This window comes from Chenopodium quinoa, unplaced genomic scaffold (genome assembly GCF_001683475.1).
Source record: "Chenopodium quinoa cultivar QQ74 unplaced genomic scaffold, ASM168347v1, whole genome shotgun sequence".
Classification (NCBI taxonomy): Eukaryota; Viridiplantae; Streptophyta; class Magnoliopsida; order Caryophyllales; family Amaranthaceae; genus Chenopodium; species Chenopodium quinoa.
In genome coordinates this window covers 878,918-951,006 of record NW_018743391.1, presented here as the reverse complement: position 1 = coordinate 951,006, position 72,089 = coordinate 878,918, and the positions used below count along the sequence as shown (strand labels likewise).

At 34.0% G+C, this 72,089-nt stretch overlaps 5 protein-coding genes and 1 non-coding gene across 6 annotated transcripts; 3 read left to right on the top strand and 3 right to left on the bottom strand.

Moving 5' to 3' along the window:
- Positions 1-6,629: 6,629 nt before the first annotated feature.
- On the bottom strand, positions 6,630-13,472 carry LOC110738648 (wall-associated receptor kinase 2-like). Its single transcript, XM_021919040.1, has 3 exons — positions 12,238-13,472; positions 11,886-12,068; positions 6,630-8,646 (listed from the first exon to the last, which is right to left on the bottom strand). Exons 1-3 carry the CDS (start codon positions 13,199-13,201, stop codon positions 7,427-7,429), a joined length of 2,367 nt encoding a protein of 788 aa, XP_021774732.1. The 5' UTR covers positions 13,202-13,472; the 3' UTR covers positions 6,630-7,426.
- A 19,563-nt stretch (positions 13,473-33,035) lies between these two features.
- On the bottom strand, positions 33,036-50,736 carry LOC110738647 (poly(ADP-ribose) glycohydrolase 1-like). The gene is made up of 11 exons (XM_021919039.1): positions 50,331-50,736; positions 49,080-49,265; positions 45,740-45,843; positions 43,058-43,262; positions 42,840-42,944; positions 41,340-41,458; positions 36,043-36,186; positions 35,115-35,256; positions 34,735-34,914; positions 34,140-34,202; positions 33,036-33,924 (listed from the first exon to the last, which is right to left on the bottom strand). The coding sequence occupies exons 1-11, from the start codon at positions 50,577-50,579 to the stop codon at positions 33,793-33,795; spliced, it is 1,629 nt and encodes a 542-aa protein (XP_021774731.1). The 5' UTR covers positions 50,580-50,736; the 3' UTR covers positions 33,036-33,792.
- On the top strand, positions 48,538-48,608 carry TRNAC-GCA. Its single transcript has one exon. It is a non-coding gene; the product is annotated as a tRNA-Cys (tRNA).
- Positions 50,737-53,483: 2,747 nt separating the features above from the next.
- Positions 53,484-59,035, top strand: LOC110738646 (6,7-dimethyl-8-ribityllumazine synthase, chloroplastic). The gene is made up of 8 exons (XM_021919038.1): positions 53,484-53,783; positions 53,881-53,999; positions 55,992-56,084; positions 56,847-56,942; positions 57,484-57,562; positions 57,752-57,798; positions 58,140-58,199; positions 58,530-59,035. The coding sequence occupies exons 1-8, from the start codon at positions 53,645-53,647 to the stop codon at positions 58,569-58,571; spliced, it is 675 nt and encodes a 224-aa protein (XP_021774730.1). The 5' UTR covers positions 53,484-53,644; the 3' UTR covers positions 58,572-59,035.
- Positions 59,036-60,283: 1,248 nt separating this feature from the next.
- LOC110738645 (inactive glucose-1-phosphate adenylyltransferase small subunit 2, chloroplastic-like) lies at positions 60,284-63,639 on the top strand. Its single transcript, XM_021919037.1, has 9 exons — positions 60,284-60,463; positions 60,577-60,867; positions 61,169-61,426; positions 61,513-61,680; positions 62,142-62,245; positions 62,479-62,590; positions 62,809-62,907; positions 63,267-63,389; positions 63,506-63,639. The coding sequence occupies exons 1-9, from the start codon at positions 60,284-60,286 to the stop codon at positions 63,620-63,622; spliced, it is 1,452 nt and encodes a 483-aa protein (XP_021774729.1). The 3' UTR covers positions 63,623-63,639.
- Positions 63,640-63,699: 60 nt separating this feature from the next.
- On the bottom strand, positions 63,700-66,623 carry LOC110738644 (cytochrome P450 84A1-like). Its single transcript, XM_021919036.1, has 2 exons — positions 65,236-66,623; positions 63,700-64,727 (listed from the first exon to the last, which is right to left on the bottom strand). Exons 1-2 carry the CDS (start codon positions 66,163-66,165, stop codon positions 64,104-64,106), a joined length of 1,554 nt encoding a protein of 517 aa, XP_021774728.1. The 5' UTR covers positions 66,166-66,623; the 3' UTR covers positions 63,700-64,103.
- Between the last annotated feature and the right edge of the window lie 5,466 nt (positions 66,624-72,089).

Below are 72,089 nucleotides of genomic sequence, written 5' to 3'. Positions count from 1 at the left end.
TTTTCTACATTTTTCAACAAATGACCAAGTTCTTTCTCATAACATGTCAATTATACATGGTTATAGGTGGCTAAGCCTTGAAATCAAAGGAAAAGGGCATTTTACTAAGTTTAAGGTCGCATTTTCATTCAAAATAGCCAAAATAAGGCCTATTTGACTTCTACTTGCCCATTTTCTACATTTTTAAAAAAAATGATCAAGTTCTTTCTCATAACATGTCAATTATACATAGTTATAGGTGGCTAGGCCTTGAAATCACAGAAAAAGGGCATTTGACTAAGTTTAAGGTCTCATTTTCATCCAAAATAGCCAAAATAAGGCCTATTTGACTTCTACTTGCCCATTTTCTACATTTTTAAACAAATGACCAAGTTGTTTCTCATAACATGACAATTATACATAGTTATAGGTGGCTAAGCATTGAAATCAAAGGAAAAGGGCATTTTACTAAGTTTAAGGTCTCAATTTCATCCAAAATAGCCAAAATAAGGCCTATTTGACTTTTACTTGCCCATTTTCTACATTTTTAAACAAATGACCAAGTTCTTTCTCATAACATTTCAATTATACAAGGTTATAGGTGGCTAAGCCTTGAAATCAAAGGAAAAGGGCATTTTACTAAGTTTAAGGTCGCATTTTCATTCAAAATAGTAAGACGTAGGAATTTCATTCCCATCAGGGAACATCTCACTTAATGTGGTCAACAAAGAAGTAAAACTAACGTCCGTCCACCCATGCTTCGACTTAATGTTAAAAAGTGTTAGCATGACAGAAAAGTTTGGAGTATTTTTTGCACCCAGGGTACAAAGGCTTTTTGGAAGCCTCCGATAGTAATTCAAACACATCACCTTCGACATTATGCAACATCTCATCCACGTCATTATCCTCGACCTCATCCACTGGATGATCCTCAGCTCCATCCTCACCACTATCAATAACATATTCATCATTCTCCCATTCCTCGTTCACATGAATCTCATTGCTTTTATCATGCACATCATTCCCATCAAGATCTTCACTATACTCTCCACTTTCACCATGCCAAATCCACACATGGTATTTAAGTCTAAACCCACGACAAAGTACATGATCTCTAATGATTTCAACACTATTAACCACCTTGACATTATTACAATCAACACAAGGACAGTATAGGCCTTCCTCACCAATTTTGCGCTGATAAGATAAAGCCGTCTCGCAAAACTCTTGAACCCCATTCCAAAAATCCATTGTATCACGTCTACCATACATCCAACCACGATCCTTTCCCATTTAGTAAAGTGTCTCTAAACATATATAACAACATATTATCAATAATGTACAATTGCTACATATCTTATGTAAATCAACTTCAAGTACACATCGTGAATATACCATTCATATAGTGAACAAATGCATGTTTCCAAAGTGTCCTTATCACTCCAACCTAACCCATCCTTGAATGTCTACTCTCACTAGTGAATGTATATCAACTTTCCAATTTTAAGGAAAATCCGGCAGCACTTCCCCCCAGTTCTCCAAGTACAAGATGTAGATAATTACTTACCCACATATGTACCCAGAGAACATGGAGAAGAAATGGACAGCCAAGATGTTCTTTAAAATCGAAAAAAAAAGACATACATTCACCCCCTAAGTGAGAGTAAACATTCAAGAACAGTCCCAACCGGGGACTATTCAAGACTTTCTCCTAATGAGAAAGTCTTGAACGGGTATCTAGGCATATGATGATGCAAACATTCAACATATTATTGTAATTATTTATTATTAAACAAGACACAACTTGTAATATCATGAACATACTTTTATCAAATAGATAAATAGAAAGAAATATATATAGCTCCATAAAGTTTATAGTTCATACCAATATAGCAAGTATAATGGATGTAATGTCTTGAACTTCCCACTTGAATAGCTAATAAACTTGTGCTTCACTACATATGAATCTACAAAAATAAAAAAATACAACACCAAAATAAAAGTTAGTAATTTTGTCAAGAACTATATACAAAACAACCTAAAATTACACATTAAAACATACTACCAAATTCAACTAATTAATTAACAAGTTTACTAATAATCTCTACTTTATTCAAAATTTCCTAATAAAACCTAACAATCAATTTCACACCACTCCAACATATCAAATTATACTCCATAATCCATATATTTCCTAAAAGCATTAGGAAAATCATTATGTAACGTAATCTAAAACGGATTACTCCTCAATCTAACTCCAAAATAATTCAATAATTCATACTATACTTAACCAAAAATTAAGCAACAACAACAAATTGATAATAATAATAATACAATGAAAGAAATAAAAAAAATTATTCAAAATATATTTTCCATTATACTGTTAATTCATGAACAATTAATCAATTTCTTGCATTCTAAAGATACACACAATTAAACAATTTCTTGATTTCTAAAGTGCATTCTCTAAAATTTTAACCCTACCAACAACAAAAAAAAACCCAAAAAATTCAGAAAAATTAACCAAAAAATCTCTTTTTCCTCTCATTTACACTGTGGTTTCACCTCTAATTCATATGTAGTACGGGCTCATGCACTTTAGAAATTCATGAACAATTCACAAAAAATTACACTTTAGAAATCCACCGTACCTCTACTTCCAAATTTCAAGTTTATGATTCACTAATATCAAGTAATTGCAGTTTTTTTTTTCAATTAACCTAATTCATGAACAATTCACAAAAAATTACCCTAAAAACAACAAAAATAAAACACAGAAATTCAGAAAAAATTACCGTCTATTAATCAGAAATTTCGAACGGTGGCTGTGGGATGGTGGTGCGGTGGCTGTGGGATGGTGGTGCGGTGGTTGTGGCGTCAGTGGTGAGGTCTGTGGTTGCGCGCTGCTTGCTTGCTGCTTGCTTCGAACGCTGGTTGCTGCAATGTCGAACGCTGCTTGCTGCTTCGCGCACTGGTGGAGGAGGTTCGGAGGGAGTGAGGAGGTGGTGCGGCGTCGCTGGTGGATTGTGTGGTGGTAGGGTTTGGATGGTGGTGCGGCGTCTGGTCGTGGCTCGTACTATGGAGTTTTGGTGAATAAAACAGTGGAGAGAAGAAGCTTGAATTGGGCCGCGCGTTTTATTATATATTCAAATATTGCCACCGGTTTCGGTGGCCTTAAGCATTATTGCCACGGGTTCGGTTTGAACCGGTGGCAATAATAAATGCCTAATTCGCGGCCAATTTTTTAACCACCGATTTTAAAAAATCGGTGGCCTTTAAGCGGTGGCATTTTTAATTTTTCTACTAGTGAATATACACATTAGATTATAAAGTAGTTGGTTACTTGTATTTCTTGGCAAATGTACTTATTAGTATAAATAGCACAAATAGTATGATGTAATAGTATCTTTGTATTCTAACATTTTCATTCTAAAGAATATACTCTCATTTTCTCTCTCTTTCTCCAAGCTGCTTTCAAGCTCCTCAATGGCAGCATACTCTCTCATCTATTTTCTTCCTCCTTAGATCCATAATTGTAACATGGTATCAGAGCGAACGATCCAAGGTTCCTAGCTCCATAATTCCTCACAATTTTTCAGCTTGAATGTGAATTCCCAATTCCTATTTTCCCCAAAATATTCTGTCGAATTTTCGGTAAAATCAAGTTCGCAATAGAGCAATAGGAGCTTTAATTCGTCCAATTGTCCTCTATTTTTAATCCCAGTTTGTTTTTCGAACTTTAAAGCAAGCAATTGTCAATTCTTGGATTTTTCCCAAATTTTAGGGTTCTTCCAATTTCATTCTTTATTGTTCGAATTTGAACAATTTTCGATCAGATTTCTGGTGGATTTATGGGTGTTTAATTTCTTGAAGATTTCGATCGATTTTCTGGGTTTAGGTCATTCAAATTTAAGTTTGATTGGTTTGAAGAATTTCGATCGCTCAAGTTTTCGCTCAAATTTATGGGTTTCATGTTCTTGGCTTAGAAATTACAGATGCCTCGAATTGAATTGAAGTTTTTGTGTTTTGCCGCCAAAATTACAGTGAAGCAACCAGTGAAGTTCATTTTCTAAGTTCTTCGTTCTCGTTATTGGGTTCTTCGATATTCTTGTTGGTGGTGTTCGTAGCCACCTCCGTCGTCCCTGCGAGCTGCTGGCAGGGCTATTTCTCCGGTGGTGATTGAACCAAGTTTAGGTTCGTTTCTTGATTGGATTAATTGGGACTTTATGCTAAATCTGGTATAATTCTCATGCTTTCAATCCTTGCTAGCTTGGTGATTTGGTATTTTTGGTGTATATTGATTAATTAGAGGTGTAGTCAGAATTTGTTGATTTTGTTATAGTTTAAGATTCTAGTTACTTTTGGATTTGGGTTGTTCTTGATTTAAGGTAGAGTTGAAGTGTGTTTTGTGTTGTTGGATGTTGATGATGAATTTTGGTTTGGTGGTTTGATTAAACCGATTTGGAATTGTTTCAAGGTAGTTTGATTTGCTGTTGTAAATATTAAGTGATGGTATAAAGTGTTAGTTTGGTGGATTTTTCGTGTTGAATTGATGATGATTTGTTGAAGTTTTGGCGTGACCAAGAAGGTCATTTGTGAATAATTTGTTGCCCATAGAGGCATGATTTTTCCCATAGTGGCTTGTTGATTTTCCCATAGTAGAGGCTTTGATTTTCAGACCCATAGATGGTCATTTTTCCCATAGAGGCTTTGATTTTTCAGACCCATAGTTGGTCCTTTTGCCCATAGAGGCTTTGAATTTTGAGACCCATAATTGGTCATTTTGTTGTGCCTATAGAGGCTTTCTTTTATTATCCATTAAGATCAGTTTTTCAGACCCAATAGATGGTCATTTTGAGATCCTTTGTGATCAGTTTTGGCGAGAGCCATTGAGGCTCATTTCTTCAAAGACCCAAGTGGTCAATCTCAGACCCGGAGAGGTCAAATATCCAGATCCTTTGTGATCATTTTCTTCTCTTTTTCAGCTTCCAAACACATTCTCTTCCACATTCTTTCTCTTCTTATTTTCCATTTACATTTGAGCTATAGTGTATTGTTATATTATTGTTGGAGATTGGTTTGATTGTTGAAGTTGGAGTTAAGGCGTACATTGGTGGTTTGGTTGTGTATACATCGTTAAGCTTTGAATGGTTTTCTACCCTTCTAAGCTTAGGGGGATACGACATTGATGATTCCAAGGTGGTGATGAGTTCATCATTTCATAATGATAGGTTGATGGATTTGGTTTGGTGTCAGTGGTGGTTGATTTGATTGGTGATCGAGGAGTTGGGTATTGGTGGATTTTCAAGTTTGGTAAAGGATTTTTTGGTTTGGTGATTGTAATTTGAGAGTTGGGGTGCTAGAAATGGAAGAAGGCACTTTCTCAGGACTAAGAAATGGCATTCAAGTAAGGTTCTGGAGATATTTTAGAAAGTTTTTTGTGCAAGCTCAAGAGTATATTGCACCATGTTTCATGATTGTTGTTGTTGTTTCATAGATTCAGCAAGTTTAGTAAGTCCACTTCATCAGCATTTGATGCTCCTAAATTACTAGCTCTAGATTGGTAATTCAAGCTTAGCATCACTATTCCCAGCCCCTTTGCTTAGCTCTATTTCAAACTGTCATAGTTGTTCCACCCATTACAGTTTGAGGGGGATGTTAGAATATACACATTGGATTATAAAGTAGTTGGTTACTTGTATTCCTTGTCAAACGTAATTATTAGTATAAATAGCACAAATAGTATGATGTAATAGTATCTTTGTATTCTAACATTTTCATTTGAAAGAATATACTCTCATTTTCTCTCTATTCCTCCAAGCTCCTTTCAAGCTCTTTAATGGCAGCATACTCTCTCTTTTATTTTCTTCCTCCTTAGATCCATAATTGTAACATGGTATCAGAGCAAACGATCCTAGGTTCCTAGCTCCATAATTCCGCACAATTTTTAGCTTGAACGTGAATTCCCAATTCATATTTTCCCCAAAATTTTCTGTCGAATTTTCGGTAAAATCAAGTTTGCAATTGAGCAATAGGAGCTTTAATTCGTCCTATTGTCCTCTATTTTCAATCCCAATTTGTTTTTTCAATATATATGTACCATGTGTATGGTCCATATATATATATTCCTCCTTGTCCCATGAATAGCACCATAGATTGCTCAATGCAAATTTAGTACATATATAGTAACAGCAGAACAGTAAACTATTTTTCTTCTAAGCATCTCAAGTAATTTTACACGTCTTTGAGAACTACATCTTGTGAAGGCAAACTTGTGTTAGTTTGTCTATTTTCAATATATATGTACCATGCATATGGTACACTTGACCTCAGTGCTGATGATGACTTAAACAAACTCATGTGTTAAGCTAACAAGTTTGTAAGTAGTTTATATTGTAGTCCATAATATTGCATTTTAAAATAGTACAAGCTTCAAGTATTTATACAACTAATTTAAAAGTTAGTATGATAATACAAACCTCCTAAACCTAAGGAAACAAATATAACCATTATTATTTCATGCAAGCGGGTGTATCATGTGCATGGTCACCCAAAAGAACATTACCTTATAAATAAAAGAATATAACTTATATATAAAAAAGAGCATTACCTAATGATAAAAAAAACATAACTTATAAATAAAATAATATTACCTATAAAAAAAAATCATAACTTATAAATAAAAGAACATTACATATGAATAAAAGAACATTAATTATAAATAATGGAAAAATGCTAGCTACATACTACCCAACCCCATGAAAGAAGATGATGAACAACAATGGTAGTGCCAAAATTTCAAATTAAACAATCAAGTAAGTTTATGATAATAAATAAAGCTTCATATGAACAATATGCAAAACACAAAATATAGGTAAAAAGAACAAGCATAGAGTTCACCATTGAAGCACAAGTTAGGGTTTCATATTCATGAAATAGAACAAAGATGGACAAAAAAGAGAAATCATACCTCAAATGAGTAGGAAACCCTTGTGAAGTGAATTTATAGTGGAAAACAAACAAGTAGAATTTTCAATTGCAAGTTCTTTAGCCAACAAAAATACATAAAATTCTTAAATCATCAAAAACCCAAAATTTTGGTTGAGAAATTCGGATTTTGGAGTGTTAAATCTAGTAAAAATGTGTTTGTGAGTGATGAATTAAGCATATAAAAAACTATTAAAAAAATCAAGAAATAAAATGAAAGAAGAAGTTAAAGGGAGAGGAAAGAGAGAGTATCTAAGATAGAGAACATTACATATAAATTTCTTCACAAAAAAAAAAAAAACACTACATACAAATAAAAGAACATTAAATTTGTCCCAATATTCTTTTATTTATATGTAATGTACTTCCTTCACATGGTACACCCCCCTCTAGGTACCATACTATTTTCACAAGTATAAACTTAACAAGTATTCCATTGTATGTAGGTCAAGCACAGTAATCATCTCCCATCTTCCAAAGGCACCAAGTGCACAACTCTACTTTGGCTGCTTGATGAATAGCTCATGCCATCGTAGCCATAGCCATTGTTGATGCAATCGTGGGCCTCACCAAGCAAATATTTACTCTCTTCATTTTGGAGTGGCACGCTATTGTTTGACAACCATGGATGAGTAGTCATACATCTAATCCTCTCTAGCTCTCTTGCAACCTCCTTCATTGTTGGGCGATCCTCTCCTTTAAGTTTCAAGCACCTCCTTGCAAGATTAGCAACTTCCTTAAGCTGCTCAATTGCACCATTACTTACAATTTTTTCATCAAAAATCTCAAACAAACGATCTTCCTTAAATTTCCTAAGAAAGCATACAGCAAGGCATCTCTCATTTTCAGGATTAGCATAAGACATCGCCTTCTTTCTAGTAATTAGCTCGACAAGAACAACACCAAAGCTATAAACATCGCTCTTATCTGTAAGCTCACCAGTTTGCATGTACTCTGGATCAAGATAACCACATGTCCCTTGAACCATAGTTCCTAACTGCTCTCGATCTACCGGAGCTAGCTTAGAAGCTCCAAAATCAGCAACTTTTGCTACGCATTTATCATCCAAGAGTATGTTTGCAGACTTAATATCTCTGTGAATTATCGGTATAGAAATTGTAGTATGCAAATAGGCCAAGACCTCAGCAACTTCTGCTGCAATTCTTAAGCGAACATCCCAAGTAAAAGAAAACAATTTTTCCTCATCATGTAAATGATCATGCAATGTACCATTACTAATAAATTCATATACGAGCAAAGGTACCTCCGTCTCCAAGCAACAACCAAGGAGCTTTACCACATTCTTATTGTTGATTTGTGACAAGGCAACAACCTCGTTAATGAATTGTTCGACCTGGGTGGAATCAACCTTGATGGACCTTTTGATGGCGACTACTTGATTGTTAGGTAGTAATCCTTTAAAAACCATGCCAAAACCTCCGCGACCAATGATGCTACTATCACTATAATTATCTGTGGCCTTCTGAAGTTGTTCAAATGTAAACATCCTAACCATACTACCAAGTGATGATACATCTCGCCCTGAAAGTTTTTGCTGTAAAATATGACCACCATTTTGTTGAAAGCATTTCTCCCTTAATTTTTGGATCTCTTTGTTTCCATGTTGCCAATGGAACCAAAAGCCAACCAACAAAAAAGCAATGACTCCACCGCCAACACCTGAACAATTATCTTGCATTATTAATTCTTAAGGGTTTAATGTAAAGCAAGCATGTACTATGAAGCTTAGTTATCATTTACATTACTCGTATTTTTTAATTTACATGCGAGATTCTCACTAAAAACCGACAAGTGTGGTTTTTTTTTTGTCCTTCTTGTGTTTAGAGTGGGCCAATTGACCATATTGGTATAAAAGTTAACACCCTTATGACAGATTAGTATAAAAATTAACATGTGGCGACATATTGGTATATAAGTCAACAAATTGCGACATTTACCCCTATTTTCTCGTCGGATGATATGCGTACGATACACGCGCTTAATTTTAGTGCTAATAACTTTTATTTTTACATTTTGTTTTTTGTACTTTTCTCTACTTTTTATATTAATTTAAAAAAATTATGAAGTAAAAATCCAAAAAAAAAAAAAAAGGTTGAAAGCCCAAAAGTGATGAGAAAGAAGCTAGGGGAAAACGAATAGGAAAGCTTGAGCAAAGGGATATAAGCTTGAATGTATTGAGGGCGTTGGTCATTGAAGCATCACAAGGGTAGATTCTTCTTCTTTTTTTTTAAAAAAAAAAAAAAAAACACTCATACATATATTTTTTCTTATTATATTGTTGATTTACAAAGTTGTGGGTATAATACAAATGAAGTAATAATGAAAGTTAGCGTCTACTAGTAATTGGTTTTGAAATTAAATAACTAATATTGAGATTTTGTTTATTGTTTATTAGTTCTTTGGGGTTTTATCGTTTGATTGATTTATCAAAGTTATTGTATTGGAAGGGAAGAGGGAAAAATTATTATTTGGTGCTGAATAAGTATATTATGATAATAAATAAGATTGCAAAAGTAATTAAAACAAAATTTTGAAGTATACAACATGCTCTTTCACCCGAAGAAAAAATAGGGGTAAATGTCACAATTTGTTAATCTATATATCAATATGTCGCCACATGTTAATTTTTATACCAATATGTCGTCGGCAATAATTTATATACCAATATGTCATAAGGGTGTTAACTTATATACCAATGTGGTCAATTGGCCGTTTAGAGTGCCACCAGGGCATGCAGATAGAGAATCAATCCTAAAATCTTTTGAAATCGGTAAGGAAGTTTTAGATATGTTCTATTTACCATATTTTCACTTATGGGAACTTTTTATCTTATCTGAAATTATTATAACTTATTTTAGTTGTATTTTAACTTGGGTAACTGTTTATCAGTTTATTTTTTCAATACGAACTTATCTGAATTTATGACACTTGATATATATGAAAATAAGGTGAATAAAACAGATCCTAAGCTATCCCTTGCTCAAAGTGAGTTTCTTCTTAAATACAAGCAATAATGTAAATCTTATACTTCTATTTCTTATGCATTATTAATTATTCATACTTACTTCCTTTTTTAGTTGGCATGTACTCCTGTTTAGAAATTTTATTTTTAGCTAACACGTTTTCGTTTTGGGTAAGTTTTATACCTTGCATAACTAGCTAGTGTACCTCACTTGTTTTTATCATTTTCTCTCCTCTCCTATCCTTAATATGTGTACTTAAATTGAATGTGTCAATTAAATAAAAGTAGAGGAAGTAATTTTGTTAAAAAAAAAAAAAGTTATCACATGGACACTAAAACGAATGAAAATAGAATAGGATGGAAACAAATTTGTTGACCCCGTCAAAAAATGAATTTCGGAAAATTCAACATACTAGTAGAAAAGAAAAATCAACGGAGGAATTGACTAGATGATATCGACATATAATAAAAAGCCAATAATGGATGGAGGAAAGTGGCGTAAACATAATATCAATTGTTAGAAGATTACCTCAACCAAAAGCTAACCCTTATGGTTAAGGCGCAATGAATAAACTTATTACAATCAATATCATCAATAAAGAAGGGTTTCAAAAAACTAATATCAATATAATGAGGGGCCGTTTGGTTCGCACAGGGGAATTGGAATGGAATGAACAAAGGGAAAGACAAGGAATGGAATGAAAATCCCCCAATTTTGGGGTGTTGTTTGTTTTTAATAACAAAGGAATGGATTGAATAAAAGGTCACCAATCCAACCACCTTCACACCACCACATCACCACCTTCACACCAACCAACACCACTGGAAAACCAGCCCAGACCACCGCCGCCCCTCCCCCGACCACCGCCAACTCTCCCCCGAGCCTCGCCGTCCTCCCCTCCCCCAAAAAAACCACCCCTAGCCCCGATCTCCCTTGACCCAGAAATTCGCTGCCCAACACCACCTCACTCCTTCACTGCTCCCATGCTCCAATTCAAACACCAACCCGCAAAACTCACACTCCAACCACCAATTCACCGCAGCCAGCCACCAACCATCACCAGCCGCAACTGCATCTGCTAACGAACAACCCTAATCGCCAAGAATCGCAGCGATTTACGCTGACTAGTTGGAGTTTTCGGGGCTGGGGTGGAGTTTTTCGAGGCTAAGTTCAAGGCTAGGTGGGGTTTTACAAGTTGGGGTGGAGGTATTCGAGGCTGGGGGTAGAGTATTGGGTGGTGTTTTACGGGGCTGGGTGGTTTTTTTGGGGTGGTGGTGTTTTTCAGGGGTGCTAGTGTTTTCGTGGCTTGGGGTTGAGTTTTTTGAGGTTAGGTGGTGTTTTCAGGGCTAAGTGGGGGTTTTCAGGGTGGTTTTGGTGTGGTTGGAGAGTTTTTTCAGGGGAGGGGAGGGCGGCGAGGGTCGGCGGTGGTCGGGGGAGGGGCGGCCGTGGTCAGGGTAGGGGCGGCGGTGGTTAGGGCTGGTTTTCCGGTGGTGTTGGTAGGTGTGAAGGTGGTGATGTGGTGGTGTGAAGTTTGGTAGGGAAAGGGAATGGAAAAGTCTAGGGGGGTGGGGAATGAAGTTGGAAGAATTTGGGGTAATGGAGAGGGTAAAGGGAATGATTAAAAGTAACATAACTTCACCGTTACCACCACCACCGCACTACCACCCTCCCCACCACCCTCATCAACACCAACTCACTGCGTGGTGTGTTCTCATAAAAAAGAAAAATATAGGGTGGTTTTGTACAAAAAAAAAAAAAATGGTTTTCTAAGGAGGTTTTTGGCAAATTATTTTACAAAAATAATGGTTAATGTATTAATGTACTCCAAACTCCGTGTATAATAAACTTTGATGGACTATAGATGTTAGAAGGGGCTGAATTCATTGACGGTAAAAGAAAATAGGAGGATGATCGAAGTAAGTAACATATACTCACCAAGTATGATTATAGATTCCAGTGGCAGTAATACTTTCTTTTGGATTCTAACACAAGGACTTTCCTTTGTGCCATTGCCATTGAAGCTTTGAGGACATTGACAACGATAACTTCCAGGGGTGCTGTGACAATACTCTTGTTTTTCACAATTATGTAAACCATTGTCCGCACACTCATTAATATCTGGATAAACCCAATAAAGAATTAGCTGCAACATAGGTGTATACACTAATATTAGTGTAAACCAGATGTATACAAAAGTTTTTCTATCAAATATACCAAAGTTGTACATAATAATTAACAGAGTTAGTAATTAATTAACAAATGAAATTGATAGGATAAGTTAGATCACCTTGACAATCATGAAGGTAGGGATTAATACCCGTGAATCCAAGTTTGCACTCGCACCGGTAACCCCATTGCCCCGGCAAGTCATCAACACACACGGTGTTACCCTTGCACAACAATGGCTCCCCAGCTGCTTGCGCGCTTTTGCAATCTTTAGTTCCAATTGACCAATTATATACCATTGGATACAATAACTCATTGGCATCTTTGAAATACGAGACATCTTTTTTAAGAATAGACTGAATAGAGAAGAGCATTTCAGAGTGGTTTTGTTGAAGCTGATCCTTAGCCATCACAAACGCCACGCTGCACGGATTGTAACCTAGTACATATTTGTGGTTCAACATACTACCAGCTTCTAATGTAATATTGGTTACTCCGTCTGGAATGGAGGCGAGGCAGCAACCGATGCCTTCGCATTTATTGCTGATATACGATTGGTTAGAGCACCCAGTTATACACCCTGATAGAAACCCACCTGTACTATTCATCATTGTTCCTGAGAACAAACCCGTTGTATCGCACCCAATGGCACCGGCTATGTTTTGGGTTGTCGATAGAGCAAATCTTGTGACACTAATCCAGGATTTTAAATGATTGAATTTTGTACCTGTAATATCAAAACACAAATATGCAATGCTGTTGCTTACCCTGAATTCGCCGTCTAGAGTGATTAGTACTACCTTAGTAGCACCATAAGTTGGAAACGAGGGGACCGTAGTATCGTTGCAAGTGATATTGTAGAATATGCCCTCTGTAAGGGGATTACCGTAGTGGCACTTATCTCCTATGCCGAAAGGATAGGGGATGTCGACGTCGCCACATTTGTCAGGACAACCAGGAAGGGCTATTTGAGAGTCTGTAAAAGAAGCAACTTCTTGGCCTATAGTTTGATGTGGTGAAGACAACAATGTTGCCACAACGATTAGAAACAAAGAAATACCCCAACCAAATTCCCCTTTCAACATCTTTTTGTGATTATTTTTGTAAAACAAATATGTAATTGTTGCAAAATAGAACAGAACCAAAGAAAGAACTAAGAGAAACAACTGATTTTCATTAATGGAGGTGTAAAACTTTAATACATTTGAGAAGAAGAAGAAGAAGAAGAGCTAGGAAAACGAGAGAAAGAAGTAAATTGAATGAATAAAAGAAACTAGTACAGTAGGAGGTTATATACTGCTCTCACATTTAGTACAACCCCAACTAACTAACTTGTGCATTAAAACAGAAATAGCAAAAATATCCTAACCAACTTGTTGGCGTGTACTCAAGTTGTTATAAAGTATGCTGACTCATTAGCTTGAATCTTGAATATGATTCACAGTAATAAACTCATGAGTGTATTTTCACTTTCAGATCATAGAACTTAAGAATAAAATTAGTATGTCAGTCAATAAGTGTAGTATCTTAAAAGCATGTGACTGAGGGGGGGTCAAGATGAACTAGTCAACTGTCCTTTGCACCACGTCAACTAAGTCGAGGTCTATACTTTCCCTACTCTAAAGTCTAAAGTTCGAAAAGTAAAAATATTGACTTAGTTACCGAAATTGCTTTACACTTAGGCCTAGTTTAATTCACCTTAAAAAAAATATTTAGTAAAATAAGTTCAGTTCAATAAAAGTTAGTAACTCTAATGAAAAAATATAATAGAAAATCAGTAAAAAATAATCTCAATAAAGCAAAACTAATTTCACTTCAATAAAACTAATTCAGTTCAACAAAATAAGGTGAAGTGAACGACATCTTACTAGGGCATTTCTTTACTTTTGTTTTGTGCTGAATTTTTTAATTTTTGTTTGTTTTTTTTTTTTTTTTTGAATAATTTTTTTTAAGGATTTTTTGACTTTTAGCACAATTAAAATCAAGAAATACCACCAAAACTTTAAAAATTTTATTTTACCACCAAATAAAATTCTATAAATTGTTTTTACCACCCACCGTTAATAAAACTGTTAAATCTAACGGTTAAAAAAATCTTCGGTTTTCGGGCGCAAATCATGTTCTTCATAGGTTTATGGGGGCATTTTAAACACGCAAAATGAGGCATTTTCAATCATTTTTTGTCAATTTTGACCTCAAATTTTTACAGGAGCAAAATGCCTTTTAAAACCACGAAAAATCATGTGTTTGGCACGAAAATCAAATAATTTAAAAAATTTCGTTTGATTTTTTATGGCAGGTGGTAAAAACAATTTAAATTTTTTATTTGGTGGTAAAAAAAAAAAAAAAAAAAAAAAAAAAAAAAAAAAATCTTGATTTTTTTTGGTGCTAAAAGTAAAAAAAAAATCCTTTTTTTTTTTTAAATTCTGTCAATAATTTTTATATGCGGTTGGATATACCGTGTGGGCGTATGGCTAACTACCATTGGTTATGCTACTATGTTATTGCAATAGAGGTTACCCTATTAAAGTGATAGGTGTTACTTAATAATATACTTATTTAAGGGTTACTCAATAAGTAAAATTTTTAAAAATGATTACTCTATCAATATAATAGGTATTACTACTTTTTTTTTTTCCAGACGATCACACGATATGCATGCCCAGCAGCACAAAAAAACCCGTTGATTTTCAATAATACGGTACCACAAAAAAGCACATTGATTCCTACTTGATTTTGCTAGGTCGATACTCCGTAGCTCCATTATGTATCAACTTCATCAATCGGAATATTGCAACAAAATTTGTATTTTTGCACTATTTACGCACTCCTCTTCATTAACATATTGTATTTCATACGTAAACAAAAGATAAATCTATATAACATCTATCTTGTTAGATTTGTTTCAATTTATACTTTTATTTCATATCTAATCTCATGGCAATAAAAAAATTCTGACAGAGTTGTAAAATCAAGAATTTTGTAGTCGCAGGTAGAACTGTCAATTCGGCTAAACGAGTTAGGTTTGGGTCGGGTTTGTGTGGGTCAAGTGAACTCGGGTCAGGTCAATTTGGGTTAATGTCGTAACCTATGCGGGTCAGATTTGGCTTGGGTCATGCTTGAGTCTGGTCACGTCAGGCCATACATCTTATCGGGTTTAGGTCGGTTTTAAGTCAGGTCACTATTATGTCGAGTTACATTCGGGTCGGGTGAATAATAGGTCGAGTTTAATTCGGGTTTTAACGGGTTAGTTAAAACGAGTTAGGATCATTCTCGGGTTTGTTCAAACGATCAATAATTTGCGAGTTATAATCAGGTCGGGTCGTTTCTAGGTCTGGTCAGATCATGTTCAGCTTCAGGTCTCAATTATTAGGTTAATTTGGTTATCGGGTTGATTTCAGGTTGGGTCATAGCAGGTTCGGGTACATTGTTTGGGTCAGTTTGTTAACAATTCATGTAATGGATGACGTTCACGTTTAATCATTATCAATTTCTTTATTTATTGTAAGAGAAATAATTTTAGAAGCGACGAAATAAGTTTAAACTACATTTTTTTTTCACTTATTTTAGGATAAATAATTTCATAAAAGTTTAAATATGAGTTTGGATATTCTGGTGGTGCGGTACATAATTGAAATATATATGACAACATTGATGAATCAAATATAATATAAGGTGTTGAAATTAATTTGGTTGTGCCAATTTAATACTTCATTCTTTATTATTAGCTTTATGATTTGAATTACAATCCTTCTCAATTAACTAGCTTCTCTAAGGGAAACATTTTAAAGCATTAATGTGCTACACTAGATTACTAGCTAAAACAGTATATATAAGAGTTAAGATATGTGTGTGGTGAGGGAAGTTTTTTTTTTTTTTGGTGAGGGAAGTTGATTTAAGGAATCACTATGTAAGGAATGTTAAAGGTAGATTTGTCAATTTGAGTGTTTGGGTCGAGTTAGCTCGGTTCAGGTCAATTTGAGTCATTTGCAATACTATTCGGGCCGGGTTTTAGGTTAAAAACAGATCGAGTTGAATTCAAGTCGGATTAGTATCAGCCTAACAGGTCAGGTTGAATTCTGGTTTGGTTAGTAAAAGGTCGGGTTGGTTTCGTGTTTCAACGGGGTTAAAACGGGTTTGGGTCAATTTTGGGTCGGGTCGACTGGTTTAGGTCACTAATTGATAGTTTATGTTCGGTTCGGGTCACGAATCCTAAGGTTAACTCGGGTCGGTTTCAAGTCGGGTCATATCGGGTTCGGGTCACCAATTTCTCGGGTTCAAACATGTCTGGTCATGTATCAGTTCGGGTAAAATTTTCAGGTCGGATCATCTTTTGACAGCTCTAGTCGCATGGTAAGCAAACTATGGAGAAGTTAATGACAAAACTGCATAATTGCCAACGCAAGTAGTCGCAGGAGTAACGCAAATGAGGAGGGTCTTTCACCCTATATGCGTCAAGGTCTACTGTGTGAATTGTCTAGCCAAATTTGTAACAGGTTTACTTAATTATCAATAAGTTGTTGTCCTTTATTTATTTTTCTAATTTCTTGACTAGTATGTTTTTTCTCCTTTTTTGTGGATTCCGTTTTTGTCACACCAAAGCATTCATGATGATGATGATATAATTTATTGTACTAGTAGTAGTACAACTATACAACCAGCATTATTTTTTATGTCCACGTGATACCTAATAAATGAGCAATTAAGTAATAAGGGTCGGTTTACTTCATCTTATTTTCGTTGAATTAAAATTATTTTTGCTGAACTGGATTTATTTTTTATGCTTCTTTGTTATATTTTTTTTTTCTTTAAAGAAACTAATTTTTACTAAGCTGAGATTATTTTTTCTAAATCGAAATTATAATTATTGAATATTTTTTAAGGTGAAGTTAAAAGGACCTAAATGGTCTTGAATTTTAATGGTATAAGATTGAGTATATATAAAATTGCCTTACATGCTCATTTTTCATCGGTTTGACCGGCACTAAGTTTTAGGATGGTGAATAGATTATAGTAAAAAAAAAATTGTGTAAGTGCGTTTGTTTGGAGGTTAAAATTTTTAATTATAGAGAGTAAGGTAAAACTTTATACTAGTATTAGGTTAGGTGTCGTGCCATGCACGACAATTTAACTACTTTATTCAATAAAAGAAAAAAAATTATGTTGAAAATAACATAGATAAAATACAACTATAATATACTTATTATATTATATTCTTATTTTGCACGTATAATGATATGAAACATGAAATATAACAAAAGAGACAATTAGACAAATAAGTATACTAAACTACATGTTAGACCATATGTGTGTTTTAAAAATTCAATGATAACAGAAATAGCAAAAATATCTTTACTAACTTGTTGACGTGTACTCAAGTTGTTATAAAGTATGCTGACTCATTAGCTTGAATCTTGAATATGATTCACAGTAATAAACTCATGAGTGTATTTTCACTTTCAGATCATAGAACTTAAGAATAAAATTAGTATGTCAGTCAAGAAAAGTAGTATCTTAAAAGCATGTGACTGAGGGGGGGTCAAGATGAACTAGTCAACTGTCCTTTGCACCGCGTCAACTAAGTCCAGGTCTATATTTCCCCTACTCTAAACACTACAAGAAAACATAGAAATAGCGACGGACTAGTTACAACGGACACTTTAATCCGTTGGAAAAGTGAAATTTTCCGACGGATTTTTATTCCGTCGGATATTTCCGACGAAGTCAATAATTCCGTCGGAAATTTCCGACGGAATAAAAATCCCTCGGAAAATTTCACATTTCCGACAGATTTTTATTCCGTCGGAAATTTCCGACGGAATATAATTTTTTTTTTTTAAAAAAAAACCCTTAAGAAAACCCTAATCTACTCTTTCAGTCTTCCGCCCCCTTCTCCCTTCCTCTTTCCTCTTTCCCCTTTCCCCTCCTCTCTCCTCTCTCCTCTCTCCTCTCTCCTCTCCCCTCTCCTTCTGTATTCGTTCTTTGCGCTCTCTCTCCTCTTCTTTCTTCTTCTCTTTCCTTCTCTTTCCTCTTCGTTCTCCATCCCCGTTCTCCTTCTCCTCTTCGTTCTCCTTCCCCCTTCTTTATCCTCTTCTTTCCCCTCTTTATTTCCCACCACCAACGTCGCACCAGTACCACCAGCACCGACATCAACAACAACACCAACATCAACAATAACACCAACATCGACTACGAATCAACAACAATTTCCTCCAGTTTCGCCCTTTCTCTCTCCTCACGAAGAAAACAAAGGTTTTTAGGCCAAATTCGACCATGAAAACTCTAGATCTAGAGTTTTTGTGGTCGAATTTGGCCTCCTAAACCCAAATTCAAGGTTTTATTATGTCGAATTAAGGTATGTGTAATTTTTTTTGATTTTTTTTGTTGTTTTATCAGATTTTTTTGAATTTTGGTGTTCGAATTTTGGGGGTTGGGTCGGGATTCTTTTTCTTTTTTTTAATTTTTGGGTTGTGGTTGGCTTGTTTCGGTGCCGGTTGTGGTGGTTTTAGGTGGGTGGTTGATTGTAGTTCGGCGGAAGTGGTGGTTTTAGGTGGGTTTTGGCGGCAGTGGTAGTTTAGGTGGGTGGTGGTTAGGGTTGTAGATCTGGGTTTATTTGGGTGGGTTAGGGTTATGGTACAGGTTTTGGTGGTTGGGTAGTGGGTGGTGATGCAGGCTGGTGGTGCGATTTAGGTGGGTGGTGCGATTTAGGCTGGTGGTGCGATTTAGGTGCAGGCTGGTGGTGCGATTTAGGTGGGGGGTGGGTTGGTGGGAGGTGGTTTCGTTTTTGTTTTTTTAAAAGCATTTTCCGACGGAATTTCCGTCGAAGATTTCCGGCGGAATACAGTATGTTGTAAATTTCCGACGGACTTTCCCGACCCTGGAATTCACTTCCGACGGAAAACAAGGTGTTTCCGACGGGAATTTTCCGTCGTAATTCGCCTGTTTTCTAGTAGTGAAAGTTCGAAAAGTAAAAATATTTACTTAGTTACCGAAATTGCTTTACACTTAGGCCTGGTTCAATTAACCTTAAAAAAAATATTTAGTAAAATAAGTTCTGTTCAGTAAAAATTAGTAACTTTTAAAAATAATGTCAATAAGGCAAAAATTATTTCACTTCAATAAAACTAATTCAGTTCAACAAAATAACGTGAAGTGAACGAGATCTTACTAGGGCTTTTCTTTACTTTTGTTTTGTGCAAAATTTTTTGATTTTTGTTTCTTTTTAAAGGATTTTTTTTACTTTAACACAAAAAAAAAAAAAAAAAAAAAAAAAAAAAAAAAAAAAAAACAAAGAAAGAATACCACCAAAACTTTTAAAAATTTTATTTTCCCACCAAATAAAATTCTATACAATGTTTTTTACCACCTATGGCTAATAAATGAGCAATTAAGCAATAACGGTCGGTTTACTTCACCTTATTTTTGTTGAAATAAATTTATTTTTGCTAAAATGGATTTATTTTTTTATGCTTTTCTGTTATATTTTTTCTGTAAAGAAACTAATTTTTACTGATTATTTTTACTGAATTGAAATTATAATTATTGAATATGTTTTTTAAGGTGAAGTTAAAAGGACCTAAATGGTCTTGAATTTTAATGGTATAAGATGGAATATGTATAAAATTGCCTTACATGCTCATTTTTCATCGGTTTGACCGGCACTAAGTTTTAGGATGGTGAATAGATTATAGTAAAAAAAAATTGTGTAAGTGCGTTTGTTTGGAGATTACAATTTTTAAATTATAGAGAGTAAGGTAAAAGTTTATATTAAAAAAATAAACAATGTGAGAGGAGAGGAATAATAGTAAACAAAGTAGGATTGAAGCTCATGTGAGGATAGAGGTATAATTAAAAATAAAACAAGATGTCCCAAAAAAGAAGTGATCCACCTAAATAAAGACGATCAATTTAGAAAAGTGATGCACTTAAAAGAACAGAAGGAATATATGGAATTTGTAATAGGTAAAGTCTAGAATAAACCCAGTGTACAATAACTTATTGTATACCTAACCATTTATTATATCATACTATATCATACGAAATGTAATTATATCATTTTAAAAGTGATTATACCATTCAGAAACTGATAATGTAAATGTATCATTCAATAATTGAATTCATCATAAAAAAAGTATGAAACAGTAATTACATCATTCGATAGATAATTATATTATCCAAAAGATAATTATCATCAAAAAAAATTATATCATCTCACTAATTGTTTAAAATACGATTATATTATTCAAAATATGACTCACAACAAGATAATTATATTATCTAAAAAAAAAGTAATTTTATCATCTACAATGTGACTAGATTACTTGAGAGTGTCAAATTTTGGGTCTATAATAATTTATTGTAGACCGAGACCTGTTGTTTGTAATATAAATTGAAGAATATTTGAAATAATATATTACTAATATTTAAAATAATTTTTAAGTGTCTTTAAAAAAAATAAAAAAATAAAAATTAAGTGATGTCTTCATTTTTTTTTAACTAGAATGTGCCCGTGCATTAGCACGGGTTATAAATAAAGGTAGGATTAAAAAATACAAAGTATATAGATGCATATAGTCTTTAATAAAACATAAAATAGTAACAACAACAACAAACCAAAAAAATGGTTAGTAGTACTCCAATATTTTTATAGAAGTGATTATCGAGTTATTAGTTATTAAAGAGTTATTTCCATGGATAATCTTATAAGAAAACAAAATTCCATAAATACGCTACATGTTAATAAAATTCTCGATGTATCTAGACCTATCAAAGCTGACTCGACTCGAAAAACCGACCCGAATCCAATCATTAAACGACCCGTTTGAACCTGAAAAAATGGTGACCCGATCCGAAACCAACACTAGACCCTAGTGAATTCGAGAATTTGAGACCCAAACCGAACATGAACTAACCTGGAGATGACACGACCTGGATATAACCAATGAATTATTGACCTAAACCAAACCCGACCTGAATCGAAATTGACCCAAACCTGTTTAACCCGTCAAACCCGAATGTAACCCAACCTATTACTAACCCATCCCGAATTTAACCCGACTTGTTACAAAACCGATCCGAATTTAAACCGACCTGTTATTAACCCGACTCGAATTTTACAAAGCCTATTACTATCCTAACCCGAAACTCAATCCGATCTGTTACTAACCTGATCCTAAATCAACACGACTTGTTATTGATTGAACCAAATTCAACCCGTATTGTTCTTAACCCATTTAATTTCGAACTAAACCTAACCTGTTGTTGACCAGATCTAATTTCAAATCACCTTAAATTCATTGTAGACCACCTTATTAATATTGATCAAAGTATAGTTATATAGTTACGTTGTTTCTGGTTTATTTTTTTTTTTTTATGAATTTATTACGTAAGTCTTATCAAAACTAATTTGAACTAATTAGCTCGAATTGAACTTATTTGAAATTATTTCTCTTATAATAAATGAAGAAATTGGTAATGATTCACTAGTAGAATAAACGTAATGGGAAGCCCCAAATGGCAAGCGGTTATGCAATTCCGCTTCCAAAATTATAAATGGCAAGCGGTTTGGGCTGAACCGCTTGCATAATTGTAAATGGTAAGCGGTTTGGGCTGAACCACTTGAAAAAGCCCAAATGGCAAGCGGTTCGTACCGTGAACCGCTTGCCTTTTTAAAAAAAAAACCCTACCCATTTTAAATACCAACTCACGCCCCTTTTTTTTCACTCTCATCACTCCAGCCGCTCTTTCTCCTCCTCTCTCTCCTCTCTTTCTCAGTTCTCACTCTCCTCTCTCAATCTCTTTCGTTCTCACTCCTCCTTCCATTTCTCACTCTCTTCATTTCACTTTCCTCTCTCAATCTCCATTTCTCATTCTCCTCGACCAAAACCTGCATAAATGTCGAACAAATTCGACCAAAACCCATATAATTTTGACTAAAATTCCGAGCAGCTTTGGAGCAAAATTTCAAGCAATTTTTGAGCAAATTCGTGCAAAACGTGTGGGTTTTCAAGTTTTTTAGGTCAAATTCGACCATGAAAACTCTAGATCTAGTGTTTTCATGGTCGAATTTGACCTTTAAAACCAAATTTTCAAGTCAAAATTGGTGTTTTGCTTGGGTGGGTTGCGGGTTAGGGACAGTGGAGGTGTGGGGTGGTGGGTGGGTACGGGCTGGCTGGAGATGTGGGTTTTTTGGGTGGGTTGCGAAGGGTGGAGGTGTGGGGTGGTGGGTGGGTTACGGTTTGGGTGGAGATGTGGGTTTTGTTTAGGTGGGTTGTGGGTTACGGAGGGTGGAGGTGTGGGGTGGTGGCTAGGTACGGGGTGGGTCAGGGTCAGGGCTTCTGGTGTTAGTGAGGGTCGTGGTGGGTGGTGGTGCTGATATTTGTGGGGGTCGGTGGTGTGGATCGTGGTGGGTCGGTGGTGTTGGTGGTCGTGGCTGGTGTTGGTGGTCGTGGTTGGTTTTTTTTTTTGAAAGTATTTTTTTTATTTATTTTTATATAGAGCTAATTTTATTAGTTGTATTAATTTTTTTTTTTGATGTAAATGTAATATTACAACAAATAATTAATAAAAAATATTAATGTTTTTACATATATTTGGTTTGTGTATCAATTTATGTGAAAAAAACAAAAAAAAATTATTTTATTTTGTATACCCATAATGGGCAGCGGTTTGGCGCCAAAACCGCTGCCCTTTCTCTAGTAATGGCAAGCGGTTCTGAACCGCTTTCCATTTAAATGGCTAATGGCAAGCCCCCTAAGCGCATGCGGTTCAAAACCGCTTGCCATTAGGGGGTTTGAACCGCTTGACATTACGTTTATTCTACTAGTGATTAAACGTAAACGTCATTACATGAATTTTTAACAAATTGACCCAAAAAATGTACCCGAACTCGATGTGACCTGAAATCAACCCAAAAACAAGATTAACCCAATATTTGAGACACGAACCCGAACATGACCCGACTTAAAAATGACCCGACCTAATTAGAACCCACAAATTTTTTACTTGAACCGAACTCAACTCGAACTCGAGGATGACCCGATCGACCTGATTATAACCTGCAAATTATTGACTTCAGCTGAACCCGACTTGAACTCGAGAATGACTCGACTTGGAAACGACCCGACTTGATTATAACCTGCAAATTTTTTACTTCTATCAAACCCGACTCGAACAGATCGACATAAGAATAACCTGCAAATTATTGACTTCAACCGAACCCGACTTGAACTCGAGAATGACTCGACTTGGAAATGACCCGACTTGATTATAATTGACCTGACTCGAGAAGTTTACGACGGAATTTCGTGTCCGTCGGAACAATTCCGTCGGAAATCAGCCTTTTTCTAGTAGTGTAACCTGCAAATTTTTTACTTCTATCGAACCCGACTCGAACAGATCGACATAAGAATAACCTGCAAATTATTAACTTCAACCGAACCCAACTAATACCCTAGAATGACCCTAACTCATTTTAACCTGTGAAAACCCGAATTAAACCTGACCTATTATTCACCTGACCCGAATGTAACCCAACCTATTATTGACTTGACCTAAACCTGACCCAAAACTGATAAGATGTATGACTTGACGCGATCCAACTCAAGCATGACCCAACCAGAACCCGACCCGCATAAGTTACTACATTAACCCGGATTGACCCGATTCGAGTTGTTAAACTGCTAATTTAATTGACCAACGAACAAATATCATCTTCATAAAGCCAAATTTCAAAAACAAACTTAATAAGCATGATAATGAGGGAATAAACAATCAAACGCAACAAACATATGATTATGCTATATAAAAACTAAAATAGATAAAGCTTATAAAATTAATAAGGTCAGTATACTAAACTATATATATATGTATAATGATAAATATAATTAAATGAATAATTTGGAGAAAAAGGTCTTATCTTTATTATGAATATATTTATAGGAGGGAAATTGGAACACGTAACAATACACAAATTAAGTTAAAGAAGTGATGATTGAAACTAACCTTTATAAAATCTCATAAAATACAAATTAAAAAAGTTAAAAGGAATAATCATTTTTACAGATCTAATCCTCTCAAACTTCAAAAATTATGACAATTTTCTTCTAAAAAAAATTGATATAGCTACAATCAAATGTATTGTATGAGCATTGAATTTTCACCTGCAAAATACACATAGTCAGAAACAATAAAAAAAAAAATTAAATCAACAGAGTTTTATAAGAGATAGAAAGACAGAAAATAGAAGGAAAAATAACAAGATCGATTACCAAAGACTAAATATCTAGCAGAGTAGAATGTAAAATTTTGAAAAGAAAATCAACAAAAAAAATCGAGAGTCTAACAAATCGAAAAATACAAATTTTTTAAAACGAAAGGTAGGATAAGATCAAGGTAATAATTAAAAAAAAATGCCTGGTCTTCTTCAAGAAACGTTGTGTAACACCCTAATAATTCTCCCTTTTCCAAACCACTTACTTTAAATAAAAATAGAGGAGAACCATTGGCATGTTACCGCCACGTGTTAAAACGTTAAGGCTTTATCAAAGTATCGCAGCGGAAATCCAACTTAAATATTAAAATAATATAGTTTAGAAACCAATAAGTCAAAGCTTACAAATTGGAACCATAAAGGCCCTTATTAAAACCAAACCAATATTCAAAATCCCAAAACATAATTAAAATAGTAAAACATAAATAAGTTCAACACAAAGTACGAATACTCTCAATCACACCAATCCCTTGACAATGCGTATGTCAAATCCCCGAACTTCACATCATCAACCTAACCTGTGCAATACTGCTCCCCAATAATACAAGTGTAATAATTGGATCATCACAGGGTCATTGAAAGGCGAAGGCCATGACCAAAAGAAAACACACAAAAGCACGCAATCAGCAAAGCTGAGTACATACAAGCTACAACGCACAAAACCTAGCATGCTCAACTACTTTAAGTAAATAAACATACAACACGAATTCATTAATCAAGACTCCACACTTAAACAATTCAATCGACTCAACATATTTGCTAATCAAATCCAAACACTTGACTCTTTATATTTAATTTAATTAATTTAATTTGGAGTAAGCAATAGACGAGGTTGTCCAATCCACCAAATCATTTTGGTCCCAAATGACCATTTAAAATAAAAGTTTAGCGCGATGCAAGAATGGGCGCGACTCCATTCTCACAAAGTTAGTCTAGGATCCCATCTGACTTTCATTATAAAAATAAAATGTAAATATCAAAAGAAAAGAGGACATGTTGATCAAACAAGGCTCGGAAAGCCACGGGCTACCACCGTGTACCCCAACCCATAATTGTCAATACTCTAGAAGTGCACGCTTTCCAGAGTTTTATTGCTCATCCATGTTTCACTTTACGTGATTACAAATTTAATTAATAGCCGACTCAATCAAGTAGAACATACATAAAAATCATACATCAATTCACTTTTAATCTGATTTAGGACAATGGTGATCACATCACAAGTTGACCTTTAATTCCATTAAACTTCCAAATTATTCAAAATTATTGAACATAGTCAACCCACCTAGCCATTTCGGCTTAATCCACCTTTACTCAACATACTAACAAGTCATGATTGAGTAATAAATAAATAAATAATAACCTTGTGGAATAATTAATAAATTCATTCCACTTAAACCATGCATTCAAATCCAATCCTTTAATAATCCAAATGGGGTTAACAAACCAATCCAATAAAATATGTTTTTATCAACATTCCATACAAACAATTAATCCAATATAATTCAACATGTTTGCATCCATAATTCCATACAAACATAATCAATTCACCAAAACATATCTCATAAACATAAGCACATGAATTAATTAAATGTATAACCAAACAATTTTCATCCAAGTGTTCTCTAATCATGAAACTAAGTTCTTTTCTTTGGTACCTAAACATGATACTACTTACAACGAAGTAGACATGTACGTACCTCGTATAAACAATCCTTTGTGCCACTTTTAATCACTTAAAAGTCTCCTAAGGAATAATCAATTCCTAGAAAACAACCAACAACAATAAATTAATACTTAACCAAATTTCCAGCAATATAATTTAGATTAAAAGTTCTTAAAACTCCATTAAAAACATGTTTTTATGGTTAATTATGCATTAGAAATACAATAGGAACAAAAGCCCCAATTTAATTAGTCATTAGAACCCTAAAATCCCAATTTGATTAAATTAAAACCCTAGGTTTATAAATTATAAAATCTGAAAATTAAATCAACATTGTAATCTGAAAATTATAAGTTTAAGCTATCAAAAACATGAATTTGATACTAAAAATATGAACTTTATACCATAAAATCAAAACATAAATAAAATTAATACTTTCAAGCAAAATAGGAAAACAAAAGAGGGGAGAGAAAGGGGGCAGCCACGAGGGCTGCTGCTTGGTGGGTCGCCGGCAGTGGGTCGCCGGCGGCGGAAGGCCGTCGGTGGTGGCAGCAGGCGGCAGCAATGGGCAGCAGGTGGAACAGTGAGAAAGTTCTCACATAGGAAGGAGGAATAAGGGGAAAAAAAAGAAAGGAAAAAAAAGAAAAAGAAATAAAAAATAAAAAATAAAAGAAAGGAAAAAGAAAAGAAAAATAAAATAAAGGAGTAAGTAAATAATACTAACCTTTTTGGGGATGTATGGGGTATTTATAGGAGAGAGAGTGGTGTAGTGTAAATAGTAAGATTGGGCCTCATAAAATTAGTGGCCAATTAGGAAAGTAAAGTGGGTTAGGCTTTGATTGTTTGGACATGAGTTATAGAATGAATGTATGTATAAGAAATTTGTACCAAAATAATTTTCGACCCAAAATTAAAAATTGAAACTTTTGAAATTAAATTCCGGAAAAATACAAATAAATATTATAAATAAAATATAATTTCATTTATAATATATTTTAAAATACGGGGGATCACACGCTGGGTATAGTTATATTTCTTTCTTTTTTTTCAAGAAATGTTGGGTAGTTATGCAGTTTCCATTTACTACAGAGTAATATATATATATATATATATATATATATATATATATATATATATATATATATATATATATATATATATATATATATATATATATATATAGGGGAGGGATCCGGTGAGAATAGGTCCATATGTGAGAATTCATACTTATATGAGAACTGATTTAAAATTTAGAACATGTGAGTAAAATTTTAGAACATGTGAGTAAAAATTTAGAACATGTGAGTAAAATTTTAGAACATGTGAGTAAAAATTTAGAACATGCGAGTTAAAATTTAGAACATGTGACTCAAATTAAAATTCTGAACATATGAGTAATAAATTAGAACATTTGTGTGAGTAATATGTTTAGAACATCTTATTTTAGAATTAGAAAGTGATTAAAAATTTAAAAAATTTGCTTTATGAAATTTTAAACATATGAGTAAAATTTAGAACATCTGACTTAAGATTATGAACATGTGAATAAAAATTTAGAACAAACTGATATAGAATATAGAAACTGTGAGTAAAGAATTTAGAACATACGTGTAAAAAAAATAGAACATACGTTTTAAAATCTGGAACATATAATTAAAAATATTAGAACACACGTTTTAAAATTTAGAACATATAAGTTAAAATTTTGGAACAAGTTATTTAAAATTTATCATATGAGTAAAATTTAGAACATCTGACTTAACATTATGAACATGTGAATAAAAATTTAGAACAAACTGATATAGAATATAGAAGAATTTAGAACATACGTGTAAAAAAAAATAGAACATACGTTTTAAAATCTGGAACATATAATTAAAAATCTTAGAACAAACGTTTTAAAATTTAGAACATATAAGTTAAAATTTTGGAACAAGTTATTTAAAATTTATGACATCAAACTTAACTAATTTATGGTTTAGAACATGTGAGTACTAAATTAGAACATTTGATTTAATTTAGAACACCTAAGGAAAAGTTTAGAACATCATATTTAAAATTTAGAACATACGAGTAAAAATTTAGAACATAAAGAGTGTTCTCACATATGAAAAATTCTCACATAAGAAAAATTCTCACAAGAGTCTTCCTATATATATATATATATATATATATATATATATATATATATATATATATATATGTTTTATTTTTTTTGAAATTTAAAGTAGATAGAATTTTGGAGGGATTTCTTGATTAGTATGCTTTTTTTTTTCTTTTTTGTGGACAATATAAGATTGAAAAGTATTCTTCGCATCCCACAAAATTATTCATGATGATGATACCATTTATTGTACTAGTAGTGGTACAACTAGCATTATTTTTTATGTCTACTTGCTTAATTTGACACCTAATTAATGAGCATTAAAACAATAAGGTCCGGCTCACTTCACCTTATTTTTTTTGTTGATTTAATATTATTTTTACTGAATTGATTTTATTTTTGCTGCTTCTCTATTATATTTCTTCTTTACAGAAACTGATTTATACTGAGTTGAGATTATTACTACTGAACCCAAATTATATTTATTGAATCTTTTTTTAAAAAGGTGAAGTGAACATGACCTAAAGGGTCGGTCTTGAATTTTGGTGGTATAAGATGGTGTATATATAAAATTGCCTTACATTCTCACTTTTCATCGGTTTAACCAAAACTAATTAAGTTGGATGGTGAATTGAATATAGTAAGGTAAAAGTTCATCAAAAAAATGAAGGATGTGAGAGAAGAAGAATAAAATAGTTAAACAAAGTAGGATTGAATACCATGTGACGATAGAGATATAATTAAAACTGAAAAGCTTTTGCATGAAATCGGACTCACCGTGAGTCCAATATCTAACATTAATAAGTTAATAATCTAATGTCAATATTAAAAAATGAATATCAAATATTAGATTATTAATGTCAAATATTAGATTATTAATGCAATATATTAGAATATTATTTTTAGGTATTAAATTATTATTGTCATATATATTGGACTCACCGTGAGTTCGACTCACCCAATTTTTTTCGATTAAAATAAAAACAAGATATCCCAAAAAGTAAGTGATCCACCTAAATAAGGACGATCAATTTAGAAAAGTGATGCACTTAAAAAAATAGAGGGAATATATAAAATTTGTAATATATATGTATATATATATTGAAGAATATTTGAAATATTATATTACCAGGCCAATGTTTAAAAATAATTTTTAAGTGATGTTTTTAACTTTACTCCATGACATGTCAACGATATGAATCAAATTTTTTTTTTTTTTTTTGCTAAGATTTAATTCTTCGTATAAGGGATTTAATATTTAGTCATCGAAGGGGATAATATCCTAGTAATAAACCCTAACGTAGTCAAAGGAGTTTGGTCCGTTCCATGGCAAATCAATCACATCATCAATGACATCCTCTATCTTCTTCAAAGGTTTCAGCAATGGGCCTGGATATTAACCATGTTTACATACAGACAAATAAAGCAGCAAATTGGATCGCGAATGTAGGTCATCTTGTTAGTGATAACATGGACATTACTCTTTGTACTTCCTCATCTTTGTACCCTATGATGCATTATGAATTCCCTTTGTGAGGAGGGGTTCCTAATGTTTTCTTTTTTCTTACCCTTAAATAAAAAAAAAAAAAAAAAAAAAAAAAAAACACACACACACACTTCGTTTTAAAAGGTACGAAGCATAACAAATTCTTACAACAAAAAAATAATACGAATTACATAAAATACGGGATGAAAAAAATACAGAGTATTTAGAATTATATTTTTGTTGATTTTTTAATAGAAGAACTAAGGGCTTGTTTGGCATTGTTTTTTGTTTTGAGTTTTCAGTTTTTTTAAAAACAAAAAACCAAAAACAGGAAACAAGAATAAGGTGTTTTCACTTTTCTGTTGCCATTTTTCAAAATTAGCATGATTTTAATAAGTTTGACTAATTTTTTATTCATTACATTACATATATCATACACTTTTAAAATACAAAAAACCAAAAAACTGAAAACCGCAACAATGCCAAACGAACCCTAAGATGTCCGATTATAAAATCATATAATACAAATATTTTTGGCAAGAAAAGGGGGATAGTTGTTTTGGAGGGAAAATATTGCATCAAAAATTAACATGAGTGATGAGTCATTCTTGCTGTTTCCTTTAGTTATCTGTATACATTTATAATACGAGTAGTTGAGTTTGTGCATTGACAAACGTGACTAAAAATATTGTAACTAAAATGAAATAGAGGAAGTATGTTATCTAGAAAGACATCAGTTGGACGATATGATTCTGGATCTGAAGCATATAAACTTATAAAGGCATTGAAGCAAGTGTTGGGCACACAACAAATATATAATAGAGTGGATTGCTAAATACCGTCAACATTTTTTTATCAAACTACCAACAAATAAAGGCATTGAAGCAAATAATGTTGGGCACACAACAAATATATAATATAGTGGATTGCTAAATGCCACCAACGTTTTTTATCAAACCAACAACAAACGTGACATGATGAAGGGACAAAATTACCGTTATTCATCACGGTTTTGGGTGTTTTTGTCCCTCGGGAGAGTTACAGCTCGAAGACTGGTCCAGCGCAGTCCGTACCTGCAAAACACGGAGACTCCGGTTGGTAGGAGCTTCGCCTCCAACGATCAAGTTAGAACGTGTTGGAGAGAGTAAAAAGTGCGGAAAGGTAAAAGTAAGATCTTCTCGGATTCCGAGATCAGGTGATTTCTCTGATGTAAGAGAATGTAGGGCATGATGTAATAAATTGTAGATGTCCCCAAAATGGGGGGAATCTCCCTATTTATATATTCATTGGAAAATAAAATGTGCCCTTGATTAGGTCACTCTGACCTAATTCTGCTGGGCTGCGCTGAAAAAAATTACGACTTTCTCGGAATTTGGGCCCTGTAGGCCGCCTTTTCTCCCAAATTCTGGGAATGACACGTGTTAAAAGGGAGATTGGTCCAATTTGGACGAATCTAGGTCTGACACGTGTCGCCACCTGGTTGGCCCACGTGGCATTGGTAAGATTACCCAAAACAATCTCTACTTTGCTTTCTCTCTCCTAAGACCATCAAACCTCAAATTCAATCGTCAACCACCATCCACGCCACCACCACCACCACCCAATGCACCATCACTGCCCACAACCACCATCACCTAAGGCTGTCAAAAGCTGACACAACACGATAACTCGACACGAAATAAGTGGGTTTGGGTCAAGGATTCTCGACCCGTTTACATAATTGGGTCGACACAAACACGATACGAAATTAAACGGGTTAGGTTAGGTTGACATTTTCAACCCGAAACCGACAAACATAACCCAATTATATAAATGGTTGAACGACAATCTGCATGTAACCCGAACCCGGCACGCTTAATGTATCAATTAAGTAGTAATAAAACTGATTTTTTTTTATTAAAAGTTGTAGTTTTGTAAATTACCTTGACACGATTTATACATTTTGGTAATTTTTTGGCGGTTAATTTGGCGAAAAAAAAAATATAATTTTCATCTAGCAATTAATTTGAGACAATTCTTATATATGGTTGTATTGTTAAAACTACTAGCTTTAAACCCTTGTGGTGTCATTTGTATAAACTACTAACTTAAAACTGTTGTAACATCTTCAATGAGTTAGAGTCTATTCTCTTCAGCTTAATTTCTGATCAGTTTAGTTCAACTCCAATCAGTTCAGCTCAGTTCAGTTTAGTTCAGTTCCTAATTTCCTTCTCTCATAAACAATTCATTTCACCTCTATTTAGTTCAGTTTAGTTCAAATCAGTTTAGCTCAAATCAATTCAGTTCAATTCAGCTCAATTCATTAAATCAAAACAAACTCTTAATGATGTCTATCTTATTTATTTTTGAATTAGATATTAGAAAATTTTGACTTTTACTATCACTAAAATACACCATTTTGACTTTTTCTACCCATCTAAATTTTATTTTATTTTTCTACCACCTAAAAACAAAAAAATTATAGGTTATGCCACCACCATTGAAGTACAAAGTTTAACAAAAATCCAAAACTGAGGCTATGGTGGTCGAATTTGTCCGCTAAATCCGGATCTAAAACAAACAAAACCAAATTCAACCTTCATAGCCTTGGTTTTGGATCTTAAGTTCTCAAAATTTGCTCGATTGACGGTGGTTGGAGTATGGGTATTTTCTTTATCTTCTTTTTTCTATCTCCACTTGTTCCTCTATTTCACTAGTGGTATGCACGGTGGTGGAAAAAGTTTTTTTTTTTTTTTAATTAAAAAAGGGTATGGTAATGGCCTGAATGGGGGCGGTGGAGTGGTGATTGTGGGTGCAGCGTAGGCAGTTGTGGTGGTTTTAACTTAAGGGCAACTAAGAGTGGGAAAGGGGATGGGGATTGGCAGCGTGCAGTGGGTGGGGCCGGTTACCCAGGACAGTAATCGGTTTCCAGCGTTGTTTGACCACAATAACCGGCGTCCAAAACCAGTTACTGTCCCGGATTACCGGTTTTGAGCACCGACTGACTACGATTAACTGGCATCCAAAACCGGTTATCGTGGTGTTTAATCGATTTTGCATGCCGATTGTGAGCGCTGGAGAATTTTTTCTTTTTTTTAAAAAAAAAAGTCAGAGGTATTGCCCTTCCACCTCCGGTGCACTTTCGCCGGGACCGCCGCTTCCCTTCATCTGCTGCTGTTGTGGTTGATGGTGGTTGGGAAGTGGTGGCTGTGGCCCTTATGAATTATGGGTGATAAAGGAAGATGGGTGGGGGACTGGGGGTATAGTAAGGGTAGTGGAATCCATTCACTTTAAATGTCTGTGGTTTTGATAAAAATTGTTGGGTATTTAACACCAAGCTCAAGCGTCTTATAATCTAATTTGTCCAATTTTTCAGTATACAAAAGACATTATGGGTTGATAAAGGAATTATGAGACAAATTTATTTATTTATTTATTTTGGTATTCACTTTGGCATTGCGTATACCCGAATCAAACAGTTTTTTGCCTTAGGTATTGCCACTTTACAAAGCATAAGGAAAGGAAAAGCATATCTTAAAGAAAAATACATATAATCAAGATAACTCAACAACATGACATGATGCCGTTCAAAAAAAAAAAAAAAAAAAAAAAACATGACATGATGAAAAATTGAGGAAATCAAAATGCTAGCCATATATTTACAATGATGCATTGTTCTGAAAGTCGATAGAACTCTGGTGAAGAGAGAGGCAACATCAGATTGCAGCAGCCTCTGCCTCTTGGAATTCCATGTATTGGTGCTATTTTAGCTTACTTCAAAGTGAAAAAGTAAGCTGAGTTTCTCAGGAGGGGTGATTAGTACTATATGCAGAGAATGCAGCAGCGTGGTTTTAACTCGTAAGCTCCTAGGTCCATTGTAGAAACTGTTTGTAAGACGAGCCGTATCTCAGCAACATCTTGCTGTTATTACTGGGCAGCAAAGCATTATACACTTCCTCTCAATCTACAATCGGCAAGATTCACTGATGATTATACTATCCTGATATGATTAAATGCTTTAGAAAGTCTGTTTATATCCAGTAGCTGAATCAAGAGCTCAAATGCTTTAGCAAACTCAAACTGTGGTTCTATTTACATGGGGGAAATAAACAAATGACCAAGTATGTTACATGACATGAAACTTGTCTGCCATGAATACAGTTACATAGCCTACACTGATGGAAGCAGCCAAGAAAAGAAACCTAGCTTAGTTTCTCCCTTTGCACGTTTAGAAGAATAATCGGCCAACATGTTCCATAGGTCTCCAACAGTCCAATTATGGGACAGAATCCAATTACACACCTGCAATAAATTCCCAAGAGAGTAGAATATAAGCATGTAAACTATCAAGTAATAATGCAATTCTGCAAATGCCAAAACAAGTTTTTAAATATTGAAGCAGGAGTTTATGTGAGGAAAGCAATTGATTACAAGAGCAAGCGACTTTTAAAAGCAGAGACACTATGACGACGCTTGAATCATTTTCTTCATAATGTATGTAACCAAGAAGGACATACCTGATCCAAATTTTGCAATGCATCCAATTCAAACGTGTAATATAAAATGAAAGGTCTCAAGGCCTGATAAGGTTAAAAAACATCAGGAGCAAAACATTAGGTTTGGTTGAAAATGGATAGAACCCCATTGATAAGAAGGAAAACACAATAGCATGGTTCTCCAACACAGAACATATCTGAAATAATTAAAAAATTAATCAGAAGAAAACTAAACTTAACCTGTAAGGTAGGTTTTTATAAGTTGCAGATACTAGAATTTTGATAAAAGAGCGATAGAGAGATTTAAAATTTCAAGCGGCTAAAGAAAGAAGCTAAAACCAGTCATCTTATATTGATTGAACTAGCAGAACTATGATTAGAAAATTAAATGGCAACAGATGGAACAGATGCATACACAGCAAACCAGATAAAACACCTCTATAACTACTAACAGTAAGGAACCATTGTTCGATGTGGAATAGGTGAGATATTACAGCTGATGGTAGTACTAATATATTACGTGTCTCCATAAGTTTAACCTTACAAGCAGTCACGTACATCCAACTTCCAACAATCTAGAAAAGCTGAAAATAACAGTGCTGGAAAGAAGAGTCACCTGAGATGCAGCTAACCACTGTATTACAGTCTTAACTTCAGGATCTCCACCAAAAGCACCACAGCCCCAGTTTCCAGTAGCAATCCCAACATCGCTATGATGAACTTGCAGCTTACTGTCCACACTCTGAGTGGCTTCTGCTTCATCAGTGTCCATTGAGGTCCCAGAGCCTTCAATTAACTGTAGATGGACAAATGATCTTGAACCAGGTCAATCTGAATATTTAGCCTATGCTACTTGATAGCCAAAACATAATTTAATCCATCATAGTCTAGCAAAAGCAGTTATGAATCGGAGGGGTCCAACAATAAAAGAAATAGAGAAAAATGAACAGAGTGAAATAGCAAAGCATGATGGGTTCAAGAAAGTTGACTCCTTACAGTTGCTTGAATTTTAGAAATGTTGGCGTCCATAAAATCATTAGCAGGACGAGCTTCACAAGAGTCATAACATTGCAACGGGATCTGATACTGCTGATCTTTAGGTTGATCCAGAAAACCACAGAATGCCTTGTTAACCTCTCTGTCAAAATTCAAAAAGTTAGCCATGTCACCTTAATAACAGAAAATGAATTTCAGCAATTTACAAAGAAGGGTATCTGTACATCTTAAATATATCCAAGAACCTCTGACACCAACCCATTGCTCTCAACAATTGTTTACAAACTGTACATTTCTTTATTATCGATCCCAAGTTGACAGCATACACAATTCCCCCTAGAGCCCGAAAATAAATGTAGAAGAAAAATTCATCAGATTTGGACTTTTTTCAGATCAGCTTACTTGCAATATCGACCAAACCAGACCATCCCAAAAGTAGATTGGAAAGGGAAGGAAAAGTGAAAGCTAAGCTTGCAAGAACTAGTGCAACTGATACTTGATAGATGGAAGCCTTCCTTACTTGAAAACCTTAGCTAGACAAAGCCTAAATACAACTATCTATTAATTATTGTCCATCCTAATTGGTAAAGAAAGCAATCAAACACAAATAGAACACTCTAAGTACCTTGACCAAACAGCTCAATCCATACTTGATAATCTTTTCAAAATAAAAATAAAAATTCATGTCATGGAAGTAGGGAATATTCCAGAAAAGCAAGAGTCATCACATCCTTCTCTATAAGCTCTTCAGCTAAGTATCTAACATGCATTCCAGCGGCGGATAAGTCTAGTGAACTATTTTATATTACTAAGCCCTTATTAGCATACTTACAATCGTTTCAAATTTGACAGGACCTAAGAAGCAATAATTTAATGCAAGCTCAACAACTCTTTACTCTTGAACTAGTTACAAATAAACAATCCGAACCTCAAGAGGCAATCAGCTCTGTATTGTCTCAATCCAGGGCGAGACAATGCATCTATTGCAACAATTTTTGTTGTACGTCTTCCCAAAGAATCTACTTCTCTCAAGTCCACATGGTTGCCAGCATAACGGAATGTTGAGGCATATCTGGCAAATTTAAAACTTTCAGAATAAAAAGATGCATATTTATGATGCCATCTAACAAGTAAAATAATGCCTATAGAAAATTATGCTAGTAAAATGTAGAAGAGCTATTGATTTCATCAAGCATGACTTCAGTAAATTAAACAACTTCAACTGTAATCATTTTTTATTATCATACCTTATAACTTCAACCTTAAAGAAACAAGATTATATGAATTATCCTCAAGGTTGAAGTTATTAAGATACACGTATCTAATAGCAATGTGGGAATATATGGCTAAAATTAACCATATCACGTATTTATCTAATTTGAAAATAGATAAATAAAGTGAATGTAAAAGACATGTTCTAGGAGAGAAATGTGGGTGTGATGGCAAAATGAAAGGAGAGTATTTTTGCAAACAACATGCTACGTTATTTCTTTAGATAAAATAGTTTCAGCCATTCGTTGTTTAGCATTAAGTTATTATATAATGCATAACTTGTAAGTTGATAATTAATTCAATCATTTCTATTCACGTCAAAGTTTATTATTACCTTCATAGTGGTTATTTTGTTTATCCCAAAATATTATTTATCTTTATGAGGTATCGATTTCATATTATCTAGTAGAAGCCACATTTCCGCTGCGAGAGCTCTAACAATTGGTATAAGAGTCGACGTCAAAATCTTAAGTGGCAAATTTTTTTTTGATTTTGAAACTAATTATAATGGCATCTACTAGTAGAACAGTTAAAGTTGGGAAATATGAAATCGAAAAATTCAATGGTAAAAATGATTTTTCCTATTGGAGGATGCAAATGAAAAATTTGCTTGTATCACAAAAGTTGCATAAGGCATTGGCAGGAAAAGAACAAAAAACCAGGGACATGAAGGATGAGAATTGGGAAGAGTTAGATCTTGAAGCACGAGCGGCTATAATCTTATGCCTTGAGAGGGACGTTGCATTCTTAGTAAATGAAGAAGCAACAACCGCTGGAGTGTGGACAAAGTTAGAGACTAATTTCATGACAAAAACTCTAACAAATAGGATCTACTTAAAATCCAAATTGTATACATGCAAGATGGATGAAGGCACCTCAATCCGGGAGTATATTATTAAGTTTGATAGGATTATATCAGACTCGAAGGATATTGACGTGAAGGTAGATGAGGAAGACCAAGCACTTATGTTACTGCGTTCATTACCGAAATCCTATGAAAATCTGGTTCAAACATTGATGCTTGTGGGTGATACTCTAACCATGGATGAGACTAGAACATCGCTTTTAGCGGATGACCTTCGAAAGGTTGCTACAAGCGGAATGATGTCTGATAATGGAAGAGAACACAACGAACAAGCTAGGTCATTTTAAAGCTAATTGCCCAAAGAGGGTAATATTCAAGAAGAACAACAACGACAACTCCAGAGGAAAACAACATGAAAATCAAGAAGCTAGTTTTGTCTCAAATGACGAGGATGATTATTGTTACTTAGTTTCAGAACAATGCAATGAGATATCCAGTAAATGGATGCTTGATTCAGGTGCATCACACCATATGTGCCCAAACAGGAAGTGGTTTACAACTTACTAGAGTTTGGATGGTGGTACTGTTTTGATGGAAAATGATCATGCTGGTACTTTCCGAATAAAAATGCATGACGGAACAATAATTACCTTAAAGGATGTGAGACATATTCCAGATTTGCGGAAGAACATTATTTCTCTTAGTTTATTAGAGAAAAATGGTTGCAAAATAGTCTTGGAGAATGGAGTTTTAAAAGTTGTTCGTGGTTCCTTGGTAGTGATGAAGGGAATTCGTCACAGTAATCTTTATCCGCTTTCGGGGACAACTGTTACAGGTGATTTAGCAATTGGAATTGGTGGAAGTAAAGACCAAACAGAATGCACGAGGATATGGCACATGCGCCTTGGGCATATGTCGGAAAAGGGTCTATCATTTCTTAGTGGACAAGGTTTGTTGAAGAACATGAAGAAACCACAAATGGAATTTGTGAGCATTGTGTGTATGGAATAGCACACAAGGTGGAGTTCTCTACCAGCAAGCACAAGAGTAGAGGATTGTTAGACTATGTGCATACAGATGTTTGGGGTCCGACTAAAGTTTCTTCCAAGGTGGTTACATGTATTTTGTTACATTTGATGATGATCATTCTAGATATGCTTAGATTTATTTTCTTAAGCATAAGAATGAGGTATTCGACATTTTCAAGCGGTGGAGAGCAATGGTTAAGAATAGGAAGAAAGCTAAAAATTGTACGGTCTGATCATGGTACCGCATACACAGAAGCGAGGCATTATGAGACACTGGACTGTCATAGACACACCACAACAGAACGAAGTCGCAGAAAGACTGAATTGTACACTACTTGAGAAGGAAAGGCGTATGCGCTCTAAATCTGGATTAGGCAAAGAATGGCGGGCGGAGTCGGTTGCTACAGCTTGTCATATAGTAAATCGATCCCCACATTCTTATTTAGATGGTGACACGCCTTATAGGGTGTGGTCAGGGGAACATGCAGATTACACGAGACTAAGAGTGTTTGGGTGCACGGCTTATTATCATGTCAAGGATAATAAGCTTGACGAAAAAGCCAAGAAAACAATCTTTTTAGGGTATCCAAAAGGGGTTCAAGGCTATCGTCTTTGGAGTGTAGAAGATTCTAAATTTGTAATTAGCAGAGATGTCATCTTTGATGAAAGATCTATGGTAGCTTTATCGAAAGTTATGGTGCCCGATGATGGTGATGTTAGAATGACCATAAATACTCAAGTGGTGGAGATAGAATCTAAAAACCAACAAGATTCTAGTCATGTTAAGGTGGCCCGGTGTTTCTCAGGATGAGGAAGAGGATGATCTGGATCATAAGGAAATTCAGCCGGAAAATGCACATGTACTACAACAACAGCAGGATTCTTTGGCATCCACTAAGCCAAAGAGAAATTATAAATTAGTTCAGAAGTTTGAGTCAGACAAACCGCTGAGGTATTACGGGCATGTAAACTTGGTAGAATATGCACTCTCGGTGGAGGATGATGAGCCGGTCACCGCTGTCAAAGACAAGGATAGCGAGAGTTGGTTGGTTGCTATGGAAGAAGATATGCAATCTCTTCATAAAAACAAGACATGGGAGGTAGTCCCATTGCCCGTGGGAACGACTGCTATTGGTTGTAAGTGGGTGTATAAAAGAAAAGAGGATCTTTCCAAGTTAAATAAAATAAGGTATAAGGCTAGGTTAGTGGCCAAGGGATTTGCACAGAAAGAAGGTGTTGATTACAATGAGATATTTTCTCCAGTTAAGCATACTTCTATTCGGGTGCTATTGAGTCTTGTAGCTCACGGAGATCTTGACTGAACAACTCGATGTGAAGACAACCTTCTTACATGGTGACTTGGATGAGGAAATTTATATGTATCAACCCGAGGGATTTAAGGTTGAGGGTAAAGAGAATCAGGTATGTCGCTCGAGGAAATCACTTTATGGGTTAATGCAATCTCCTCGACGGTGGTACAAGGATTTGATTCTTTTATGTTAAAACAAGGGTTTTCCATAAGTAATTATGATTGTTGTGTATACATTCACAAACTTCGTGGAGATGATTATATTTATCTCCTATTGTATGTGGACGACATGCTTATTGCTTCTAAGAGCAAGGTGAAGATAGATAGGTTAAAAACTCAACTCGGTGAAGAGTTTGAAACTAAAGACTTGGGCGCTGCAAATAAAATACTAGGTATGGAGATTAGAAGAGAGAGGTCAAACCGAAAATTGTTCTTGAGCCAAAAAGGCTACATTGAGCGGGTTATAGAAAGGTTTGGGACGAAAAGTGCTAAGTCAGTGGTGACACCATTGGCTCCACATTTTAGACTCTCTGGTAAACAATCTCCCACTTATGCTGGTGCAGTTGGCAGCTTAATGTACACCATGGTGTGTACACGTCCAGACATTTCACAAGCAGTCTTGTTAGTAGGTTCATGGCGAACCCAAGTAAAGCACATTGGGAAGCAGTGAAATGGATTTTACGGTACTTTGAAAGGTACCAATGATACATGTTTATGCTTTGGTGGAGATACAAGTCAAATAAGTGGCTTTGTTGACTCGGATTATGCCGGTGATCTAGATAGAAGACGATCTACTACTGGTTATGTGTTTAAACTACATGGTGCTCCAATTAGTTGGCGATCAATGTTACAAGCTACGGTGGCTCTATCTACGACAGAAGCCGAGTATATGGCTATGGCAGAAGGAGTTAAGGAAGCATTGTGGTTGCGGGGAATTCTAGATGATTTGGGGTTGAAGCAGAATAGTGTGAATCTAAACTGTGATAGCCAAAGTGCTATTCACTTGGCTAAGAACCAGGTTCATCACGCTCGTACCAAACATATAGATGTAAGGTATCATTTTGTACGGGATGTCATAGAGGAAGGTAATATTTATCTTATAAAGGTGCATACAAATGAGAACCCTGCAGACATGTTAACCAAAATTGTCTCGGGAAGCAAGTTCCAACACTGTTTGGAATTGCTTAACATTATCTCATGTTAGGTAATACATGGAGAAATAAATTGAACTACGAATGGTTAAATCCCTGTGGAGGGTACGTAGGCAATCATTGTTAAATGGTGCAACCGGATAAGGATAACACAATTTGTTCGTCCACAATTTGAATGTTTTTCAAATTATGAACGAGGTGGAGAATTGTGGGAATATATGGCTAAAATTAACCATATCACATATTTATCTAATTTGAAAATAGATAAATAAAGTGAATGTAAAAGATATGTTCTAGGAGAGAAATGTGGGTGTGATGGCAAAATGAAAAGAGAGTATTTTTGCAAACAATATGCTACGTTATTTTTTTATATAAAATAGTTTCAGCCATTCGTTTGTTTAGTATTAAGTTATTATATAATGCATAGGTTGTAAGTTGAAAATTAATTCAATCATTTCTATTCACGTCAAAGTTTATTAGCATTAAGAAAGTTTATATTCTTATATTTATTATTACCTTCATAGTGGTTATTTTGTTTATCCTAAAATATTATTTATCTTTGTGAGGTATCAATTTCATATTATCTAGTAGAAGCCACATTTCCGCTGCGAGAGCTCTAACAAGCAAAAAGATCAAAAATTAGATTTTACCAGCACTAACCCTGAGTAGTTTGAGAAACGTTCCGTACCCACAATCTCTATCGCCTCATTGTCTGACATGGAAGGCAAAAACAGTATGCCAGCAATCAATTCAGGATTGATCATGAAACGAATCTCCTCCTACAATAAGATTAATCACCAACGAAACAGGCCATTTCTTCAGACAAGAGACAGAAATCAATGCAGTGCAGGATTAATGAAAAAAAGGTCATCCAACAAGACAATCGACAATTACAAGTTCCCAGCGGCGGATAAAACTAAAACTTTGGTTAATTTCCAAACAAGACGACTAGTAGATCTATAACTCATATAGTGCACACAACAAATGTATAAAAATAACTCAAGGCGCACCAAGGAGTTTCAGAGTTTCCTGTGCTTCGTTGAAGTGAGGCGCATATAATTCTGAAAAACTGATGTGTGCCTCAATGCACCTTAAGCTGTGCCTAGGCGCGCCTCCGTGCACATTAGCTGCGCCTCATCAAAATAGCTTCACCTAGACCACAAAAAGTGCATGAACCCTGACGCCTTGCGCCTAGGTGTGCCTTTTCGAACACTGCACACAACTGACCAAAAACCAGGAATATATTTTGACAGATGAGCAAGTAATTTTCACCATGCACCTAGGCATTGCAAAATGCAAACCGTGTTTTCTTCAGAATTAGAAACATAATGTCATTAATAAGTTGATAGCAGAATCACACCAACAGTCCAGTTACTCCAGTATACAAGCAGATAGGCTACATATCACTCAATTACTTATAGTCGTGCACTAGTCCATTATAATACTAGTACCTTTACCTATGAAGAACCTTTTCAGGAATATCATCTCACCTACTGCCACAAAGGTCTCAAAACCTGACCTTATGCATGAGGTGCCCTTTTAAAGCACTATATATGACTCATAGATCTACTAGTCATCTTGTTCGGAAATTAGCCAAAGTTGTGGGTTTGTGGCAACAGGTTATAGATCTATCAATCTATATTTGCAGGAATGAATCCGTACAAAAACAGTTATAAAAAAAAAAAAAATCAGGCGAGTGTTTTTTATCAGACCACATGTAAATGATGTCCCACTTGATCTATTGATTGTCCATAAACTCAATACCATTTTAAAATTGATTATGACCCTAAGTACATAACCTAAGACAAAGGGTGTGATAAAGTATGTAAGTATAAAAGTGAGAGGGAAGTTTCCCCGCCACTCCCTCATGTCGTCCTGTGTCTCTCTATGCATCAAGTATTTCAAGACCCATTACATAAAAAATTAAAAGAATTTCACATCTGATTAACAAAAAAAGGTATGAGAAGAGCATTAGAAAAAAAAATCTTTGTAATAATTTCCAGAAATTTTTAAGGTGAAGGCTTCAAAACATAAACTAGAGACAAACACCTAAGCAGACAATTTTAAATTAAATTGGATGATACAGATTAGACAAATTAATGTCATTTGGTTAAAAGCATATTGAGCATCCATATCTCCAATAGGTGTAGTTTAGCCTACCTGAACACAACCCTTGGATAAAGCACCACCACCAAGCTTCTTGTTTGCGAAATCGACTTCCAGAGCTCCTCTCGACTGGTCTTCTATCAAGCCTGAAGGGAAGATCTTTCACAGGAATGTATAAGTTTGAAAAATGTTCCATTGTATAATACATTGTAAGAAATAATTGTAACCAATTCCTGCAGTAGATACTTTTTTCTAGTACAATTATTTGTTACCTCAAACAAGCAGAGGGGAGCTATAGAGTTGGCCCAGAAATCAGCAGTGGGATAAGAAACAAGAGGTAAATTATGCTCCAGAGGAAGAACTTTCCTTTCAAATGAAACAAAGCCCGTCGGTAAACATGAATGTATCCTCTCAAAGTAATGAACAATGCATTTGATTTTGTGCTCTTGATTTTCATTGTATTTTTCATACAACATCCTGAAAATATATAATTAAAAAAAAAATGTATAGCATTTATAGAATCAGAAGAGTTTGATTAAAGAGAAGCAAGTGATAGCAGAACTAGACATCCCAAAAAATAAATAATAAATAAATAAATAAATAGAATTAGGCGTGAATTGGAAGATATTGAGCAAGTCAAATCACAAAGTTGCGGACTACTTGAATTTAACCCACATTCCTCATGACATATCATACAACATGATATTTCATATATTTGTGCTTGGTGCAAGCATGGTGGACCTGATTCTTAGTCAAATAAATCGCATATTGGCTATGACAACTTAGATCCACAAAAAATTTTGCTTTAGAAGACCTGACAATCACAATGCTTCCTTAACTCCTATGCAGATATGCAATAGCCATGTATGCAGCCACTTTGGCAAGCCTTAAAATTTAACTAATTGGAGTATTGTGTACTTTAAGTACTAATTAGTAGTAGATCATTGTTATCTAAAACATCTAAATCAACGAAGCTGCTTATCTGACATATATCTCCACCAAAGCACAAACCTGTGTCAATTCAATTGTACCTTTTTAATTACCTTAAATCCACTATATTGCTTCCTAAATTGATGTGCCTTACCTGGGTTTGCATGAACCCTGTAACAAACACTAATTGCTTATTAAATGCTTGGAGACTTTGGACGCATACACACCATGTCATACATAATAATTGCCAATTGCACTAGCATAATGTACATTTTTCATACACGCCTTATCGGTAGTGAGAAAAGGTTTGCAAAGATCCTAAAATGTAAAGCCAAAGGATCCAGACTAATTGTAGCCTATAAAAATAGATTCTCTTCACACCTATACACACATTACAACAATATAATGCTCCTGTTGCTTCTTACTATTTTAGTAATCAACATTAAACCTTTGAAACACTTTTGACCAACATCTCTGATTTACTTTTATTTGTACTTTGAACTGCTTTTTTGAAAAATTTATGTGTCATTGTGTGGTTAACTCTTCCATCTAATATCACCACCTTCTGGTCCTAACCTTTTTTGTTACTTATTGAATGCTCCAGATACTCAGTTTTACTTCTGCTATAGCTAAAAGGCCTAAAACTGAAGCCTTCAAATTTTAACCTCTCCATAGTTCCTCGTCAACTAATACAATTTTTATCTACAAAAACAATTGTATACATAGCAACTCATCTAGAAATGTCTTTAATAACTAATCTCTCATCCATAAAGGTTCAATAAAGAAAAAAAGAAAGGGTTGAAAATCATGATGTAACCCAATCATAATAGGAAAAAACATCTGCATACACGGTGATACACCTCTTCGGTTCTTCATAATTTCTAACAATTTACTTCACTTCACAAAATGTATCCTTCTAATATCATTCTACGGTAGTACTGATATACTAGCATGGATAACCTATTTTGTGACAGCCCATCAAAGTACTTCCTTAAGGATCTCTCATGCGCCTTCTTTGACATATCTATGAAGACCACATGCAAGTTGATGCAACCCTTGGCTTTCAAACCCTCTCAATGAAAGATGATACAATCAAATAAACAATACTCATAAAGGACCGGATCAAGCAGAGGAACTAAGACAATTTCATCAAAATTTACATCATAAGATATTAAGCTCCAAATAACTCATCTCCCAACATATTGCAAGGAATTTTGATAGAAAGGCTTTTCACTTTGACAAAAGTTTTCATCATGAAATAGTGAAATACAAAAAAAAAATGTGATAGTTCCACAGAGCAAATACATATATAAAGAACCAACTCCAAAATGAGAGCTAAGAACTAAATCCTTGTGTTAAAAGTCAGACAAAATAACATTATAGTTCATCATTAATTCAATAGTGCAACACTTTATGCACATTTTTTTTATGCTTTTAATGAAGAAAATACATTAATAATTCATTTTGTTATTTTCTTTGATTTAAACAAAGTTTTAGAAATAAATATACCTTGTCATGTTGGTTGGGTAATGTTTTATTTTTGCTGTCTAAAAAAAAAAAAAAACAAAGTTTTAGAAAACTTTTTGTTGATTCAAATTTAAAAATAGAGAGGAAAAAAAATAGTCAAAAAGTAAATGAAATTGCATTAAAAAGTAATAAAAACTATGAACGAGGTGGAAAAGTTGCAAAATTATGAAAACGCCATTAATGGCATGGGAAGCATATGACCATCTTGAAATTGTCATTAATGACACAGGAATCATTTAGACCATCCAATTATGATAATCTAAGATTCTAAGGGCTTAAATAGGTTCTTTGAACCCATTTTAGGCTCCTCCCCCCTTCCCCCACCTCTCTTTCTCTCTCTGAACGAAAGCTAACAAAATCTAATATTAAATACTTCAACATGATATTTTGTATGCACTTAATTTTTTAAAGCATTGGGCTACTCAAAAAGTTCAACTATACTGCTCACATAACAAACACACTTGAACATCCATCAAGAAAGAAAAGTAATAACATACGCAAATAGTCTATCAAAGTTGATCACTGGTAAATGGTTGGCACCTCTATTGGCACTTGGAAACAAGCAAAAGAAGGAGCATGATAGCAGAGCAGCAATAAGCTCCTGCACAGAAACATAGAAACTTGCTGTTAAAAGAACTCTTCACATTACAAATTATGACATGTAGCAGTGAAAACAAAACACTACTCTTACAAGTGCCAAAGCAAACAATAATTTACAAACTATAATCCTACGTATTTTACATATGGCTGATACTCACAACAAATGTCACTCACTCGTCGCCATGAAATCCAACGCCTACTGCACAACATTACACTGTAAGAGCACATGTAAATTTCACTTTTTATCCCTATAAAAATGCTCTAGCTGTACATTCTCTGATTTTCTTGGTAAATTCCTTTTAATATCCTGAACAAACGGCTGATGAATTACATAGTGACATGACTGACATCAAGTAGATACCTTCTTCAGTCCCAAACTTATAGCATAGATGTTCCCTATGTTTTTCTTCTTAGGATTGATATGAACTTAGAACTCAAAGTTATGATGCAACAGAGATACATGAACTTAAAAGTCAAAGTTATGATGCAACAGAGATACAGTAACTTAAAAGTCAGATAAAGCAGCAATACATACTTTTCGATGTTTTCTTGGAAAAGAGAAGAAATGTTTTAGATACAAGTAAAAGCTACTCTGGAACTCCCTGTCCTAAAATTAATTTTAGTAAGAGCTCTAACTTATCTCTAAAGCTGAGTTCTACAAGTATCACCCTCTATTTTCTCATCAATACAGTCATTTTGATATATAATGAGCACCAGTGACGGATCCAGGGGTAGCACTAGACAATTAAAAAAAAAAAAAAATCGATTTATTTTTTATTTGCGCGTGTCTTTGTGACATGAATTTTAAGATTGTACTAATTACACCTTAACTAGACAATTAAAATTACTCCTTATATGACAATTCCTGGATCCGCCACTGTGTATATAATCTACTTAATGAGGATCCTGGGTAATGCGGATCCAGGAATTGTACCTTAACTAGACAATTAAAATTACTCCTTATGTGACATGAATTACTTTAATGCACCCTGTAACTATTAATCATGATGTCAAAAGTTTTACAAGTATATAATAAATTTAAAATGAGACTTAAAAATAAAAGTGAATGACAACCAAAATTTAAGACTACAGAATTTAAAAAAATACAGAGATCAAATTAGCATTTTTTAAAAATTGTGAAAATAAATAAAATGTAAAAGTAGAGGTGAATGGCCAATATCTAATAATTTTAAAAAGAGACATAAAAATAAAAATGAATAATTTTGTTTCAAAAAAAAAAGTGAATAATTTAATACTACAGAATAAAAAAAAAATATAGAGAGATTAGTATCTTTTTAAAAAAATGTGAAGATGAATAAAATGTAAAAGTAAAGGTGAATGGCCAAGATCTAATAAATTTAAAAAGAGACATAAAATTAAAAGTGAATAGCGACCAAAATTTAATACTACACAATTTTTTTATTAAAAAATAGAGGGATTAGGATCTTTTTAAAAATTGTGAATATTTTTGGTGTTCTATCCGGTTCACCCTTGGGGATCGAACACAGGTTCTCCCTACCAAGTGTAGTCCCAATCACCACTACACCAACACCCAATTGGTAAAAATTGTTTATATGAATATGGAGTATAATTATAAATTTAAAAAGAGACGTAAAATTAAAAGTGAATAGCGACCAAAATTTAATACTACAGATTTTTTTTTTTTAAAAATAGAGAGATTAGGATTTTTTAAAAATTGTGAATATGAATATGGAGTATAATTACAATAACAATATTATTGTTGAATTATTTATTTATTTATTTATTTATTTATTTTTTACTATTGTTGATTATTAATTGGAAGATCTTATCTTAATCAATCTTTTTTTTGAATGGAATCTTAATCAATCTAATTGTAAATAAAATGTGGAAGAAAGTAGGAAATTTAATTGAGCAACAGTAGACTTCTGAAAATAATAGAAAGTAAAAACAAAAAGGGAAGGGTATGGGACTCGAACCCCCAACCATCTAGATTGATAAAACCCACTTTAACCACTAGAGCAACACGCAATATTAATGACATTCTGCGAATTATATTACTTATTAATTTTTTTCTAAATTTTTGGGGGTAGCACGTGCTACCCCGGGTTCCTTAGTAGATCCGCCAGTGATGAGCACTACTGCAATGTAGCAACAAAATATAAAAAAAAATAAAAAAAAAATTGTTACTAGCAACTAATGGATTAGTCAATTTAACCACGTGCAGATATCTATATATCATATATAAGATACTTGACTGTCGTCTGTGTAATTTTTGTTCTGGTTCCGGGGTTTACATATACTCATAATTCTTGTTATAATTGCAATTGAGAAAAAGAAAAACGGAAATAAAGAGTTTTCGATTTTTTCTTGAAAAGATGCAATACTGATTAGTTATTCTTTGGATTTTCTTATGTCATTAGGTAAACATAATTTGAAATCAAAATTTACGAATCGTTCATGAAACCGCAGTCAAGCCAATAGTTAATGGTTCCAATTTATCGTGTTTATCATGAATTTTGACTGAAAGTCCGTAATTTTTGGTCTGAATCGAATCAAAACAAAAAAAAGAAAGATTTTGCTTTTAGTAAGTAGTGGAAGGGCAACCACGGAAAAGAGATTCAAAATGCAAGTCCAATAAAATAAATAAAAAACGAAGTGCAGTAATCTACCCCCAAAAGGGACTATTTAAGTATCGTCTATTTTGTATCGTTTTGGCGGCATGGCCGAGTGGTAAGGCGGAGGACTGCAAATCCTTGTTCCCCAGTTCAAATCCGGGTGTCGCCTGATTCTAATTAACAAAAGACTCGAACTCCCTTATCAACTGCTATAATCGATAACTCCCCGAATTCCTCGTCGGCCGAGGGGAAGGAGAAGAAGAGGTCTCTTGGTACGTACTTGTATTTGTGGGGTTCTCAAAAAAGAAAGTTCTGTAAATTTTTGTGTCTAGGATTCAAGAAAAGATTTGACTTTTAGTAAGTAGTAGAAGGACTATCGAAAACTCTCCATTCCCTTCCAGCCCTATTGACGTGATTACTGACTGGGCCTTGAAGTCGGCGGGAGCAACTAATGGATTCACTGTCATCAGTGACAATGATACCAAATTAACTTTTCCAGGCATTTCATCAACAAAAACTGTAGGTGAACATTTATAAAATAGTGAAGGCCATATTGTCTAAACCAATGCTTTCTGTTGCGTGAAACATTTTAACCATTTTTACAATTAAATAAAGATAATAATAAATTGTGGGTAGATACCTGACTAAGGAACACAATGCCTGGTTGTTGTGAATCCAGTAAGCGAAGGCCTGTTTCAAGTCCAACCATAATAATGTCTGCATACTGATAATGAGATTCTAAAAGAGTAGGAAATCTTAGTAACAAATCAGCCATCACAGGGACAACCTCCCCAAACCATTTTGCTGCTTCAGCCCTTGACAAAAACTGCAAAAAAAAGTGACACCCTTTAATAAGATTCAGGTTGACCCTATGTAAACACTTCCTTGTCTCGTGAATAGCACCATAGATTGCTCAACGCAAATTTAGTACAAATATAGTAACAGCAGAACAGTAAACTATTTCTCTACTAAACATCTCAAGTAATTTTACACGTCTTTGAGAATTCCATCTTGTGAAGGCAAACTTGTGTTAGTTATGCAAATGAAGCAGCATGGAAATGCAAGCTTTCTCAAATGCCATGTAATATGCAAATATTCATTTTCAAATGTCACTGTAAGTTGTTCAGAAAAAGGAACTGAATCCCGAAATGTGATTTGTATCAGTTCGTTTTGTTTGTATTACTCTTATTATAATTCCCAATTTCCCATGATAAACTGAACAAATTTTTCCACTTCCTAGAAAATGGAACTGTGTTGTAAAAACATACACCTAACATTTTAGTTTCTACATTCAACCAAACTACCGTTTAGTTTATCTTTGATCCAAAACGGTTTAGCTAACACCACCACAAGCACGTTTCCACAGGGGTACTTGGGGAAAGTTTATGCATCACATTATAATTCCACTTCCACTTTCATCAAACTATGAAAATCAATAATCTTTAAGTAAATATAAAACCATGAATAGTATTACAAGAATCTTCAATTATGTGTTCTGCAATTCAGTAATCCAACCAAACAAGAAATCATCCATCTCCTGTCATCTAAACACTCTAATCTCAATAAACCCACATCAAATTTCAAATATCATAAACAAATATTAATGTCAATGCAACATTTAACTCAATTTAAAGCATGCTATAACATTGCAACAAAAATAGAAGAGAAAACCCACATCAAATTTCAAACATTATAAACAAATATTCATGTTAATGCAACATTCAAAGCAATTTGATGCATGCTATAAAATTGCACCAAAAATAGAAGAGAAAACCCACATCAAATTTCAAATATTATAAACAAATACTCATATCAATGCAACATTCAAATCAATTTAAAGCATGCTACCAAAATTGCTCCAAAAATACAAGAGAAAAAACAAAGAAATAACCTCATCAAAGAAAAGGGCATAACCATCAGCAGCAGAGGAAGCCAAAAGGTGAGGAGATAGAGAAAGAGAGTTCCTAAGATCAGAAATGGCGAGAAAGAGAACTTCTCCTGAGTCAACTCGGCTATGACTGGGGCCCTTTGAAAGCGATTTCAGAGCTTCAATAACTGGGTTTGGCCATACTAGATGGGATGATTCAAGCTTCAATGGAAGATATGGTAGAATTGATTTCAAATCTTCCCGATTTTCCATTATTGTTTCCAGCAAATTTCTTTGTAATTGACTTTAATTCAAGTTCATTTCAGTATATGAAATTTTGGAGAATTGGTTGTACTTAAATTTTGCTGGCTTGGTTGAAAAGTGATGTTCATAAACGTGCCTCGGCTACCTAAGAACGTTTTATATCAATTACAACCTCTTAGCCGAAAGTATGAGGGTACTATCTTGTGAATCGAATGCCCTTTTATGGACATGAATCAAGCCGATTAAGCATAACACAAATTGGCCACACCCGATACATGTTTGCCATAAATTTGAAATGGGATAGCCATATAAGAGGCATGCCAGCGAGGACGACGGCTCTATGTATGGACATCAGTTTCAAAAGTTGGCATGAACAAAGGCACAAACATAATAGCTTAGCCCACTCTTTCTTTGACTAATTAACCAAATATATAAATACTATTTCGTGTAAAGGAGGCTCAATAGTGTGGCAAGTGTGCCAAGCAATGCATGAACTTTGTTCTTTTATTGTTCAATACAAACTTAACATGGCATGACTTTTTTTTTTCTTCTTCTAGACACGACTCACTTGAGCATGAGGCACGCGTTGCACGATATGTGATTAATGTGAGTCTACATGACCAACATCTGTCCCCGCCCATAGGCATTCCCAAAAGTCTCAATTATATAAAAAGAAAAATATATTTAGCACTCATAACTTTTATTTACTTGGAAAATATATGGCACTACTCTAGTATGTTGAGGAACGGAAATGAAAGTATCAATTGATATAGTACATTTATGATTCATTACTTCAATTGTATTAATACATCATATTTTCCTTGCAAAATGAGGATAAATGGATGGAATAGTCATCACTTCCCAACTCATACCCCTAATGTCTAGTAGGGATCAAACCTCATAAAGACTCATTTGAAGGATTTTTCTTATCAGCGCACATACATTGTATTTGGATTATCAATCCTTCAAGTTTTAGGGGGTGATTGGGCAAAAATTGTGATTGGTTAAAACACCCTTTGTATTAATAGATCTATGGAGAAGGGAAAGAAAAAAAAAAGAACAGGTATCAATAAGGATACACTGCGTTTCTGGTGCGGCTATAAGGATACAGTGCGTTTCTGGTGCGGTTGACTGCACCATGCGGCAAGGTGCCAAATCAGCAAATGACAAAGTAACCCCCAAACAAAGTAACCCCAAGTCAAAAGTGACCCCTGACTGATTTAGTAACCCTTGACCAAGTATCCCCTGACTGACCTAGTAACCCTTGACTGACTTAGTAACCCCTGATTGACTTAGTAACCCCAAATAACCTCTAACCGACCTAGTAACCCATAAACGACCCAGTAACTCCCGACCTAGTAACCCCAAGTAATCCCTGACCGCCGACCTAGTAACCCCAAGTAACCCCAGATCGCCGACCTAGTTACCCCTAACCGGACCACCTAGTAACCCCTTACCCACCACCAACAAAAAACTACCACCAACAACCACCACCAACGAACCACTACCAACCTAAACCACCAACAAAACCAGATCTAGAACCTAGAACCATGAAACCACCACTACCCATCCATGAAACTACCACTATACACGAAAACAATTTGTTCTTTGTTCTTCAATTAAACAAAAAATTAAGTAAAAAAATTTAACAACTTACAAGTTAAATAATCAAAATTTTCAGCAAATAAGCTTGAATTCAACATAAAATTCGTAGAACATAAATTTCCAATAGTAAATCATTAATGAAGTTTGAAGAAATTTGAGCTAAGAAGATGACACTATTAATGAAGTTTGAAGAAAAAAGAGGAGAAAGAAATAAAATTGGGGGAAAAAGGAAAATGTTGTAGAAGATGGAAGAAGAAAAGAGGAGAGAGAAAGAGGAGAGAGAAGAAGAATTAAAAAAATATATATATATATATGGCTGGCCGCACCGTACGACCAGCCGTATATGAAACTTTGTGATAAGGATATTGTAGTTGAAATTTGTTACTTACGCACTCTCAATATATTCTCAATACCACAATGCAAATGAATGTTAAAATATTAATGAAATCTCCATTAACATCTCCCAATATATATGTAATCTCTAATTTGCAAACTCTTACTATATTGTATTATAAGCCTTAGCGATTTTTGGTAGAATATTATTCGATATCATCTAAAGTAAAAGTAACACAAAGTACAGGTTAGAGTTTGGCAAGTAACAAGGTGGATATGAAGATAAAATTTTGTACCATAATGAAATGTTGACATGTATGGCTATAAGGTGGTACAAGCAACAAGCCTAATAGTCATTTGTACTCTAATGAGCCAACACCATGACTAATGAGCCAACACCTATAATGTCATGCTCTTATGTGCAGAGGATGCTAGCGTGCATAATATACCAACATTTTATGCTATTGTTTATCCAACAACTAGTATTACACATATAATTTACACCTCATAATATGTATAACAATAAACATAACAAGTCACCTCTCAATAATATAATAAGTTGTTATTTAAGCGATACAAAAATCGCAATCCACCCTCAACACCAATGTGTCTTCCTATAATGTTGACTTAGCACACACCATACTAAAAATAAATAAACACAAAAACCATCTTCTAGATCGGATCATTCCATTTGCTAAGAAACAAGAACATAAATCACCTCATCTTATATATTAGTGTAAAACGCAACAAGTCGCCTTTCAACAATATAACAAGTCACCTCTTAACAATATCATTAATCGCCACCCAAAAAATCCAACAATTGCAATCGAGTAATCGACTACAAGAGGCCAAGACTAGTGCATCTCAATTTCTCACCATAGTGTTGACTTCATACATACCCCAAAAGTAAAAGAAATGAAGAACAAATCATATGATTAGGTTAGAGCAAACAAAGGCATGAATCATCCGCGCACACACACAGCACACCAAGGCTCGAAGCATGCCGCTGATGTTCCGCAGCCTGCTATAAAATCTCGCACTGATTTGTTTCACTCCAACGCACTCACCCCAACACACCAATCAACTCACTCAAAAACACACAAAAAGAAAAACTCAGCAAACCAAATCAACCAAAAATGGCTTCATTTGTAGCTTCTCAATCTTGTTTCCTTACTGCAAACCCCACTTTTTTACCTCTCAAACCCACTTCCCTTCAACAATCATCCGCCTTTCTTCGATTTTCTGCTCCTATTTCTTCCTCTTCCTCCTTTCCTGGTTTGCAATTTTTACTATTTTTTTCCTTCAATTTTTGCTCAAAAATTTGATAAATTTAAAAGGGTAGTTTTCAAAATTGCTAATTTATTGATTTCAGGTACTGGGTTGGTTCATGTTGCATCAGAAAAGAAAAATCGGGCATCATTTGTTGTGACCAATGCTGTTAGGGAGCTTGAAGGTTATGTCACTAAAGCCCAGAATTTCCGATTTGCCATTGTTAGTTTTTTCTATCCCTCTTTTTATGCTGATTTTTTTTTTTTTTTTTTTTTCAATTTTATCTTTGGTATATATATTTTTTTTTTGACAGAATTTTGATTATGTTTAGTGTAATTTGTTAGATTAGGTAGTAAGTGGGTAGTTTCACATTGAGGTTGAAATGTTGTGAGATTGCAATTTTACAATGTATATTGATGTGCATTTATAAATTTTGATAGTAGATTGAAAAGTATCGGAATTTAGTTTGACTTAGAAGAGCAAGGGGAGTTTTGAGTAAACCCATTTGATTTATTGATATTATGAAGAAATGGTGGCAATTATATTAGTTTCATCATAGATGTTGTTGGTATTGATGTATTATTATAAGGATTGTGATATGCAACAATGGAATTATTGTACTGATGTTTTGATGAGAATGAAATTTTGGAGATACTAACATTTCAGACCTTGGCTTCCTTTTTCTCTATTTAATTTGACACAGAGAAAATAAAATTGGTGGTAATCAGATAGGGAAATAGGGATTACTCAGCAAATAAGATAATGGGGATGAGGCGTTTGGGGGAGTGAGGGTAAGGGGTAGGTGGATTTGAGTATGGTTATACTGAAGTAGTGCAGTTGATAGATTTAAAGGCAAATAAAGGAAAAGTCTTGATTAGTTTCGAGGCTTTAGAGGGATTTTGCAAATCGATGACTGCTTGAATTATATATGATGGATCTAAAGAATGATATAGAGATTTCAAATTGTGGCTTATGATGTTTATGCTCTTTCTGCCAACTAGAGTTCAAGTATCCTTGGCAGAAGTCAAAGCATCAAGCATGTGCTGCATGCTGTCACTGATAAGACAATAAAAGTACTTCTAAAATATTAGCTTTATACTGGGAACAAATGCAATTTGAATTTTGTTTTGTGAATGGATTTCTTTGCTGAGTAAACTATGACAGACGTTCTAGCCGCTGGAACATATTGTATAGAAACGACTCTATGGCCCTGTTTGATTTGCCTGACAATATCTGATCAAATGGAAATTCTTCTGATGTGATATGATAAAAATCATATGAGATGATATGAACTTAGCCAAACTTTTCTAAATTGTGAAGATTATTTCTAGTGTAATTTTACGATCTAGTGTAAAAGTTTCTGATTTGATTTTATATGGACTTCTATTAACTACGAAGTGGCAATATTTAGAGCACTTAAGGCCTATATATATCATGTCTAAATCAGAATAGTCTTCAATTTTGGCAATGTATTTCCTCTTGTTTGGATTGAGCCAAAGAATTTTCTCAATTACTTGGGTGAAAAGGAATGGAAATGTGTATCTGCATTACGGAGTATTAAAATTAAGATATAATACAACCTAATAGAAAAATAGGCAAGCAAAAGGGGGAGCCAAAAAAGAAATGTGAGCGCCTAACCCGGGAGAAGGGTGCATGCAATTATTTGTACTGTAATTAGGTAGGGGAGAAGGCATGCTTTCCCAGATGCTTTGCTACTGACGAAGAAAGAAGTCATGTCATAAAATCTTACAGATTCTCTGCAGTCTTAAATTTGAACAATTCTCTTGAGCATGGCTATTGGCCTATTTCTCCTTTCAAATGCTATAAGATCAACACTGGCTGCTTGGAAGCTACAGCAGTGACTTAATGAGCTAGTGATCTACAGGCTAATTGTAAGATTATAACAATACTGAAACTTGTAGATGTGGCTATTTAATCAGCAGAGCAAAAGCTTTACCAGAATAAGGGAGAAATTTAGATATTAGTTCCCTGTATATAGGTGCCTCAACATTAATTATACTCTTACTTTTTATGTTCTGAGAATTATCATACATGATTAGGCGTTACGTAACCCTGAAAAGATATAATTGGTTTTAAGAATTGTTGTACATAATTTAGCCATTACATGACCCGTAGTTTTATGAGGGCGTAATAGAACCTGATAGGTGTCTGTTTGCATCTCTAATTTGTCTATATTTTCTTGTTTTATTTAAGGTTGTGGCTAGATTCAACGAATTTGTGACAAGGCGGCTAATGGAAGGAGCTCTTGACACTTTCAAGAAATATTCCGTCAACGAAGATATAGATGTATGTGGCTGCTCTATGCCTATGTATATTTGTGACAAGTTTTTCCCAACCTGTGCAATGTGTTTATGCCATCAGCACTTTGCACAGATAGAAAGGGGTAGAAAATGAAAGTGCCTTTTTCTATTTATAACTGGATAAACTGATGGAAGATGGTGCATTAAGGCCCTGTTTGGTTTGATGTAAAAGGTTTTCATGGAAAATGAATTTTCCATTTTTTCCCATTTTCCTTTGTTTGGTTTGTTAAGGAGTGGAAAACAATTTTTCAAGGGTGGAAAATTCCATCTTTAATGGTGGAAAACATTTTCCTTCCAAAAACAAGGGAAGCCACATTTTCCTCTCTCCTCCTTACCTCTTTTTTTACTTCCCTTTCATTCATCCCTACATTTCCACTCTTATTTTTTATTTTTCTTGGACTTTTCTTGTATGCAACCAAACAAAGGAAAACTAATTTGCAATTGTGTTTTTCCTTGAAAATATGTTTTCCATGAAAACTAATTTTCCATTGAAAATGTTTTACATTAAACCAAACGGGGCCTAAATGCGGAAGACCTTTTCTCTCTCTATTTGGTGGATCTACTTTTTTTTTGAAAAAAAAAAAAAAGAGTAGCTACTTGAAGATCTCTAAGTTGACTCCCCAATCCTCATAGCACATGCCCTAATAATTTCAGAAATAAACATGTTCAAGTTCACATCTTTTTAATTGTTTCAAGTAGTCTTTTATTAATATCAATAATTTGTAACCAAACTTTTCTTTTATGACAGGTCATTTGGGTTCCTGGTGCTTATGAGCTAGGTGTAACTGCACAGGCACTTGGACAATCCGGAAAATATCATGCTATTGTTTGTCTTGGAGCTGTGGTAGGTCCTTGGCGTGTGTTAGAATTCAATGCGTTGTTTTTATTTAGTCAAATCCTTTCTAAATCATCCTTTTTGCTCCTTTACCACATAGAGTTTTTTTTTTTGGGTTGTGACCTAGGTTTTACGTGGCCATTCAGTCACAAGTATTGTAATTTTCCATGAGTGCCATTCAGGGCTGTCACAATTACTTTATTTCCCATGTTGAATATGTTTGATACACTTGATTCCCAGCACGCATTGGACTCACGCACCAACTTTCTCAACCTTTTTAATGCTTCTTTTAATTTGACATGGTACCCTTAGGCCTTAGTTGAGGTGTCAAGGCTGAATCAAATTTTTATTCAAAGTAGCTATTATAGGGATATTACAGGACATTCTTTTTAATGTGCAATTATTTAGAGGCCTTTTTCATATTATGTGCATGTTTCATCACTGTACGAGGAAAGAAATCCAATGTCAATGGCTAGTTTTTTTCATAGTATGTTTATGTACATTTTGTCTCTTGAGCTGAATATGTTTAATTCCTTGTTGGCAACTTTAGGTAAGAGGTGATACTTCACACTATGATGCTGTCGTTAATTCTGCTTCCTCTGGAGTACTCTCAGCTGGATTAAATTCAGGTAGAACTTCTTAGTCCTCATGATATTGGCATTTTCCAGAAAGACAGTTTACTTGCAAATGCATATTTCTCCATTTAGATGTCAATCAAAAGCAACTGTTCCCAAAGTGCATATCATAGCTCTGAAAATTGTCTGTGTTTATTGCATGTTGCTGATAAGTTTAATTGTGGTTTTGTTGTTCTGCTGCAGGAGTACCTTGTATCTTTGGTGTCCTTACTTGTGATGACATGGATCAGGTATTTTTTTTTCTGACCCCCTATTTCCTCGCTTCAAAATTTTAGCATACTATCTCTATTTTTTATTTTTCAATTGATTTTTTTGAGAAAACTTTTTTAGCATACAACTATCCAAATATAATGAATGCCATATCATCTGTCTTTTGTCACCTGCAAGTTGTTGTATGCTCACTGATAACATCTAGACCTCTTTGCTGCCTAAATGAATTTACTTTGGGACCTTGGTACAACCAACTGATCAGTTTGTCTCTTTGATACTAATGTGTTGTTGATGCTATATCGTTTTACTTCAACCTTAAGCCCCTTATAATTTGTGTTTCTCTTGTTCATTGTAATTGCAGGCCATAAATAGAGCTGGTGGAAAAGCGGGTAATAAAGGTGCCGAGTCAGCACTAACAGCTGTAAGTTTTTTTTACCGTAGACTACATAATTGCTGATTATTAATTTTGACATTATTTTTACATTTTCTATTCTGATGTAGAATTTGGAATATGGTCTTTATTTTCTCTAGAAAAAGGGGGGAGGGGGAGGAAGAGGGGAAACCATTTGGGAGTGGCCTATAAAATAGATCCAGTATCATAGGGTTGGAAGTTTGGTTCATGGTGCAATGCCATTGCACCACACCCCGATTTAATGGGATTTAATGTCTAGGTGTAAGGAGCACATATGCTGTATATATGGATCCGCAAAATATAAGCTCTTATCAATGACCATCTGACTTATTTTGGCAGATTGAAATGGCTTCGCTCTTCGAACATCATTTGAAGGCCTAAATTCATTATGGTTGATGTAAAAGGTATTTCCCCTGTTCATTGAGCCACTTCAAGGTTACCTAATTTCCTGAGCTGCTATAAACAAATGAGCACGGGGAAGGAGGGGATTCAGAAACTGAGAGTCTTACAGTACATTGGACGTAAGATGAAACTTACCACCCCTCCTGAACAAAGATAAAATTTTGGGCCTTTTCTTTTTTTTTTTAGTCATTTATTTGGTTTTGATAGTTTTTGTTGGAATAAATTCTTGTTATGGACAAGGCACATTGTTGTCTGAGAATAGTTCAAACTTATGTCTTTTAACTTTCATCTTGCTAGTGATTTGCTTGTCATTTGTCAATGTCAACCAAGACATCGTTCCAAATGTAACCTTTGTAACAGTTTTCTTTTTCGAGTCGTTTGTATTGACATTTTTGAAAGTAAGATATCAATGAACAGACGAACAAATGTTATCCTTCTCTTTATACCCTTATAAAATTCTTATATGCGTAATTCTGTGTATTTTCTGTGGCCACTTATGCAATACAATCTCCAAAAAGGCTGTTTTCTTTGACCTTAAAAATATTTTTAGAAAACACTGAATTTCATATTGAATTGAAAAGCTAAGTATGCCTATCTTCATAACCACTCTAGCTTGAATTTCTAAAAAAAATAGCCAAAATATTTCAAGCTTAAGTTTGAGTATTGTCCTTGTTTCTTCAAAGATCCTTCCTTTTGAGGTCCATACTACAGTAAATATTTAGTAGTTTAGTGGAAGATCTCGAATAGCATAGTGAGAGAAAACTAATTTCCTAGGAAAAAGTGAACTAATTTCCTAGAAAAAAGTAATCCAAGGGTAACAAATTATTGTTTTTTTTCATTACTAAATCCAATTTAATAACTATGGTTTTAAAGTTGGTGCTTCGTTCCAAATAAAGTATCTATTCAATTCATAAAAAAAAATAAGTACCAATTCGTTGTTGGAGTGGATAGTGATGTAGATAAAATTTGATACCCAAGGTCTCGTGTACCATATGCGACTTTACTACGTTGTTGATAATATGTGAGGTAAACCTTGAATGGAATCATTAATTACTATAGTTAAGAACAAGTTTTTATCAAGGGTGTTAGAATATTAAGCAAAAAACTTTGTAACTTGTGTGCAACGTGCTAAAATGATGCTTATTTTAAATCAATAGGAGCACATGAGACATCTAAGATTGAAACATATAGTAATCAAAGAATAAGAAATGGAATTTCATAAACATAAAAACCTTATTTTAAGCAATTAAGTACAACAGAAAGATTGGACCAAGCTATCTCCATTGGTCCTTTAAGATTCCTAGACAAGAATTTTGATTAAGATATTCAATAAATTAAAACCATTTTGGATCAACAAGAATAAAGCAAACAAAAGAATTGATGAAGAAAGTGATTAGTGATAATAAGAAACTTCGAATCAAAGTCAGATGAAGTTCCTTAAAACAAATTAACAAAATTTCTACAATTAAGGATTGTCAGCTGTTGTTTTGTACCATAATAATATTTCCAAAAAAACAGTATGATTCATGTTGTAATAAACCATGCTGCAGAGGCTATGAGGAAGAAACCTAAATATTCCCTGTCTATACCTTCTTCCTTGGTTTAATGCAACTGTCAAATATAATACATTGCTTTTAAAGTCGAAATCATTCATTATTTGTTAACAAAAGCAAAATTATTCATATTTTGTAATGGTGACATTGGAATTAGCCTCAGTAGTTCCTACCAATATCAAACATACGCTTCTAAGGTCGCACCATAATGAAGTCAGAACTCGTAAAAAGTTTTTATTATCCGTTTGTTCAAGTACGACCATGCCAAACTTTCAGCAGGCAGATCAACTTCTTTCAGTTTCACCTCAGGAAAATCAGGTTTTTGACTTAATCCTTTACACATAATGTTAATTTTATAGGCTTTAGGCTTACTATATTTTATAATGTCAGGGGTGGTATTTGACTTATATTAGGGGAATTGTGCATGTAAGAGTGTTGCAGCAATATTATTTGGAAATGGTTCAGACTGCAAGTTATGCCCATTGATGAGAAGACGGTCAGCAGGCGCTATTCCACTTGGAGCAAAATACAGACTGATAGATGCTGTTGTAAGCAATTGCATTAACAGCAACATAACCAAGTTGTATGCTCTAACTCAGTTTAATTCCACTTCTCTCAATTCCCACCTTACAAGAACTTATTCGAATGTGGGTCTTGGGAAAGAGGAGTTTCTTCAAGTCATTGCTGCATGTCAAAGCCCAGAAAATCAGAGCTGGTTTCAGGTCAGGAACATATTTTTCTGTAAGAAGTTTTTCTTAGCAAATTGTTGGCGATGTTCTATGTTACTCAGACTTGGGTACTACATCTGACTTGGCTAATTTTTTTTAAAGCAAAATCCATGCTTTAAATCCTAATGAAGTCACTGTCCATACACATGTCGGATTGTCTGAGATTTAACAAAATAGCAACACAGCACCTAAGGAGAAATGAAGAGTCTATAAACATGTTTATGGTTTTTTCGGGTTCTTATAGTCCTTCCATGTGATATACGTAGTACTTAGTTTTCTTATTTGTAAATGGCAGGGGAATGCTGATGCTGTTAGGAGATTTTTGTGGATGCTAGAAGAGTGCCCTGCCACGGAGTTTCTTATCCTCCCTGGCTATCATCTTTATAGAATGGATTACCAGGACATTCTGCAGCTCCACCACGAAACTAGAGCTGATATAACTATTTCAGCTCTAAGATTAGAGGAAAGGCATGACAAAGGTTTTGGTATTTTGAAAGTAGATTCAGATAATAAAGTACTTGAAATATTTGAAAATGAGACTGCGTTTCCTTTGGTGAGTTGCTTGGACTGTTATAATTTCATCACGAAGAAGCTATAATTTTTTTTCGGACTAAATTTTCTTGAAACACAATCAATCAGGTTGGAAGTGTCAAAAATTCCGAAGATAACAAGCACACTACTTATGCAAGCATGGGCATCTACGTCATTAGCAAAGATGTGATGGTAAACATTCTCAAAGAAGACCTTTCATGGGCAAATGACTTCAAGAGTGAAGTGATTCCTGGTGCTATATCATTAGGAATGAAGGTATGAGAAATATTGCTTTATTGATAAAATCAAACTAAATCATTCAAAGGGAAGATATTGTGTTATGTATAAACATCATATGATACATGCACAAATCATGGTCACATTATTATTGAACTCTTAAACCAGTATAGCTAATTTTCATATAAAGTTTGAGGAATATATTCATTGTTTACTCAAAGGAAAATACATCATACTACATTCTCTGTTAAAGTGTTTTCTCACTGTAAGCATATTAATTCTTTAAGCAAAAGTCATTACATAGTTTTATTTTTGTATGGTTTCATTGTTTTCACTTGAATACATCTACACGAACATCTAGTTCTGTATCTAGGCGACTAATTCTGATTACTTCTAGTTTCAATCTTTCGAAATGCATTTTATATGTCGAAAAAGATGTCTAAAATCTAGATTTACAGTTTGCTGAAAAGTTTTGCTTTTGTTCTTTTGGCCAAAGCCAGGTTCAAGCATATCTATTTGATGGATATTGGGAAAACATGCAAAGTATAAAGGGGTTCTATGAAGCCAACCTGGAAAGCACAAAGACAACAGACTTAAGATTCGAGTTAGTAAAGTCACTTAATTTAATAGATACTCACTCTCCCCTTAAAAGAAGTATACTACCTTGTTTAGATGTCCCTGGAGATAAAATGGTTGCATTCTTCCCCCTTTTTTGTCAATATATATTTCTTCAAGGGACCGAGGGAGTAAATTAAACTGTAACTGTACGTCTACTTAAAGTCATTGATATTATAAGGCTTCTTATGTTTAATACAAATTTAACCCTTTTGGTCACAGCTTCTGTGATAGCGAGTTTCCTCTCTATACTTTGCCTCGGCGTCTCCCTCCAACAAGAGTAACCGATGCTGTAATTACTGACAGTGCCATAGGAGATGGTTGTCTTCTCAATGTAAGAATAGTCATATTAACTAGTTCTATTTCTCATCTGAATAAGCACAATTCTGAGGTTTACAAACACTATTTATAAAAAAGGCACCTAAATCATCACGACTTTGTATAAAAAGGTTTTCCATTTACTTATTGAATTATGATAAAATTTATTGAAGATTTAAAGTTGGATCATTTCTTGTTGGTGGTCACCCCTATTTTACATTCTTTCAAGAGCAGAGGTGCAGAATCCAAGGCTCAGTGATAGGTCTTGGAACAAAAATTGATGATGCAGCAGTGATAGAAGATTCAATTATAATGGGATCTGATAATTACCAAGTAAGACTAATAGTTATATTATTAACTGCCCCTTCTATGTCTAATGTGAAAATGATTTGCACGTCTTGAACTCGAGTTCTATCTGTCAAGCACGGGTATGTCTTCATGTGTCAAACTCGGCTAATCTGTGAATTTTTGTATATTATTGGTACAAAGTAAAGTATATAGTGTCTCCCAATCCTTTACTTTTCTGTCAACATCAAAATTATCTGTGAATTTGAAAGGCTATACACAATATCATTAGTTCACTACTAGCACTATAACCGAATCTGGTAGAATCTTACATGAAAAAGGAGAGTTATTATTAGTTCTCTTTATACGTTAATTGAATACCTTCAACTTATTCTGCAAACAAACAGGAAAATTTTCTGCAGAACATGGAAACAAAGACATCATCGACAATTCCGACTGGAATTGGGCAAGGATCATTCATACAGAAAGCTATAATAGACAAGAATGCAAGAATTGGCAAAAGAGTCATGGTAAAAGAAGCTGAAGTTTTTACATATCAACTTATTAGCCCTGAAAATCTCTGTGTTAACATCAACAGTTAGTTTAATAAGTGATCATGAACTAAGTTTTACTTGAATTTTTGCAGATTATAAACAATGATAATATTCAGGAGGGAAGCAGAGAAGATGAAGGGATAGTTATCCGTGAAGGGATAGTGATCGTAACTAGGAACGCAATCGTCCCTGATGACACCATCTTATAATGATGCAGAAGCTATTTATAAGATAAGATCTTCAACACCATTCTTTCAACAAAATAAGAAAAAACAGATACAAATCATTGAATTCAGTAACACCATGAAAATTTAATTGTGCAATGAACCAACAATTGTACTTGGAATTCTCATTATTTTTGTTCTTCTGATTATGGAGAACTATGCATGGAAATTCCTACATGAAAGACATTCATAGTATGTAAAAAATTCATGATTTTAGTCGGTGTATCTACGTATATTCAAAGCATATATATTGAAAATTAAGAGTAGGCATGAATGTGCCAATGTGGTGAAACAAACTGCAGTGAAATTTTATTATATAGTGCACAAAATTATATATTGTGGATGCAGTATGGTCTCTTCATACTCAGCGCGAAATATTTCACTTGAAAGAGAGGCGGATAAATTTGATATCACCTACCTTCGTCGTTGCAATCACCAATCCTGCAGCTTTGGCTTCGTGGTTTATTCAGCTGAGCGTGTACAACAGGCGGGGACTAGGCACCGCAATGAGTCGAGTCACCTTTGAGACAGTGAGTCCAAAAGTTTCATCCATATTTAGTTCACTCGGCTTCATCCCATCAGGCAACTCCCACGTAAAACAATGGAGTAAGTTTGCTGCGCACAACTCAAGCGTGTATAACGCTAGCCCCATACCCGGGCAAGACTGTCTGCCTGATCCGAAAGGTGTAAACTCAAAATTAGCCCCTTTAAAATCGGGTGCACCCTCTTCAAGGAACCTTTCGGGTTTGAACGTGTCTGGATTAGACCATGAGTTCGGATCTCTTCCAATAGCCCATGTGTTGATCACGACTCGTGATTGTTTAGGGATGTAGTATTTTCCTATGACCGCATCCTTAGCAGTCTCGTGGAGCAAGAGCGGGATTGGTAGGTGCATACGTAGGGTCTCTTTTATGCAACATCGAAAAAATGGGAGCTTATCAAGATCTGATTCGTTGACCCGTCGAGTTAAACCAACTACGTCAACAAGCTCTTGTTGGACCCGTTTCATGTATTTGGGGTTACGTAATAATTCTGTCATTACCCATTCTACCGCCCATGTTATTGTTTCTGTTCCTCCAAACATCAAATCCTGTATAATTATAGTAAATTTACACTTCTATTAGTTATAAATGATATTTGATAATGTATCTATATCTGAGTTATTGACTATATGCCCACAAATATTTTGCTACATGATATTAGCATTATTAGTAATCAAGTGTTCAACATTTCTAAGTCAACCATACAACCCTCGTCACAACCTTTTTTAAGAGCAGCTTATTGTCCTTTGTACCACTACTCTTCTGCATTACTAAGTCTAAAACAGGGTTAAGTTTTTTCCATTCGTTTCAGAATAAATGACACAATTTGACTTTTTACACTGTTCTTAACTTACTTTGACTATATTAAATTTTTTTTATTTTTATTTTATTTTTCTTTTATGAAGGATGATTATATCAATTTTTAATTTATTAAAAGCAAATATTATCCTGTAAAAATAATGACATGTGAATTTTTGTTATTTTTTCTACCTACAAAATATTAAGACAATCTATATTACTTGTATTACGTAACAAATGTGTGCTTAAATTGCTTACCATGATAATACCTTTGATGTTTTCCTTAGTAAGTTTGATAGGGTTATTTGAATCTTCTTGCTTATTAACTTTGGCATCCTCACTATAAAAGTTCAACAACTCATCCACCACATCAAGATCTTCTTCAACTTTATTGTCTTGTTTTACATGTTCATTATTAGTTGCCTTTTTCTTGGCATGATCATCAATAATCGGATCAATGAACCGGTCCAATGCGGTCCGGGCCTTAACTAGCCGTTTGTTAAGCCCGTTCGGGTCAACCCAAGTGAGAATCTTGATAAAATCCGCTATATTAAACGCTCCAAAAAGCTCGGAAAACTCCTGCAGGATGGCTATGAACTCATCCTGGCCCGCGGAGAATTTTGACCCGAAGGCGGCCCGGTATATAACATTCTTAGTAAGATTAAACACATGATCCACGATATTAACGGGACACCCGGCCCGGCCTGAAATGGCCCGGATGATGTTGTCCACCTCATCGCGGACAGATTGCCATGACTCGGCCCGTTTCCGGCTAAAGAGGTGCATGACGCATACCTTGCGCATCTTACGCCAAAAAGGGCTGTAGTGCGCGAAAACCATGTCAGCCCTTTCATAGGTGAGGTAGCTGATGGCAATGCTAGCGGGCCGGTTGGAGAAGACACTGTCTTGGACTTGTAGAACTTCTCGGGCCTCATCCGGGCTGGAGACGACCATCATGTGTACCATGCCAATCTTTAGGTGGAACAGCCCGCCGTAACGTTCCGCCATCTTAGCTAGCCCACGGTGGGTCAGCTGGCCCATTACCGTAATGTTGCCGATGATAGGCAAGCCCGTCGGGCCTGGTGGGTATGGCTTTCGCCTTACCCTTGAAATGATGCCTAGTATTAAAATGGATAGTGTTATAACCAACAACGTTGATTTCAATACTAGAAATAGTTGTTCATGCATTTTTTTTTTTTTTTTTTTTTTTATTTCTTTAGTTAGAATTATAATGGCTAGCTTTTTTTTTTTGCCTTAAGCTCTTAACTAAGTGACTGTATTTTCTCTCTTGTTATTAGTGGTACACTATGTACACTAATAATTGTGTGTTTTTGTAACATAATTTTGATGACATGAGATATAAATGGTGTTCAATTCTATACTACTAGGAGTTGGTTTGTTGGGAAAGAAAAATAAACTAACAACTTGCTCTACCAATTGAATCCAATAATACAAATCGATTAAACTTGACAAACAACTAGGACATGTTTCATGTCTAACATAAAAAAATAATAGATGAATTCCAATATTATTCCTTTTGTTTTATAACTCTTCATGTTTATTTTTATTTGACTAATTTGTCTGTATGCATACTTTCCATGCTCATATTTAAACATCAATCTCTTTAACTACTTAAAAAAAAAAAAAAAAAAAAAAAAAAAAAAAAAAAAACATGTATAAAAAGTTAACTAGTGAGTGACCCGAGCGTTGCCCTGGGTTGTTACTGTTGTAGACGTACAATCGATAATTTTTTAAAAGGCTTTTCAAAACTGCAATTGTCATTGTCAAATCAAAATTGAGTTATTATTTGGATATATATTTTTTTTTAATTTATTTTAAGTTGAACCTTGTGGTTTGCACTTATATAAATTTTTCCATACAAATTCCATAGTAGATATTGGCTTAGATGGTTAAATAGTCCTATGTGTTATAGGAGGTTGAGGGTTTGACGTGGCGCAACAAAATAGGGACTACGTGGCACATCGATGTCATTATACTCAGGCATTACTCCATACTATTGTATTCGTGATTGAGGTGATAGAGTAGAAGCATCGCTCCCACATCGTAGTATCCCTGAGATCTAGGGATCAAGTCTCATGGGACTCATTTTAGGGATTTCCCTTATCTCCCCCCCTTAAATGAGCCTCCTTCTTCTTACTCTATAAAAAAAAAATAAAAAAAAATACTATTGTATTCATCTAATACTAATTTAAGCTCACTGGTTAAGGAAACTAGGAGAGTATATCAAGTATAAAATAACATTTTCCTAAAATGAAATTGTCACATGCAACATACTATAAATGAAAAAATAAACTTTTTGGTAAAAGTTAAACTATTTTCATTATTTAATTTATTACCCACTTATTATACTCCTAATGCTATTTTAACCTCGTTTGGGGGTGTTTGATATGATTCATCAAATAAATTGGTATGAAATCTCTTACTCCCTCCGTGTTTAATAAGTGTTACAGTTTGACTCTTTCCACTATTCATATAATGGTTTTGACTTGATTAATATACTAATATATAAAAAAAAAAAAAACAAATGTTATTGTATAATACATTATTGTTGAATTCGTACAAATATATACTTTCATAATATCAAATTTTCTAAAATTTTATTAACATATGATTAGATAAATTAATGGTCAAAGTCGTGTCTCGGCATAAGTATTTGATCAAACTATAACACTTATTATTAAAACACGGAGGGGGTACCAGACTGGTACGGATGAATACCCATACTAGTCCAAAGTTGTTTGATTGTATTGTTGGAATGAATTATATACTTCATCAATAGAATGGATTATTGTTAATCATAGGGAAAAGGTGAGGTATGAGATTTCATATGTATGGGGAGAGTTAGATCCCCTTGGATATGAGATTCCATTACTCAAAACTTCAACTAATAAAAAAAAATTAGATGGAATGAATTCTAACTCTATTCTAACCCATTCCAAATTATCCAACCAAACGGCCCCTTAAATTGTATTAATCTATGTGAGACCCACTTTTCTTAAATATCGTGAAAAGAATGTGTACTGCCTTACAACTGTTACAATAACAGATGAAGTAGTATTTCCAAATGTATACTTCCTCTACTCCTTTTATGGCTCCATAGAACTAAATTTACTTTAGCTTACTTTGTTAAAAAGTGTGATAAAATTATGCATATGAGATTGTAAATAGTCTAGGCCAAGTTGACGACATAGACATAAGTGACATTTAAACAATCACAATGAAACACCCATATTGGCCATATAGGATTACACAAACTATTGCGTCAGTCTGGACTGACGAAATGCGGATTTTGATATCCTCAATTAGCTGGATCATATCCTCTATTGGATGGATGATATCCTCTATTGGCTATATAAATTTCCTTTATTGGTTGGATGATATTTCTATCCTATAATGGCTATATATCATGGCTGGATGATGATATCCTCTATGGGCTATATATATATATATATATATATATATATATATATATATATATATATATATATATATATATATATATATATATATATATATATATATATATATATATATATATATATATATATATATATATATATCATGGCCGGATGATATCATTCAACCATTAGAGGATATCATCCAACTAATTGAGGATATCAAAATCCGCATTTTGTCAGTCCGAGCTGATCGCAATACCTTGTCATAGAACAAGAAAGGCCAAAAGGAGTACTATTATGCAATCTTTATTTTTTGGTAAAATTTATTGGTTAAGAATTATTGACGCATAGTTGCTATTTAAGTAAATAGCAGCTGTAAGACAAAAGAGTGGTGATTTTTTTTTCTAGTGGTACAAATATTGTACCACTATTACCTATAATGGTTATGAATAGTAATACTACTAAAACAATTTATACTCTAGTAATATAAAATACATGTATAATAGTACATTCAAAATACAACAGTAAGTATAAATAGTATATATTAACAATAAAAACAAATCACAAAAATTAAGTGAATTTACCAATTAATGCTCCTACATACATCCCAAACAAATAGCAATTATGTGTCTAGTTGCACTCATATTTATTCGCTCAACTGCTCTAATTAAAATTAAATTTAAAGATATAGCCTATTTTGAAACTTGAAAGATATAATTTAATAAAAGTGGTGAGCCATGAAATCAACAAATGATTAAGTAAATCCTACTCCATCCCCTCGACAAGGATTCCACTGCCTTCACTATAGAGGTGTCTTCCACAGAGATAGATACATACAATTATTAAGGTGCTAAACCTAACCTGATACTCAATAATTAATTCCAATTATTAATTACTTCGTAATTATTTATAATTACCTTCAATATGACTCAACACATGTAATAAAGCAACCAACTAGTTAGGCCGGTGAAAGTAATTTAGGAGACTAGGAGTAAATGTTTTTCGATCAAGTTGAGCAATTACTAAATACGAAGTGTAAATATAAAATTAATTAAGAGATTATTAATTTGGTTATATATGGGGTCATGGCCTGGTGTTTTGTTAAAGGGTCATGTATATTAATTGGATCCTATAAGTTACACATCTATAAACCTATACTAAAGGCGAAACCTGGATCATGTCATTTTCTGGTTAAAAAATTTCCCGCCTTTTTTTCTTTCCTTTTATTTTTTTTTTTGCGATATTTTAATGACATTCATTTAATAACCTACAATAATAGTTATTTTCAATTTAACAACATATTTAATCCCATTATACTCAATTTTTTGTACATATATTTTATAGACTAGGAAACTTTTAGTTACATCAATACTAAGATAGATTAAAAATAAGGTATTGTAACATATTATTTTCCAATATTATTATAATATTGTCAATATTATTTTTTTTCTCCAACTTTCATCATTTGACAATAAAATTTATTTTAATTAAAAAAATATCATTTGGTAGCATACATTATATAAATCTTAAAATTATATAACATTTATAAGAACAAAATCATTCAATTATATAATACATAACATATATTGGAAAATTTAATCTAATTACTCTAATATTTATATGATTTTAAAAAATAAAAATAAAACTCCTATTACTCACTAAAAATATATTTAAAAAGTTGATTACGAAATATTGATTATTCTAAAGTAAAATAAAATCAAATAAATTTTCATATTTCTGTGAAAATGTATTAATAATTTAAGGATAGATGTATATTAATTCGCATATGAGTACAAATCTAAGCTAATATTTTAATTTTATTACATAAAACCTTATAGATTCTAAATTTCTATTATTATATTTTTTTTAATATAATCCAATTCAATAACCTTTACTTATTTCAGTATTTGGTATTGGTATGAACTAAAATCAAGTTATTTTGTTACAAATAATATTTTTAGATAAAATAATGTTGAATTTACACTATTATTTATAATATATTTGTTGTAAAATTTAATTATGATCGTGCATGGCATGAGACTTAACCTAGTATGAACATAAAGTTGAATTAAACATTCATCAAGCCCATTAAAGACATACTATTGTCCGTCATATATAGTAATATAGGGTGTTTTAGGGTAATATTAGGCTTAGTTGGATTTCACCCTGTGCTTTGTATTAATATCTTGAGCAAAACTACTCTGGCCTTGAGAGTAAAGGATATCTCAAATAGTTAGAGATTTTCTCCTGATTGTAGGAGATTATGGGATCGATTAATATATAAAATTGAGAGAGGGAGAGATAAGGTTTAGGAAATTGTTTCCTGAAATTTCTTTAATTCCACTTATAATTAAATTAAGTTCCTATTGTATTTATCTTCAATTCTACAATAATGTAACAACGATATTGAGGATGTCAATTACGGATTATCTTATTAGTAGGTTAAATTCTTGAAGGTAGGTATGCAGTAGGAATTAAGTCTCGTCACCTGATCATTTTTCTTTAATTTGTAGTAAGATTATGTACAAGCATTAAAATCAATCATTGCTACTATTAGCCAATTAAATAGCACAATAGACTCTTGTATTATTAGTCATCATCCCTCACCTTTTTTTTAACGCAATAACTCCATTATTTTCAAATCACCATGCATGTATTCACGTGTGAATTATTATATTTGTAAACATTATACGTTATTGACAAACAGAATATCATAAATTATCAAAAAGCTAGTGAAAATTGATGAAAAGGATCGACCATATTTCAAATAAACAAATTAGTCTACCTAATACTCACTTACAGAATGAAAATAATTGTGTTTGCTTATTATTGTTCTTACAAAGCCAATCCAATAAAGTTCCTGAGAATAATGTGCTAGTTTTTGCAATTTAGATTATACATCAGGGTGCACATTAAAAATTGTTGTTCGCGTTCTTTCTACTTATACAAGCTCGTCCCAACCAACATGCATGCTTCCATGTGCTATAGCTCTACAATTTTATTTTATTTTATTTTTTTTTTTGTGCCATAGAATGATATCCATAATTGTCATTTAAGATTTGCCTTTAGTGTATTATTATTGATTGATTGACAAAAAATCGAATTAAATAAAAATACTTTAAGTATTGTACATTTAAGATGATTTACATTACAAAGTATTATTGATTTTATGTAAATAATGTAGGAAAAATTGCTAAAAATAAAACAACCTTTGGTCAGTTCTTTTTTAATAATACACCCATTGAAAACCTTTGGATTATTTTGTAATAATATAATAATACAACCTTTGGGGGTATCAATTATAAACAAGACAAAAAATTTGTAACCTTTTAAATTGGTTACCCATGACACGTGGCGTCGGGTAATCGATCTAAATACTAAATTTGGTTATTATTTTAATGATTGATTTTAGATTTTTTCAAAAGAAAAAAAAATCCAACCCTCGACAACCACCACAACACCCTGATCTTCCCCGACAAACAAACCTAACCCGGATTTGGAAAAGGGAATGGGTGTTGTGGTGTTTCAGTGGGTTTTGTGGTGGCTGCGAGGATTAGGATGGTTTTGTCGTGGTTCTGAAGGAAAGGGGGTTAGGGTTTGCCTGGACGTCGCGAGCGACGGGGAAAGTGGAGGTCTAGCTTAGGGGAAAGTGGGTCAGCCGGCGGTAGGAAAGTTGGTCGCCGACTGTACCGT

Bases quoted from the DNA above. Each gene is read 5' to 3' on its own strand.
- LOC110738646 (XM_021919038.1), top strand. From the start codon at position 53,645: ATGGCTTCATTTGTAGCTTCTCAATCTTGTTTCCTTACTGCAAACCCC. The intron at 53,784-53,880 runs GTTTGCAATTTT...TATTGATTTCAG, and splicing joins TTCCTCTTCCTCCTTTCCTG to GTACTGGGTTGGTTCATGTT. The intron at 54,000-55,991 runs GTTAGTTTTTTC...GTTTTATTTAAG, and splicing joins AGAATTTCCGATTTGCCATT to GTTGTGGCTAGATTCAACGA.
- LOC110738644 (XM_021919036.1), bottom strand. From the start codon at position 66,165: ATGCATGAACAACTATTTCTAGTATTGAAATCAACGTTGTTGGTTATA. The intron at 64,728-65,235 runs GTAAGCAATTTA...ATAATTATACAG, and splicing joins ACATCAAAGGTATTATCATG to GATTTGATGTTTGGAGGAAC.
- LOC110738647 (XM_021919039.1), bottom strand. From the start codon at position 50,579: ATGGAAAATCGGGAAGATTTGAAATCAATTCTACCATATCTTCCATTG. The intron at 45,844-49,079 runs GTATCTACCCAC...GTTTCTGTGCAG, and splicing joins GCATTGTGTTCCTTAGTCAG to GAGCTTATTGCTGCTCTGCT. The intron at 34,203-34,734 runs GTGACTCTTCTT...TAACCTTATCAG, and splicing joins AGTGGTTAGCTGCATCTCAG to GCCTTGAGACCTTTCATTTT.
- LOC110738648 (XM_021919040.1), bottom strand. From the start codon at position 13,201: ATGTTGAAAGGGGAATTTGGTTGGGGTATTTCTTTGTTTCTAATCGTT. The intron at 12,069-12,237 runs GTGATCTAACTT...GGGTTTATCCAG, and splicing joins CTACCTTCATGATTGTCAAG to ATATTAATGAGTGTGCGGAC. The intron at 8,647-11,885 runs GTGAGTATATGT...ATAATTGTTCAG, and splicing joins GGAATCTATAATCATACTTG to GTGTTGGCGGTGGAGTCATT.
- LOC110738645 (XM_021919037.1), top strand. From the start codon at position 60,284: ATGGTGACATTGGAATTAGCCTCAGTAGTTCCTACCAATATCAAACAT. The intron at 61,427-61,512 runs GTGAGTTGCTTG...ACAATCAATCAG, and splicing joins ATGAGACTGCGTTTCCTTTG to GTTGGAAGTGTCAAAAATTC. The intron at 62,908-63,266 runs GTAAGACTAATA...GCAAACAAACAG, and splicing joins TGGGATCTGATAATTACCAA to GAAAATTTTCTGCAGAACAT.